Source organism: Bombina bombina, unplaced genomic scaffold (genome assembly GCF_027579735.1).
Source record: "Bombina bombina isolate aBomBom1 unplaced genomic scaffold, aBomBom1.pri scaffold_1441, whole genome shotgun sequence".
Lineage (NCBI taxonomy): Eukaryota > Metazoa > Chordata > Amphibia > Anura > Bombinatoridae > Bombina > Bombina bombina.
This window is the reverse complement of record NW_026511664.1, coordinates 1-60,969: the sequence shown is the minus strand read 5'-3', so window position 1 is coordinate 60,969 and position 60,969 is coordinate 1. Positions and strand designations below refer to the sequence as shown.

At 39.9% G+C, this 60,969-nt stretch overlaps 1 protein-coding gene across 1 annotated transcript; it reads left to right on the top strand.

Moving 5' to 3' along the window:
• Window positions 1-7,664: 7,664 nt before the first annotated feature.
• LOC128643896 (nuclear factor erythroid 2-related factor 2-like) lies at window positions 7,665-50,685 on the top strand (the record flags this gene model as incomplete). The annotated part of the gene is made up of 2 exons (XM_053696668.1): window positions 7,665-7,881; window positions 50,415-50,685. Coding segments are annotated over exons 1-2 (313 nt in total), but the record flags the coding sequence as incomplete, so codon positions are not given.
• Window positions 50,686-60,969: the final 10,284 nt, after the last annotated feature.

Below are 60,969 nucleotides of genomic sequence, written 5' to 3'. Positions count from 1 at the left end.
GGCTCAAATAATGAGCCTATCCCAGATATAATTGGGCGGCCGGGTGGGTTGACCATACTCTTATGAGTCTTAGGCAGGTGGTGGAAGATGGGCGTGATAGGGTGCAAAGGAATCAAAAATTCCTTTTCTTTCGCTGTAAAGATGCCCAAATGTACCGCTTCATCCAACAACCTTCCCAGTTTTAATTTGAAAGTATTAGTGTGGTTATTAGATAAGCGTCTATATGTAACACCATCACTTAATTGTCTCTTGGCTTCATTAATATAATCAGCTTTATTTAGAACCACAACATTGCCACCCTTGTCCGAGGACCTGATGACAATGTCGCGGTTCTCACTCAACTGTTTTAAGGCATTTCTCTCTTTGACTGAAAGATTATTAAACCTTTTCTTGTTACCAGACACTTTAACATCTGCACCCAATTTCAGAATCTCTTGTTCCACCCTTTTCTGGAATTGGTTAATGTGTACACCCCTGGATTGGACTGGGTAAAAATCTGATGATGTTTTTTTTTTTTTTTTTAGGTTTCTGAATATTGACATCATTCAGACGCCCATCACCCTGATCCAATTCTTTCAGGACTTCAAAAGTAACAATATCATTAAAACCAAAGGAGGGGGCAGAACATGTATTTTCAATTTCTACCTCTTCATTGATCTGAACAAAATTAGAAAAATTGCCTTCTGATTCATGGAAAAAGCTTTTGAGGGCTAATTTCCGAACATATTTGTTTATATCCAATAAGGTGGAAAAAAACTAAAATGAATGTGTGGGTGCAAACCCTAATCCCTTGGATAGAATGTTAACATGATCAGCATTTAAAGGAAAATTAGATAAATTAAGGACAGCAAGTTTTAGTCCTTCTTTTGTAAGAAATTCTGCCTTCTTCTCGTTCCTGCATGTCTTGTCTTTTTTCTTTCCCTAAAGGGAACCCTTTGCTCTTGATTTTTGGGCGTACATCAGGCTCCTTCTCCCTGGAATTTTTCTCCTGCAAAACCTGTAATGACAAAGAGGGTTGGGGGGAAAGAGAGGAAGAGGAGGAAGATTCATCTGGTTCACTTTCATCTGTGGTATCTGTGTTTGGCTCTGAGGTTTCTGGCTCAGTAGAGGAGAAACTGACTTTCTTGTTAGTAGCCTTATGCTTAAGTATTGACTTCGGCTCTGTTTTCGGCGTGGACGTGTTAGACCAATGATCTTTCTTTTTTTGCTTGTTCTTCTTCTTATCTTTATTTGTATCCATGGTATAACTACCATCATTTGTTATCTGTTCTTCTACTTTGTCACGATTCTTATTGGTTTTAGTATTTCCTCTTGGAGTAAATCTCCTCTGTCTTGTCGCAAACCTTGACCGGTCATAGACCTTGTTGTTAGTATAGTCCTCTTGGTCCCTATTGAATTTCCTTCCTTTTAAAGCAGCTAAATCATCATCCGCTTTTTTGATTTTGGCCTTCATGCAATTTTTATATTCAGCATAATTCTCATCTGTTTTATGTTTTATGTTTCTTCAAATCTGTTTTTATAGACTGAATCTGTCCCTTTAAGGACTCACGTTTGTTGTTTTTACTTCTAACTAGTTTGTCCAACAAAGATAGGGAACAAGTGGTCAAAGCTTCCTTCCATTCTGAGGTCAGCCCATCATCATCATCAAATTCATATGAGGGGAATTTCCTGATTCGAAGTCCCCTAGGGATTCTTTTAAAGCTAATGTAATGCTCAAAAGCAACAGCGTCCCACATGAGATGTAAATCAACTAACAACAGTCTTTCTAGTTGATTAAAAATACTTTTTAAATCCCTATTGGCATTATCATTGCTTGTGGAAAATATTTTTTCAAAGTAATCCTTTCTGTTGTCAAGATTAAAAATGGTTTTATTTAAACTAATAGCCCCCTCTTCCATGTTGGTGTGTGTATGTGTGAGTAATATTGAAAGAAGCGACAAAATACCAAGATACTCAAAAGATCCAGCAGTATGTACTTAGGGTTCAGTCCTTTAAGAGAGTGCATATATTAATCACTTTAGCAGTATATTACTATTAAACACATAAATAGGGTGTTAAACGAAAACTACTATAAATGAAAATGCTTAGAGTTCAGTCACTTATCCTTGAGTTCAAAAGTAATCACAAAAATGAATTAATTAACTTCTGGAATTGGTTTTTTATAAGGCTTGAATTTATTCTAATTTGGAGATGGTCTTCAATTAGCGCCAGAGGCCTTAAGGGAAGGAGTGGTATTTTGTTCTCTATTCTGATGAAAGGAACGAAAACGATTGGGAGCTTTAAATTTACCCTTAGATTTCTTATCTTGGGGCAGAAAAACTCCCTTTCCCCTGGTGATAGTGGAAATAATAGAATCCAATTGAGAAACAAATAAATTACTACCCTGAAAATATAAAGATAGTAATCTAAATTTAGACACCATATCAGCATTCCAAGATTTTAGCCATAAAGCTCTTCTAGTAAGAATAGCTAAAGACATAGATTTAATATCAATCTTGATGACATCAAATATAGCATCACAAATGAAATGATTAGCATGTTGAAGTAAAAGAACAATGCTAGATAATACAGGGTCTATTAACTGTTGAGCTAAACTGTCCAACCAAAAAAGTTGAAGCAGCAGCAACATTGCCATAGAAATGGCAGGTCTAAGAATATAGTCAGTATGTATATATGCTTTTTTGAGATAGGATTCAATCTTCCTATTTAAAGGATCCTTAAAAGAAGTACTAACTTCCATAGGACTAGTAGTACGTTTGGCCAGAGTAGAAATAGCCCCATCAATCTTAGGGACTTTTCCCCAAAACTCTAAATTAGCCACAGGTAAAGGATAAAGCTTTTTAAACCTAGAAGAAGGGTTAAAAGTACCAAGTTTAGACCATTCCTTAGTAAACATATGAGAGATAGCATCTGGAATAGGAAATACTTCAGGAGTAACATCAGAAGTTTTAAAAACAGAATTCAAACGTTTGCTATTCTTGTTATCAGGAGCACCAGATTCCTCAACACCCAAAGTAAACAATACTGCCTTTAATAAAGAACTAATATATTAAATTTTTTTAAAGAAAAGTCTCTGAAGTAGGATCCTCTGAGCCAGAGAAATCCTCATCATCAGAAAATACTTCAGTATGCTGTTGATCAATACAAGCTTCATCAGATTTATGAGAGTTTAGGAGAGACCTTTTATGTTTATTTGATGGTGGAATAGCAGTCATAGCCTTCTCTATGGCTGCAGCAATATCATCTTTTATATCTACAGGAATATCATGTACATTCGACTGTAAAGGTTTAACAGTAGACGTGTTTGTACTTATAGAAACATTATCAGCATGTAATAATTTTTCGTAACAAGTGCCACATATTTGAGCTGAAGAAGTAAGTTCAGCTAATTTACAACATACACTCTTAGCTTTGGTAGTATTGTGTTTAGGCAACTTAGTTCCTACAGTAACATCAGAGGCAGGATCAGTCTGAGACATCTTGCAAAATGTAACAAAAAAGAAAAAATAACATTTAAACAAAATATCCAATTTCCTTAAAGTAGCAGTTTCAGGAATGGGAAAAAATGCTTATGATAAAAATAAGGTAATAATCAAAAGCAAGCAACTTAGCCCTCTAAGAAACAAATGAGAGCAGAGAGCAAAAGAATGAGAGACTTAATATAACACATTTTGACGCCAAGAATGGCGCAAATGCAGAAAAAAGCTTTTTGGCACCAAAGCTTAACAAATAAAATGACGCGACTCGCGTCATAACAGGTGCGACTTCACACACACAAAAAATTGCGACAAGAGAGTAGCAAAAAATGATGCAACTCGCGTCACGACAGGCGTGACTTCACGCCAAAAAAATTTGCGCCAAAAATATTGCAATAAAAAGTAACATTATGCGTCATTGTGAGCCTAAGACCACAACATTTTTGCAAGAAACAGACTCCAAGTTAAAACTAACTGGGAACCCAGGTAAATCTAAAAAATCCCATAAACACAATTTTCATATTGAAACTGTTAGACTGCAAAAGGGAAATACACAGACCTGACTCATGGCAAATATATACAATATACATTTAAAACTTTAAAAGATAAAGTGGCAAACATAGCTTAAAAAATTATATATAAATTACCAGAAGACACCCTTCCACATATAGCAGACAGCCAAACCAGTACTGAAACATATCGGCAGAGGTAATGGTAGAGGAGTATAACGTTGATCTGTAAAGGGAGGCAGAGATGAATTCCTGCCACCGATTTACAGAGAGCCTTAGAATAGATTTCCCATAGGTGAAAACATTGTGTCATCAGGCAATACCCCCTTCACATACCTCAGACAAACACTGTACTTTGAGAGGAACTGAGCTTCAATATGCTTAGAAGCGCCTATCACAGAAGAAAATCAAGCACATCTTGCGTCACCACCTCAAGGAGGCAAAGTTTGTAAAACTAAGGTATGAGTGAGATAGGACGTGTATTTATAGGCATTTTGAGGTTTGGGAAAATTTGCCCCCTCCTGGTAGGAATGTTTATCCTACTAGCTCATGGACTCTTGCCACTTGCATGAAAGAAATGTGTATTTTATGTCCCTCTAAGGCTGTGTGCCATGGGTGTTTGTGCCCTGCGTGCATGCAGTGTAAGTTGTCCCTTTAAAAGCTGTGTGCATTGTGTTGTGCCTGTCCCTTTAAGACTAAATGTGTCTTTAAAGGCTGAATATGTTCTCTGTCCCTTTAAGACTTAAGGAGTGTGCAAGGTTGTGCATATGTGCAAAGTGTGATCTGTGCTTGTTGTATGTTGTCCCTTTAAAGGCTTTGTGTTGTGTGTATTTGTCCCTTTAATACTTTGAGAGTGTACAAATGTCTGTGTGTGCATACTGTGATGTATCCCTTTAATACTGTGCCCTTTAAAACCAGTTGGGATAGAGACAAAATATAGTAATATGTACTAATTACTTTACCTGCAAATTTATACCGCAGTGTCTCACCATTAACCCTTTCTTTTAAGTTTCAGAATTGTACAGCTCTAACTCCCTCCACACAATTCCTTTTATGGCTGTATCTATATATATTGTTGCATTGGTAGAATACAAAAATGCTTGGGGATTATCTGTTGGAGCATGCCTAGAAGCTGTGAACTCAGTTGAAATATAATGCCTGTGTCTAAACACTGATGGTGGGGGTGGAGCACAGTGCTCCAGACAGCATGGCTATTCAAGTATTTTTGCTTATTTTTGAAAATTATTTTAAAATACTTGCCAACAATTTTCAAACATTTTTTATGCAAACTATTTTTTACTTAATTAGCCCTTTTAGGATATGCACAGATCTCAACCTGTTGTATGGCACTTTAAAGGCTGTGTGGGTTGTGTTGCCTGTCCCTTTAAGGCTTTGAGAGCTCCTTTGAGAGCTCCTCTGAACAAGGAACATGACAACCCCAGACGATCGTTTCGGCTTCCTATGGGCCTCGTCAGTGAGGTGCAGCCATATCCCTCTAAGCACATTGGGCAAGGAGTCCACGTCTGGTTTCCCCCATCACCCTTAGGGAGACTATCCCCAGGGTCATATTTACATATGCAAAACAGAAAGAGAAGCAGTCTGCCAGGCACTTTAAAGGCTGTGTGGGTTGTGTGTGCCTGTCCCTTTAAGGCTTTGAGAGCATGTGGTCAGTGGTATAGTTAAGGCTGTGTTGTGTGTGTGTCTGTACAGTAGGTACTGGCAGGGTATCTCATCAGTGTGTGAATATAGCATATACAGTAGGTACTGGTAGGGTCTATCAGCAGTGTGTAAATGTACAATAGGTACTTGCAGGGTCTCTCAGCAGTGTGTGAATGCACAGTAGGTACTTGCAGGGTCTCTCAGCAGTGTGTGCCTGTACAGTAGGTACTAATAGTGTCTCTCAGCAGTGTGTGCCTGTACAGAAGGTACTAATAGTGTCTCTCAGCAGTGTGTGCCTGTACAGTAGGTACTAATATGGTCTCTCAGCAGTGTGTGTCTGTACAGTAGGTACTAGTAGGGTCTCTCAGCAGTGTGTGCCTGTACAGTAGGTACTGAAAGGGTCTCTCAGCAGTGTGTGCCTGTACATTAGGTACAGGTAGGGTCTGTCAGCAGTGTGTGCCTGTATAGTAGGTAAAGGCAGGGTCTCTCAGCAGTGTGTGCCTGTACAGTAGGTACTGTTAGGGTCTCTCAGCAGTGTGTGCCTGTACAGTAGGTACTGATAGGGTCTCTCAGCAGTGTGTGTCTGTACAGTAGGTACTGATAGGGTCTCTCAGCAGTGTGTGTCTATACAGTAGGTACTGGCAAGGTCTCTCAGCAATGTGTGTCTGTACAGTAGTTACTAGTAGGGTATCTCAGCAGTGTGTGCCTGTATAGTAGGCACTGGCAGGGTCTCTCAGCAGTGTGTGTCTGTTCATTAGGTACGGGTAGGGTCTGTCAGCAGTGTGTGCCTATATAGTAGGTACTGGCAGGGTCTCTCAGCAGTGTGGGTCTGTACAGTAGGTACTGGCAGGGTCTCTCAGCAGTGTGTGTCTGTACAGTAGGTACTGGCAGGGTCTCTCAGCAGTGTGTCTGTACAGTAGGTACTGGCAGGGTCTCTCAGCAGTGTGTGCCTGTACAGTAGGTAATGAAAGGGTCTCTCAACAGTGTGTGCCTGTACAGTAGGTACTGAAAGGGTCTCTCAACAGTGTGTACCTGTACAGTAGGTACTGAAAGGGTCTCTCAGCAGTGTGTGTCTGTACAGTAGGTATGGGCAGGGTCTCTCAGCAGTGTGTGTCTGTACAGTAGGTACGGGCAGGGTCTCTCAGAAGTGTGTGTCTGTACAGTAGATACGGGTAGGGTCTCTCAGCAGTGTGTGTCTGTACAGTAGGTACTGATAGGGTCTCTCAGCATTGTGTGCCTGTACAGTAGGTACTGATAGGGTCTCACAGCAGTTTGTGCCTGTACAGTAGGTACTGGTAGGGTCTCTCAGCAGTGTGTGCCTGTACAATAGGTGCATGCTGGTAGGGTCTCTCAGCAGTGTGTGCCTGTACAATAGGTGCATGCTGGTAGGGTCTCTCAGCAGTGTGTGCCTGTAGAGAAGGTGTTGGCTTTTACTCCCCAAAATATGGCTCCTCTTTTTGTTGCTGGAGACACGAAAAATGCAGAACTGTTGGTAGCCCTCATCTAAACCCCCCTATAGTCCTATACCATTTTCTGAAGTAAAAGTATGCTGTATAGCTGTGGTTCTCTCCAATGTCCAGGTAATTCTTGTTGATCTTACTGTTTCCTGAAGACATCCGAGCTTCTCATAGTCTGTCAGATAAAAGGTTAAAATATTAATTCTTGTGCACCACCATGTCATATACTGTCTCCAATTCCTTCCTCGTGCTATTTCAAGCATTCCCCCTGCAGCTGCCCCCTCACCACTCACATGGGAATATAAAGCTGCTGCCCCACCCCCAGCCTGCTGCAGGAGACAGTCCTATACTGATGAATTTACTGAATTAAAGTAGTGTTTATACTCCCATGTATTGTATATACTCTGATCGCGGAAACAGTTAAAAAGAATACAGATCAGAAACTGGGAAGCTTTGCCAACAACTTTACACTGTCAGTCCTACCTCGTGACGTATTGCATCATCGGCATTGGGTGGAGCCGATCATTTACTGTGCTCTGACTGGCTAGGAAGCTGTGACATTTCAGTGCATCTTTATCTTGTACTTTCCCGTCACATTGCTCAGGACTGTGTGTCAGTTAACAGCCAGGCCGGTGACTGCTGAGAAAGGCCCAACATAGTAAGGACAAGACACATCGAAGTGGATATTCTATCAAATATAATTGTAAGAGAGTTTACCCGGCCCGGGTTTGGGTCACCATGATGGAAATCGAGATGCCACCTGGACATCAATCAGAACAGGTGAGTTTGCGACATAAGAGGCCCCCTTGGAGAGCGACACCTAGACTGGATCCACTATTGGGAGCTGCCACAATGATCACCAGCTCTTGTAATTATTATGGATCGCTTGTATTTTACTGTATTAACACTTTATGATGACGTATTAACTATCCCCTTGAGTGCGAAAGGACGAAATGGATTGCCACTGAATGCAGTGAAGTTGTGTGGCAGTGAATGGGTTAATGAGGTAAAGGTCACACCTACTTCACATTTTATTATGTTACATACATTGAGGAGTTATCATTCAGATACCTGAAAGAGCAGGATTGTCGGAATCCAACGTGTATAATTACTTCCATTTTCTATGTGGGGCAGCTATCTGTCATCATACAAAGCTGAGGTGTCGGAGTAACAGTAGAAGCCTAATTGGAAATATGATCTTCTGTCTTGGGATGTTATAGTGGTTTATACTGCAGAATAAAATGGCTTTTATGTGTTGTTTTTTTAACATGGACTTTAAAAGCACAAAATTAATAAGTTTGGCTTTTCCCTTAACACATACGAATTCCTGGTTAAAGCTAGTTTCTAATCACAATTTATATAATACATTTTATTACATTTAATTAAATCTTACATCATTTCTGAATGTATACATTTATTACAATAATTTAGAAAATAAAAGCTTACTGTATCCTGTTTTAAGTATACTTTATGAGTTCATACATTATGTATGAATAAGGGTTTATTTTAATAATATAGTCTATAACATTTATGTATGATGAATCTGTTTATTAATATGCTGTTTAGGTTTCTGTTTTTTCAGCACTGTGCTGGTGTTATACAAGAAGTCTGATCACAGTTTGCTTGCACTCCCCGTGACAACAGCAGATACATAGTCTCAAGGGGTTCTTTAGGGGGGTTTAAGTCATGAGCTGAACAAGTGTTATATTCCAGCAGTTGGAACATGAAAGGTCTAGTTAATTTGTTGGCCATAACAAGGGATTCAGATTGTTTGAATTATTCATATTATTTAAATAGTAAATCATAGACTTACAGGGTTAACCATATGGCTTTCTTTAGGAACCTATCCAATAACTACTTAGCACAACACTATTCATTGGTTATTGTGTTCTCATATTTGTTTACTGATTGATTATGATGTTTAAACACCTTTTTGTTTTATTGACATTGGGCTTTGCCTGGGAGTGCTGTTTGCATCACTTAAATATATCATTACAAAATCAACATTTATATACCAGAAAGCACTTCAGAAAGTTAGTAAATGGTACCTTACTTTTAATGTCATTTTCCTCCCACTTCCCATTTTATTTTGATATTTGGAATCCTCTGTTATACTCAGAAATACTTTTTGTTATTACTACTTCACTGTTTAAGTTAGAAGATGGATACCAAAAAACATTTCAGCCTTGGGATACTTTATGATAATCAGGAAGTAAGCATAGTGAATCCCCAAAATAGATTGAAAGTGAATCATGCTTGAACTGAAATATTTCACTATCTTTAAGGGAAAGTTTGTTGCCATATTGTACCCTTTTTTCCTTGAATACCTAGAGATCAGATTGCAGTAAAGGCTTTGACACACTGCAAGCGGAGCGGCGCGCATCGTGTAGATGCGGATGTGCGCGCTCAGTGTGTCCTGCCTTTTCATCTCTGTGCACTCTGCTGCATCAGGTCGCGTAGTTGAGCGCTCAGAGATGAAATATTTGAACTTCAGACGCGGTGCGAAGCAGCTGCTTCGCCCCGCATCGCCCCGCATCGCTTGCAGTGTGTCACAGCCTTAATTGAACTTGCAAACCGATGCGACGCAGTGCGGAGCAGCTGCATCCCCTCGCGCCGCATCGCTTGCAGTGTGTCACAGCCTTAATTAAGTCTCCAATATGGTTTATATTGAGTCACTTATTAAATTATGAAGGTAACCAAATATTTGTGGACATACTTGTGACCTTAGTGCTTTGTTTTTTTTTTTTCATGATTACTTTGTTTCAGCCATAGGCAGCCCATCAAGTTGATTTGATGTCTTTCTGGTCATGCAACATATTTACTGCATATTTGTATGTTTTTGTCTTTAATTCAAAGTCTGGAAAATGTAAGAGATTGGGGTGATTATATTGCTGCATTAGTGTAGTGACACTGGATCTACTATACTAGATGTTCTGTTTTATATATATATATATATAATATATATATATATATATATATATATATATATATATATTTTATGTTTATTGCTCTCCAGTATTTTTCTTTGCAAAAATCCATCCCACCACAACAAAAAGGTAGATAGCATAAATCTCACTCTCAATATTTGTGAAGTTCATGCAATAGTCATTGTGTTTGTTTTTTTTACATTCTATGACACCCAATGATATTAAAGGGACATGAATCCCAATATTATAATTTCTTATTTTTCATGACTTAAATAGAGCATGTGTTTTTTTTAAACAACTTTCCAATTCATTTATTTTATCCAATTTTCCTCATTATCTTGGTTTATTTTTTTTAAGGAGCAGCTATGCACTACTGTGAGCTATCTGAAGACATCTAGTGAACCAATGGGGAAATAAAGGCATTTTTGTGCTGTCACCAATTAGCAGTTAGCTCCCAGTAATGCATTGCTGCTCCTGAGCCTATCTAGATATGCTTTTAAACTAAGGATACCAAGAGAATTAGTTCATCCTTAGGCCTAAGTTTCGGTGGCATTTAGATCTATAGCTGCTAAATTCTTTTTCTTGCGGCAATCATGTAGGATAATATTATTGTAAAAGAAGGCTCTTGAGTCCTGACAATATCTTATTAATATCAGAATTTTTGGAGGTGGTTGTTCCTCCTTAACTATGACCTTGTTTTCATGTATGTTTATTTAATTATCCTTCACATATAATATTTTTCCAGAGATTTTATGTCATTTTTAGCTGAACAAACAGTTTTATTCCAGTCACGTGAATTAGTTTTGGTGATCACATTTAAGATACAGGAAAAAAGTTAATTCTAGATAGAGCTAATGTTTTTTTTTTTTTTTTTTTTTAAACTAACAAAAAAAAAAAAATATATATTGTTTTACTCTGAAGACACAATAATAACCCTGAAAAATAGAATAAAAGCAAGTGGTTTGTGTCGTTGGAACATGCCTGTTCTTGTCAGTAACCTCCCTGAAAGGATCTCCTTTCCTGTGCGTGTGAGCTCTAATGCTCTTTGTACACAGCAGGGAGTTGTTGGAACTGCTAAGAGCTTATTGCGCAACCATCCTCTGCACTTCCCGTCCACTCCCTCCTTCAAGGGCAGTTTTTTTCCCCTACATCTGGATTCAGCAGCAAGACTTCTGCCAGCAATCGTTCTGTAATCTTGCCTATATCTGTTTGAGAGAATGTTGTGCTGAATTTAATGGAGTAATCAAATCTAAAAAGAAATATATGAAAATGAAAGTATGGATGCTAGAAAAGTTAGCCTGCTTGACTCATATTATTATTATTATTATTATTATTATTATTATTATCAGGTATTTGTAGAGCGCCAACAGATTCCGCAGCGCTAACTAATATTTATTATGCCTGGAAATTTTGACTTGTTTGAAAAACTTATACTGTAATTTAGATGATGTAATCTCCTTTTTTGGGTATTGCAGCTTCAAAGAAGAGATTTAATTCTTTATATTTAATTTGGATCACACATGGCATAAAGGGTTGTGTTATAAAATGACTATTAGATTTTCAGGTTTGGTAAAAAAGGAACACTTAAATGGCATCCAGCACAGAAAGGTACAGGCTTCTTATTGGCTGGGAGTTGCTGTGCTTTCTGGTCACATGGAACGCGCTTAGTGCTGTTGGAGTGACGCAGCCACTCAGAGAGTAGGTAGACTATTAAAGGAACATCAAACCCAAAATGTTTCCTTTATGATTCAGACATTTTTAAACAACTTTTAAATTTATTTCTATTATCAATTTTGCTTAATTATCCTGGAATCCTTTATTGAAAGAGCAGCAATGCACTACTGGGAGCTAGCTGAACACATCAGTAAGCCAATGAAAAGTTGCAAATATGTGGAGTCACCAATCGGCAGCCAGCTCCTGTGCCTACCTAGGTATATTTTTTTTAAGAAAGGATACCAAAAGATCTAAGCAAATTAGATAATAGAAGTTAATTGGAAAGTTATTTAAAATTATTTTCTCTGTCTGAATGATGAAAGAAAAAATGTGGGTTTCATATCCCTTTTAATCAAGGTTCCAAAAAAGTACTTGTTAAGCTCGCAGCAATGATAAATTGTGCTGTAGATACCATTATACATGTGGGAGTCCTCATAATCAATGAATGGCATCACAAATAGATTACCTGCACTACATTTAGTAAGGGTATTACCTTCCCTATATGAAGTGTGACACACTATACATATATTTTATACCAGGCCTGATTTTATGGTCTAGTTCAGGGGCCAGAAATCTGTGGCACAAGTGCCATGTGTAGGACTGAGTGATTTCTATTAGTACTTTAAATGAAACACTGAGTGGTGAAGGCGTTTGGTGCTGGGCATGTAGAAAAACCAAAGCAGTAGACAGTAGTCTTAAAGCTAAAGTGTACTCTCATTTTTTTCTCCCCTTTAATTTGTTCCCATTGATCAATTTTACCTGCTGGAGTTTATTACAATTTAAAAAAGGCTCATTTTACATTTATATTGACATTTGAAATTGCTGCTTTTACCTGTGATATTCCTACTTATATGGTACATTTCTATGCTTAAAGGAATGTGAAACCCAAATTGTTTCTTTCATGATTCAGATAACGCATTCAATTTTAAGCAACTATTTACTATTATTCATTTTTCTTCGTTCTCTTGGTGTCTTTATTTGAAAAGCAGGTATGTAAGCTTAGGAACTGGCTCATGTTTGGTTTAGCAACCTGGGTAGCGCTTGCTGATTGGTGGCTACATTTAGCCACCAATCAGCAAGCTCTACCTAGTTGCTGAACCAAAAATGGGACAGCTCCTAAGCTAACACTCCTGCTTTTCAAATAAAGATAACAAGAGAACAAAGAAAATTTGATAATAGTTGCTTAAAATTGCATGCTACATCTGAATCGTGATAGAAAAAAAAAGTGTTTTTCATATCCCATTTAAAATTATTGGCTATAGAAAAGCTGTGTAAACATAACCAACAGAAGAAATTACACTCCCAGTGGGGGTTAGTAGAGATAAGTAATAACGTGTTCTGTTTTTTTCAATTGTTCTCTTGAAGTGTTTGGCTTTAGTATAAAACAGAGATAACTTAAAGAAGTGTGTGTACAAAGGGAAAAATGAGATCTGATTTTTCTGCAAGCTCAACCTAATTTAATGGTTTGTTTTTTAAAAGGACAAGACAAGCTATTTCATATACAAAAATAAACATACATAATCAATTTCTTATACATTTTATACACTGCAGCTGGTATAACAAGTCATTGGAAATACATGAAGGGAAAACAATTACAGTGCATTGTTCCTTTAAAGGGACATTAAACACTAGATACATGCTAGCCAGAACAATGCATTCATGGAAAAAAATAGACTAAGAACAACATGTAGATGTATTTTGTTTAAAGTTTCATTAGTTGTTTAAATACTTAGAAAATAAGTGTAAAGTTTTAGTGTCTAAGTATAAAACAATGGGCACTGCCATGTTGTAATTTAGCTTCTTTCTTTGCTGTGGGACATATATAAAAAGGTCACTAGAGTGTGCAGTCAATGGCTGTGTGGAAGAGAACAGTGTTCTGAACTTTCATTTATAACAGGAACTGAAAAGCTCACAATGTCAGAATGGAATTACAGGGAAAGGGGAACAAAACAAATAAAGTGTATTGCAAACTTTATATTACCATCTTAAAGTGTGTAATGTCCCTTTAATAACCCAGGTGATATTAAAGGACCATGATACCCAAATGTTGAAACACTTGAAAGTGATACAGCATAGCTGTAAAAAGCTGACTAGAAAATATCACCTGAACATCTCCTATGTAAAAAAGAAAGATATTTTACCTCAAGAGTTCCTCAGTAGCCACATCCCATTGTATAGGACTTCTAAGCAGCAAATCAGTATGTCGGTCCCAGGACAGCTAAGGGATTGAGCCTCATGCACACTTATGTTATTTCCCTATTCAGTTTAAGGAAGTTTACTATGAAATCTCATGAGAGTTGAGTGAAATCTCATGAGATCACAGTAAAAGAGTTCACGACCTCAGCACTGCTGATGCTGATTGGCTGCTGTTAATTTCTTCATTTTTTTTTTTTTTTACCAGCAGCTGAGTATATAACTTTTTACACAGAACTTACTCTGGTAAGCTGAGGAGATTGTGACATAAAAATATCTTTTTCTTGCCTGGGGTGTGCATGTAGCTGATATAGGGGCAGCAGGACCAGTGGTCTTGCCTGGGGTGTGCATGTAGCTGATATAGGGGGCAGCAGGACCAGTGGTCTTGCCTGGGCTGTGCAAGTAGCTGATATAGGGGGCAGCAGGACCAGTGGCCTTGCCTGGGGTGTGCATGTAGCTGATATAGGGGCAGCAGGGCCAGTGGTCTTGCCTGGGCTGTGCATGTAGCTGATATAGGGGGCAGCAGGACCAGTGGTCTTGCCTGGGCTGTGCATGTAGCTGATATAGGGGGCAGCAGGACTAGTGGTCTTGCCTAGGGGTGTGCATGTAGCTGATATAGGGGCAGTGGTCTTGCCTGGGGTCTGCATGTAGCTGATATAGGGGCAGCAGGACCAGGGGACTGATCTGACATTTGTTCTTTTTTTATTATAATGACAATAATTATTGTTATTAATAATGCAACATGTTTCTATTTTATTAATTTATATCCGATTCAAAATATGATGCACAACATTACTAATAAAAGATTTCTGAACCCAGCTCTAGATAATTGTGAGATACTTTTATAATTTGAAGGCAATGCGCTTTTTTGTTTTTAGTGTTCTCCCCAGGACCTTTTTAATGGGTGCACCACCTGGCTGATTTTACTGACCACCCGGGTAAAATGTAAACGGATATACTTCCACATTTGTTTTTTCTTTCATGATTCAGATAGAGCAAGTTATTTTAAACAACATTCTAATTTACTTCTTTTATCAATCTTCCCCCCCCCCCCATTCTCTTGGTATCTTTTGTTAAAAAGAAGGGGCATATGCTTAGGAGCCGGCTTATTTCTATTTTTATTTCGTGAGCAGGGCCGGACTCGGAAATCAGACCAGCCCTGGAAATTTATATGTCCCGGGCGGCCCAGAGAGGAAGTGAAGGCAACGCATGCGCATAGAGTCCAGTAATGCGGTGACGTAATATGACGGCCGCCTAACGGCCAGTGTTTCAATTGGCTTATCAAAAAAACGCGACCGGGCTTAGAAAAAAATAAAAAAACGGGTTGTTTTAACAGTGTTCATAATTGGATGAATAAACGGTAAAAACAAAATAAATATAGCTATTGCAAAAAATTCATGAATTAAAGTCCCATTTAATTTTAGAGTATTTACAGGGGAAACAATCTAATAGATGAAACTTAACCTTCACTTTAACGTTGCTAGCTCCGCCCCCGGCATTACTTCCTGATTTGTTCATGATCCGAGTAGAGAGAGGATCCACCTGCTCTCTACATCATCATATGGGCATCTCTGTCTTCACAGTTAGATTTGCACATGCGTTCAGTCTATCAGTCTGCAATCTAACCTGTAGCGCATGCACTTTGCAAATGTAGGGCGTGTTAGGTTTTTTACAGTCGCCAATTGGCCTGGATTTTGATTGCACGTTCAATGAACTTGACTTTCAAAATCAATGGCGGCGATTCTACAAGTGGCGGAACGGAGGGTCAATTGCAGGATTATAAAAGTAAATATTTAAAAAAAAATAGCGTTTTAAGAGATTAAATGAATGAAAGTCCATTTTGATTTTGATTTACAACAGGACTACGTTTGACACTGTCATTGTTTACCATCACTTTAATGTTTTAAAAACAAATTTGCATACTTTTTACTGCAACTATTTTTCAACTACACCCACCATTTGCCTTATTTGGAGGAGCCAATCTGGGCTTTAGTCTGCAGACAACAACTAGTCATTGTATAAAGTTAGTATAAAGCAAATTGTTCTGCAGTTGTTATCTGATAAAGCCAACTAGCGAGAGATAGCAGATAGCAGTGTATATTTCAAGTTTTGAGAATTATAAATGTCTCAATTTCTTTAGAGCTAAATTACATAAAAGGGGGCAAAATAAATATTAATCGTATTTTTCATATAACTAAACATATTATATATATATATATATATATATATATGGACAAAGAGAAAGAATGTGACACCGGCGCAATTATAGGTAATGCTAGTGAAAATTCCTGAAAATAAATATTATTATATTGTAATATTATAATTTATAAATGAAGTGTAGTTAGCTCACTATGCAGCCCCAAAATTACTTATTAGAAAAGTGGGATCTCCAAACCCCACAAGACCAATAGAGTTCAATCAGAATGTTGTTTTTTGCTATGACACATAGCAAAAGTCTAGTAGTTGCTTTTGGTATGAATGGAGAGTACTCTCCATTCATACCAAAAGCAACTACTAGACTTTTGCTATGTGTCATACTTTTTGAGAAAGGCCTGCACAAGGCTGAAACTAGTTGAAATTGATTAGCTGCTGCTGGACAGTGTTTGGAGCACAAACACTGTTTGTTACAAGGATCTACAAGGAGCAAAAAACAACATTCTGATTGAACTCCTTTAAGGCACTAGTTTAACAGTGCTAGAGACACCAAGACTGCAAAAAAGAGAAAAAATACTGCTTAAAGAAAACTATTGTGTCTTTCTGGAATGACCCCTAAGCTGTGATTACAGACCGGATCACCGTCCTACACAATTAGGGACCGGATGAAAAAAGCTGCTAACACAGTAACCTTTCAGTCCTAAGGAGATTCTGACTGCATACATGAACCTGGGGAAAGAGTGAGTGAAAGCGTTGGAAGACAGGAAACAAGCCATAGGATACTTGCCACTACAAGGAAGGACTTTCCTTTCTACTTACCCCAGCTTTTCAGTTCCTGTTATAAATGAAAGTTCAGAACACTGTTCTCTTCCACACAGCCATTGACTGCACACTCTAGTGACCTTTTATATATGTCCCACAGCAAAGAAAGAAGCTAAATTACAACATGGCAGTGCCCTTTTTTCCTTTTTTGCACAACAGTATCACATATGGACTCTTACTGCATGCACATTCTTGTGGTTTTTCTTTGGTAAATTGCCTGTACTAACTGTTTGTACTGCGAAACTTTTTGTCATCTGTGGTGTTCTAGTAATATCAATATTATTTGCTAGACTAGTATCTCTATATATAATACAGATAGCTGCAGGTATTTGATATTAGCAACATAATTGTAAACAATATAACTGCAAACATTGTGATAGCTTTATATATGTATCTGGTTTTTTCTCCTTTTTTATTCCCCTAATATCAATCAGCAGTTAATTATTGTAACTCTTTGTACTTTGTGTCTTATTATAGATACTGTAACTAGCTCCTTACACTAAGCGCCTCTATATTTTACCTTCTCTTGGTTCTATATATATATATATATATATATATATATATATATATATATATAAAGTCTCAAGGTGTTTACTGTCCCTTTTAAGTGTTTCCAGCTATAGTTTCACCACACATGAATTTATTCAGACCTTTGCCTGTATGCAAATACACGTGCAACATATATAAAAAGCATTTACTGTTTAAGCTTTTTGAAACTTTAGGTTTGCTGCAGATTGCTAGGGTAGACTAGTGGTCTAATAATTGAACGTTTTGACTTTTAGAAGTGGGTTCAAATTATGCTCTAGCATTTTTATATTTATACTAGTTGTACCCTAGTTAACTAGGGGTGCTTTACCTTTTTGTTTGTTTCATCCCATATAATTGCTGATTATAGGCTAGATTACAAATGGTGTGCTAACTGTTGCACGCAAGCGTAAAGGGGTTTATCGTGGCTCGTTGTATGTTTTGGAAGTAGCATGTGTATTACAGGTTGAAAGTAAACGCGTTTGCTTGAGCGTAGTTTAAATTTATTGTGCATCCGGAGAGAAGAACTTCAGAGCTCTGGTTAACCGTTGCGTTCGACTAAAAATTTGCACAACAGAGGCAGAAATGCAGTTTAAAATTTCAAAATATATTTATTCGATCCAAAATCGGCTTAAAAAGACATATGGAGGTATCTTTACAAACAATCTAATCATGACAAAATGCTAACATGTTTCGGCACTAGGCCGTAATCATAGCTAATGGGTACACATGTTACATGACCTATGTACCCTACAGAAACTTATCATTAGTTAAAAACAAATCATGCTTTTTCTCTGTGATTACCATATTTAAAGGTATATTTGTCATACATTGTTATTAAATGTCTGTGTTTACTCCAAATAAATGTTAATTTTATTTATATTGAAGATGCATTACTTTTTACTAATTGACATAAAAAAAAGACTTTATAAATTTAGCTACACACAGACTAGAACGGGAATTACATGGCAAGCACTTATATATTTATAATAGCAAAATAAATACATCTAACCAATTTCAGACTCACAACAATGTGTCTTCGTGTCTAAGGTGTAATAAATTGTATGTTGAGTTTCAAATTCACTTAGAAATTAACTGTATGATTGACATAACAAAAAACTCTCATAATATACCAAAACTACAGCTTACGCTCATTTGTTAACATAAGACACCATTTTTATTTCCAGTAATTAATTAAATCGTATTCAGAATTCATCCCAAAAGGAACTTGTGTACCCAGCTTGAAGATTCAATACATTTCCCTCTTGCCCAGCAATTTGTCCCTGTCCCCTCCCCTGGGGGGTTATCACCTTTTCAATGTCCTGCCACCGAAAAGTGGTCAAAGTTTTGTTGTGCTTTCTTGCAAAATGCTGGACAAGAGGGGTAGTGGCCTCTCTCGAACTGATAGTTGATAAGTGGTTTCTGATACGTGTATTCACGTCATTAGAGGTTAACCCTACATATTTGATTAAACATTCTGTACATGCTATTACATAAACAACATATGAAGTCGTGCAGTTCAGGCATGACTCAATGCTATAAACCTCCCCTGTTCATAGATTGAAAATCTTCTCTTGCTGCATCTAAACATGCCCTTGTGCTGAAGCCATGAGCTCTGGGCCCTGTTATCCTTTTTTGGCAAACAGGAGGGGGATAAAAAAATTCCCCAAAGTTTTGCACTTTCTGTAGGAGCATTTATTTAAGCCCCCTATCAACACTGCTGACCAGACTCCTAGATGCAGATGATGGGCTGAAGTGTTTCTTGACAGTCTTGCAGATATCTCTATATTGGGCACTATAGTCTAACAAAATAAGTACCCTCACTTTTCTTTTTTGTGTGTTTAGTATTGGTCATTCTGTTGTCAAGAAGTGTTTCTCTGGCTAGACTAGCCACCTGTTTTTGAGCTCTATCCAATATTGTTTCTGGGTAGTCCCTTTCTTTGAGTCTTTTTCTCAGTTCATCACTCTGCCTACCATAAGCCTCATCTTCAGTGCAATTCCTTTTTAATCTTATGAACTGCCCTTTAGCCACCGAAAATGGCACATGCGGAGGCTAGCAGCTTCTGGCGTGCAGAAGTGTATTACGTGTGATTGGCTTATTATTGGTATCACTCGTAATATTACCTATTATTAGGTAATTACCTAATATTACCTCGTAATATTTCTTATTACCTGTCAAAGCCAAATCCAAAAAACAAATATTATTTACATGATGTTCAAACGTGAATTTTAGACCCATATCATTGTTGTTGATATCATTCATAAATGACCCCAGCTATTATTCTGTACCTTGCCATATGAGCAACAGGTCATCTATGTATCTCCTGTAAAACAAAATGTTATCTTTTTATATGTTTCCATCTCCAAAGATGTGGGACAGCTCCCACCATCCCATATACAGGTTGGCAAATGATGGTGCAAATTTAGCACCCATCGCAGTCCCACACCTTTGGAGATAAAACTGCACTTCAAAACTGAAGTAATTGTGTGTCAGGAGATACATAGTTACTCTTAGTATAAATTTCCTCAGATTTTCTGTAAAATCTGTACAAGTTCTCAAGAAAAAAGATATTTCCTCAAGCCCCTTTCATGGGGAATAGAAGAGTAGAGGGCCACCACATCAATCGTTAACCACCTGTTAATCCAGTCCTGTTCCCCCAGCAAGTTAATAACGTGTTTCGTGTCCCTCAAGTAACTATGCAGCCTAGTTACCAGAGGGTTTAGAATAGCATCTAACCATTCGGATAGATGCTCTGATACAGAGCCAAGACCGCTCACGATCTGGCGGCCTTGTACATTGTCAAGGGTTTTATGCACCTTTGGAAGATGGTGAAAGATGGGAACCACAGGGTGTTCAATGAAAAGATGATCCCTTGTGGACTGATTTATGTGCCCATCTTCCAAACCATCATCCAAAAGTGTTCTCAATACTCCCTGATACAGCTTAGTGGGGTCACCCTGAAGGGGAACATAGTTTTTGGTGTCCTGTAATTGGAAAGAGCCTCATTAATGTAGTCTACTCTACTCAAGACAACTATTGAGCCCCCTTTGTCGGCCTTGCGTACAACTATATCATCCATACCTTTGAGTTCATTAAGGGCTTTTCTTTCCCTACAGGGTAAATTATCTGTTTTTCCCACATTAGCATTTAGAGTCAAGAGATCTTTTTTTGTGTATGTGTGTGTGTGTGTGTGTGTGTGTATGTGTATATATATGTGTATGTATATGTATGTGTGTATATTATATATAATATATATATAATATATATATATATATATATATATATATATAATATAATATATATATATATTGGATAATCACCAAGCTTTGCCACTGCATATGGGATCTATGGGCATTTGCACCTTGGAGCACTTATAAGACTATTTAGTCTCGACTTATTGTCTAATAGATTTCGGACTGAAACCATTGCTTTTATTATATATATATATATATATATATATATATATATATATATATATATATATACATTGGAACCCTTCCCTTTGCAGCTGAAAACATGTAAAAGCAGAAATATTACTATTTAATAAATTGTTTAACTATGTATTTAATGTAAATATTTCACATTCCAATGTATTTATAAATTGTGCGCGAGTAAGTGTATTCGTTTTTTTCCCCCTACTTTTCGCACTCCATGTAAGTCTATGGGGGAATAAGTTAACGTGGTCACGATATTCAAACTTCGGCCTTTTGCATGGGTCGGGTTATCGCTTGGGTGAAAACTTTTTGCTTTCAACTTGAAATTCATGTGCTACTCGACGAGCGCAAAAAGCCTCCACCTAGTAAAGTTAAGTGTGAGCAGGAGCACAAAGTACCGCTCCACTTGTAATCTAGCCCTATATGTGTATAAATGTTTCACCTCTATTGTATGCCTTTTTTTTAATTATTTTTTTTATTTTCCAAAAAAGCATGGGTGTTCTAACAACTATTCCTACATTCACCACAAATGGTAACTACAAGGTTGAACATATTTTTTTTTTTTTAACAAATGTGTGTGTAAAAGGGAGTTTTAGTATTGCAAATGTTCTTGCACAAGTGACAGATGGCATTACAGATTGTCACAGATGACCCATAAATATTATCAGCACTTAAGCATGCAGGAGTATTGCTGTTTCTTAGAAGCAAGTGTACAGCTGTGGTGTTATGTATTGTAAACACTACCTGAAATGATTGGTGAGGTTCACTGAAAGCCACATAATTGTAAGTTTATTGACTGATTGTTAGGTAATAATACAAAAATCTATGCTAATGTAAAGGGACATGAAACCCAATTTTTTTTCTTTCATGATTTAGAAAGAGCATATCATTTTAAACAACTTTCTTATTTACTTCTATTATCTAATTTGCTTCATTCTCTTGATATCTTTTGCTGAAATGCATACCTAGATAGACTCAGTAGCTAGTGATTGGTGGCTGCAAATAGTTGCCTTGTGTAATTGGCTCACCCATGTGCATTGCTATTTCTTCAACAAAGGATATCTAAAGAATCAAGCAAATTAGATAATAGAAGTAAATTGGAAGCTTGTTTAAAATGGTATTCTCTACCATCTATCATGAAAGAAACATTTTGGGTATAGTGTCCCTTTTAATATGATGATTGTCTGAGTCTGTAGCCACATTATTTAAAGTGAATGTAAAAATGAATAAATGAGTGTCTGTTTTTTAAAAGTACTATTAAAAACAGGGGCACTTTCATTTATGAAACTTTACATTGCAGCATTTATTTTTAAAATACCTTTTTCTTTAGCAAACCTGGACCAGAAATCCTCCGCCTGCAGCTACTTTGTGCTTACCTCAGCAATGACGAAACTGGCTTCCTCCAATCACGGCGTGCACCCCAGAGCGTCCAGCTCGTGAGGCCACGCCGTGTTTGGAGGAAGCCGATTTCATCCTTGTGGTACAGAGGAGCTGTGGATCGCCGGTCTGGTTTTGCTAAAGAAAAGTTAAGTATTTTTTTTTTAAAAAGGTGCAGTCTAAAGTTTTTAATGAATGAAAGTGCCCCTGTTTTAATTTAAATACTTTCTGCAACAATTCTTTCATTTTGAGAAAAGTTGTTGAGTATCACAAACACTAAAATTTAGGAAAAGTGGTTACCTAACCACTATAATAAATGTATAATCAAACTAGTAGTGTGTGTGTGTGTATGTATGTATGTATGTATGTATATGTATGTATGTATATGTATGTATGTATATATATATATATTTATATATACATACATACATACATACATACATACATACATACACATACATACATACATACATACATACATACATACATGCGCAGACATTATATAACTTAGATTCTATTGACACATGCTTTTTGCAGCAAAAGTCCTCTACTGAGCAAGGGTAATAGACTGATTGCAGCTAGATTAGATGTCTCCTAGCAACACTTCCAATTGCCTTCCTGTAGTGACCCCGGCCCTTCTGGGAAGTAATGGACCCTGAAAAATGCTTTGATGGCCAGTGGCACACCCCACAACCTTATTAAAAAAAAATTCAGTGCAAGAAAATCTGCTTTACCAAAAAAAAAAAGGAAAAAAAAAACTTATTCATGGTGACTGTCACGAATACCTCAGGATTTAGCTGCTAAGGGGTTAATTCTGTTTAGTTTGTGAACTAAAAACAGTTATTTGCTTTTCAAGAAGAATTGTGTCTTGTGCTTTTTTGTGTTTCTTTGAAGTGCCAGGAGCCTCATAAATGCTTTGTAGTATACACAGGATAGAGCTTTATGGCTCAGTCTGTCAGCAGAAGGCATGATAGAAAACAGTGCCTCAGTCACAGAAACTGATAAGGTCAATAAAGGGACATGGGTATAATGTATATATGTGTTTAAAACTGTTATGACATTGAATTATTGAAGTATGACAACCCTGTCATATCTGGTATCAAACCGTTGCTCACAATGTAAGGAAGAGACTGCCAGTCAGTATATCTGAAAATAGATTTACCTAGCAGAAATTATAATGGGTTCTATAATTTCAGACAAAAACTTAGTTTATTGAAGGTCATAAAGACAGGGGGGTTTCTTAGCCCGCCCAGGAGGGTGTGGTCAGGCAACTTGATCTCTGGAAAATAGGTATAAGAATCTTATTTTTTTTAACTATAAGGTTGTTCATTCTACAAGGGAGGCCTCCACAGCGTGAGTGACCATTTTCTCTTGCCCATCTCCCTGGGGGCAGATTTATAAACTAGGAAAGTATTAGGTCTGTCATTTTATTTTAACCTGTTTGCTGTGTGTAATTGTATTTGTAACAACTTTTTATTAATAATTCATTGTGCATAATATTTTTGGCATAATAAATAATTCCTTTATTAAGTGTTGGCCTTTGTCTAATAATTGAACCACATTATTGAAGAGACTGGAATGTTAGAACTGTATAATTTAGGTTATTCTCAGCTAAATTGTATTCAGAGAGTTAATGTGTAAGTATGGGGTTTTCCTTAGGATTTTCCCTTTAATAAATCATAAGTGGTGGCAGTGTTTGAGCTAGATAGCATAGTTAGTTTAGTGTGGGTGGCATTAAAGGGGAGTTTTGGGCATCTCTTTTAAGTCTAGTACAGACTGGAGAGTGTTGTTAACCCTTGCACCCACTGTACTAAATCACAAGCTGGCCTGGTGTGGCTAGATTGCGATATATTAGTGAGAGTAGAAGGGGTCTGATAACCCTTTCTGTGCCAAATAAGTGACTGGCGCAGGGTTGGATAACCCTGGTTTGTCACAAATTGGTGGACAGCTGTGTAGATAATTTTTGTTATTAGATTTTAGTGCCTGTGGATTTGCTAGTGTGAAAATCTCAGTACTAAAAATAAATTGTAACTCACAATTTCCAAAGTCTAAAACTCAGTGTATTATATAGTCACACATTGCAAACAGTCCCCTTCCCTATTATCTGTTTTTCTTTTCTATTTTTATTTTTAATATGGAGTTATATCAGCAACAATCGAAAGAAATGTTGGCACTGTTATGCCAGGAGCGAGATATCCCATCCTGTGGAAAGAACAAAGATGGACTAATGCAACTTCTTATTGAAAATGATAACAGTCAGGCCACACCAGTTGAAGCATCAGGAGAGGTGTCTGCAGCTGTGGGCAGTGATTCATCAGGATCTCGGGATCCATTGGACTGTTATTTACAAACTGTTCTAAAACATATGGGCTCAGCGGTTGCAAGTTTGCGCATGGAGCTGATTGCAAAATTTCACAAACAGGCTGCTGTGGCTGAGAGACAGGCTGCTGTGGCTGAGAGACAGGCTGCTGTGGCTGAGAGACAGGCTGCTGTGGCTGAGAGACAGGCTGCTGTGGCTGAGAGACAGGCTGCTGTAGCTGAGAGACAGGCGGCTAGGGAAGCTGAGAGAGAGTCTCTGGCAGCTGAGAGACAGGTTGCTGAATGACAGGCTGACAGAGAGTATCAGCTACAGCTTGTATGGTTGGAGAGAGGGATGGTCTCACCTGTTGTTAGTGAACCTAGAAACCCACCTGTTCCCAGAGTGTGTGCAGAGAATTTTATCACTCTGGAGAAAGATGGAGCTGTGGATGTATTCCTGCGTAGCTTTGAGAATGTTTGCAGACAGTTCCAGCTTCCAAGGGAGCAGTGGGCCAAGTACCTTACCCCTGGCCTGAAAGGTCCTGCACTGGAGGCTTTTGCTGAACTACCACCAGAGTTTGATCAGGACTATGATTCCATTAAAGCTGCACTGCAGAGGAGATATAATCTTAGTCCTGAGGTGTACAGGAAAAAAATTCCGTTGTCTGCAGAAAGGTTTGTCAGAGAGCTATACTTCAGCTGTTGGGAACTTGATGACAGCCTTTAAACAGTGGGTCAGAGGATTAAAAGTTGCCACTATCGAAGAGCTGGAAGATCTGATAGTAAAGGAGCAATTTATGCAGCTGTGCCCAGCAGAAGTTCAAGAATGGGTTTTGGATCGTAAACCCTTAACAGCATTGGAAGCTGGTGAGCTGGCTGATTTTTACACAGCCAACAGGTCACCAGGGAATGGGAGAAAATCCTTTTCTTAGGGGGGATCCATCTGGAAAGGAGCTGCTGCACAACCCCCCTTCACAAAACCTGCTGTGCCTTTGTTTCATGGGGCAAGTGCTGCATCTGGGCAGGGGGATACCCGCAGGTGTGTTGCTTGCAACAAAGTGAGCCACATCAGCTCCACTTGCCCAGAGAAGATTCACTTAGAGCAATCAACTGGAGGGGGTAATCCCTCAGAAGTACTGGCATCTGTTTTGTTTGTTACACGTCCAGAGGAAAGCAACCAGGAGAACTTGCAACCTGTGCTTGTTGGAACTTAGGTAACACTTGGGCTTCGAAACACAGGCGCAGCAGTGACTCTTGTAAGTCCAGGGCTGGTGCGTTCTAAGGACATTATTCCTGGCAGGACTGTAGCCGTTAAAGGGATTGGGGGAATGAAACTGGCAGTGCCTATGGCACGGGTATATCTTGATTGGGGAGCGGGGAGAGGTTTAAGAAATGTGGGGGTATCTGAAAATATTCCTAATGATGTTTTACTGGGTACTGATCTGGGTAGATTATCTCTTTATGTGCTTGACAATGCTACATGTGACCTAGTGGCATTAGTTGCAGACCCTTATGTGAGAAGGGCTGTGTGTCAAAATGCTCAGAGACATTATAGCCAGGAGGGAGGACAGAGTGCATGTGTGCAAAGTGCTGTGCATGAACTGGGGGTGTCTGTGCTGAGATGTGAACCTGTAAGAGGAGAGACTGACTGGGGAGAAGGACGGATAGATGGTGTGTGTCTTCCTGTAATTAAACCAGCAGTATCTGCAGAATTAAAGTTAACTGTACAGTGTTAGACTGATGGGGGAGAAAGGCAGATCGACTGTGTGGGTCTGTCTGTGCCTGAACCGAGTTTAACTGTACAGGGAGAAACTGTCTGTGAGAGGCAGATGCGTGGTGCGTGTCTGTCTGTGATTGAATCAGTGGATTCTATAAAAGGAGGTGAGATTGACGGGGGAGAGAATGACTGAGTGGCTGGGCTGCTGGATGATGTGTGCCAGGAACAATTCAGTCCCCTGTGGGAAGACAGGATATATGGGATAAATGGCAGAAGGAAGATGTGTGCTTGTCTGCACCAGTGTCAGAAGGATCCCAAATTCTGTGTGGGGATGCAAAGTTGCAGACTGACTGTGAGAGAGAGCAGGGGGAAAAGGTAGCCCACTCAATGATAGAAGCAGAAGAGCCACAGATTTCAGAGTGTGTGGGGGAGGAGGTTACAGAATACTCTTTGAGGGACCCCCAGTGTGACGGTGAAAGATTGTGGGTGACAGAGACCCAGTAACCTCAGCTGTGACCTATAAACAGACTGCACAGATTAGGGGACAGAGACTGACACAGACTGCAGACACAGGGGGGAGGAGGACAGAGAAGTGTATTTACATAGCCCACAGTGCCATTCAGCAGATACACTGATAGGTGTGCAGCATCAGAGTCCCCAGAAGGCTCAGCAGCTAGGACCCACAGTGGAGAAGAGGGGGGCCATTAGTCAACCTGTACAATTATAATTCTAATATACTGCTGAACATTTGTTGTATGTATTGTGTTCATTGAGGTTTTGGGGAAGTGGCCTTCATGAGGTAAATAACCTTTTTGGGAAAATGTTGTTATAATGTTCAGGATGTATGGCTTAGATTAGTCTTCCTCCATTCCGTGTTTTTTTAAAAATTTTTTATTATTAATTATTTCTTTTACTTAAGATATTTTTTTTTTCACTTTAACATGTTAAACCTACAATAAATTGACAAGTATTTGGACTGCATCAGATTATTTACTAATCATTCATTAACCAGTACACACTGTGCTCTTGTGTGTTCTGTAGACTTTCAATAGATAGTTTTTACAATTATTTAGCTGAACTACTCCCATTTTGGCCTAATTGGTGTTGTTACATTATCTGCATTATTATATTTGGTTGCAGGTATGTATTTCCTTTATTTGCACAGTTTCTTTATGTAATATATTTATATTGAAGTGGTAGAGGAATATCTTGTTATGTTTAGTTACGAAACAACTTTATGTAATGTTACACTGCATGAAGTATGTTTACTTAGCTTTGCAAAATACTTGTCTTCTAAAGCCTTTCTGTCAGTGAACTTTATGGGGAAAGTTACACGAACAACAATGAAGATTTTTGTTTAAACTGGCACAGCAGTCAAAATTAAGGGTCTTCTAAATTTAACCCTTTCACTGCTTAGCCTTTTTTCACCCCAATGCTGAGCCAATTTTGCGCTTTTTTTATTTGCTATCAACATTTAAACCATATTGTAGTCAAATTTCAGTGAGTGGACCCACACAAATTTATATATTGTTTTTTTCAGCAGGTCCAGCAGATTATACCATTATTTATATTTTTAGTTCATGGCATATTAGATAGCTGCAACAAAAACTGTCAGAAACAAATGTATAATTCTGTTGTTGATTTGAGTAAATAATAATGAAAATAGCTGTGACCACCGCTGTTGCTGTGATCACCTTACTAAGGGCTCGCTTTCATTGAGCTGTAAAAAATGGAGCTGTAAACTACCAAAGTGTCTGACAGCTAAAAGTAGTTTACAGCTCCATTTTAGTACAAGGTTTCCATTGAATTATTTTGCGCATTGCGTGCAGTCGCTCTTTTCTTGTAAGTTAACGTTGTGTTAACGCTTTCATTCGATGACGGATTTCTTGAAAATCAAGTTAGTTGATATGGTAACCTGACCTTACACTATAAAATGTACGTCTAACTTCTTTGCTCCTTATTGGTGATCACCTCTAAAGAGAAACAAAAACAAAGATACACTAACATAATACATATTTTTTAACTATAAGCAAATTTTTTTTTTTTATTATAATTATATTTTCCACTTTATTAATATATGTAATATGCATTGCTGCCCTAGGCATAGGTCTAATTGGAAATTTGTAGATATGCGCTTTCATATATTTTTATATGCAAATACATACTGATATTTCCATAAGAACATAAGTGCAACTATTCCTATACATGGGACAACAATAAATATTACATAATACAATTTTTTTTCTACATTGAAACACTTGAATTATTTGCAAGTTTTAAAATTTCAACTGGAAATAGGTCTCATAAAGTTCCTTTTTCCTCTTTTACGTCTAGTTGAGCAGGGTGTAATTTTTTTTCAATGTATTGACAGCCTCCGACAGTGTATTAACGGTTTAAGCTTTTATTGGAAACCTGGTATTAAGTTATCTCTTAATGGCTCCTAATACTTTCTATTGGATGCGAAAATAGTGATGTATAACTAGGCTGACCATATTGCCGCTTTAAAAAGGGACACATATGAAAAATACATATGTCAGGGCTGTTTTCAGGGCTGTTTAAAGAAAAAATCCTCTCTGATGAAGCGCATGTGCTCATGCGCGAAACGCGTAAGATTGGAGCTTACCTTGTATCCAGAAAGCCTGCTCCGCAATAAACTCGTTTATTGACACTTGGACTCAGCCTTCCTTCTTCCTCATCTTGTTTAAAGAAATGGTTTTGTATAAGAACCCTCGCATATGTATTTTTCATATGTGTTCCTTCTTAAAGCGGCAATATGGTCAGCCTATGTATAACGCACCTTTGGAAGCAGTCGATAAGCAAAATTGCTCCCAACAGCATATTTGTCGGTTTGCGACCTTGCTCAAACCTAATTAAAGCTCAATGGGAACGAGCCCTTTAGTGTCATCAAGGGTAGCCACATGTGAAATAGGGGCGTTTGGGGTTATAATATAGATTAGAGAGGCCCCATTGTGCAGTACAGAAATAAAAGCACTTTTTTTTTTTTTTTGCAAGGAGTTCAGTTACCACAGTGATCACCTGACTATACAAACAAAATGTAATATATTTTTAAAAAGAGACGTGACTACTATAAAATAAACTTTATTAGGGGTCTCTAAACATATAAGTTTTTTTTTTTTATTATTGATCATATAATCTTCCATTCCCAAGCAAATCCCTATGTATTTTTTTTCCACTTTATTTTAAAACATTTTCTTTGTATTAATGCTCCAAGACCACAGGCAATTCTCTTTCAAATGCGGGGTCTTGGAGGTTTGTAGCTGCTAAGGGAGCTGAGATCGAGAGGCTTGAAGGACCCCCACCTATTCAGCTCCCTTGCAGCTACACTAAGATTCCTGGTTCTGCCCCCTTTGTGACTTCACAACGTGTGTACGTGGTGTTACTGGCACTCCACTGAAGCCTGGAAGTGACGTCCACCAGGCCACCAACTATCCCTGGCCTGTAATGCGTGGTATCACAGAAAAAAACATTTGATCTGCGATTCCCCTTACTTGACGAAAAGGGCTCCTCATGCGCCCACAGTCCGCGATGTGCAGGATGAGCGGTTAAATTAAACATTTTTAAAATGTGATTCTAAGATAAGTGCTAACACTGTAGTATTGGTCTATATTTTGTCACCCCCTCGAAATAGAGGCAATCCTCTTTGAGTGGTATAAACATGTTTAAAGCTGTTTACAATTATGCTGTGTGCTAACGTAAAATGTCTGCAATGTGTTATGTCATTCTGCCTTATAATTAGAGGATGGTGATGGGCCCCTGTGGAGGGAGGGGAAATAGTAAAAAATAACATTTACAGTATAGCTAAGTATCTTAGACAAACTTTTTTTTAGGAACAGTGTACTCTAATATTTTCTTCCCTATACTGTGTTCCCAATAATCCATTTTACCTACTGGAGTGTATTTTAAGGACTGTCTACTCAAGAGTTTGTGTTGTTGAAAAAGATAGATAATCCCTTTAGTACCCATTCCCCGGTTTTACATAACCAACACGGTTATATTAATATACTTTTAACCTTGTATCTAAGCTTCGGCAAACTGCCCCCTTATTTCAGTTATTTTGACAGACTTGCATTTTAACCAATCAGTGCAGACTCCTAGGTAACTCCATGGGAGTAAGCACACTGTTATCTATTTGCCATACATAAACTAGCACTGTCTAGCTGTGGAAAACTGTCAAAATGCACTGAGATTAGAGGTGGCCTTCAAGGTCTTAAAAATTAGCATAGAGCCTATCTAGGTTTATCTTTCAACAAAGAATACCAAAAAAAAGCAAATTTGATGACAAAAGTAAATTGAAGTTGTTTAAAATCGCATGATCTGAATCATGAAAGTTTTAAATTTTGCCTAGACTATCCATTTACATTGTTTACAAATAGCTCCTTCACCTTTATTTTATCTTTGAAAAAGCTGATTTGCTTATTGTATCCCCACCTATACCAAACATTTCTGAACTTAAAGGGACAGTCAAGTCTAAAAAAAACTTTCATGATTTAAATAGGTCATGTAATTTTAAACAACTTCCCAACTTACTTTTATCACCAATTTTGTTTTGTTCTCTTGGTATTCTTAGTTGAAAGCTAAAACTAGGAGGTTCATATGCTAATTTCTTAGACCTTGAAGACTGCCTCTAATCTGAATGCATTTTTACTACTAGAGGGCATTAATTCATGTGTTTCATATAGATAACATTGAGCTCATGCACGTGAAGTGACCTAGGAGTGAGCACTGATTGGCTAAAATGCAAGGCTGTCAAAAGAACAGAAATAAGGGGGCAGTCAGTGGAAGCTTAGATACAAGGTAATTATAGAGGTAAAACGTGTATTAATATAACAGTTTTGGTTATGCAAAACTGGGGAATGGGTAATAAAGGGAATATCTTTCTCTTTAAACAACAAAAATGTTGGTGTTGACTGTCCCTTTAAGTTCTGGTTACAAAAAAAACATGTAAACAAGACGGTTTAGAAAAATAAAGCTCCCAGCGCGGGCTGTGACAGAGAGGTATTAAAATGTCAATTTTCCAATGTTTTCTCTAAATACTGACTTATGTATTGTCTCCTAACAAGATCAGCCCATGTATTGGGTTGTGGTTTCGGTTAGCAGAAACAGCTATTTCATATACAAAAATATACCCAAAAAAACAAATTCCCATACATTTTATATTCTGCAGCTGGTATAACAAGTAATTGGAAACACATTAAGGTGAAACCAATTTTACAATACACTGCCCCTTTTAAGTGGTAAACTGTTCTCTGACCATATAGAACAGCTGCTGGCTCATGGGCCATATACATCCCTGTGCATTAGTTTTTACAGCTCCTGGTAAAAATCAGAACTAAGAATGTGCGCCATAGCTTTTGCGGCACCAGGAAAAAAACAAAACTAAAAAGGTGTGCTTTAGGGACTTCTGGGGGTTGGTTGGTTGGGCAAAAAAAAGAAGGGGTATTAGCAGACAGAGAGTACCCTGCTGCCCTGTACCATTGGACATGTTTAATAGCAGTAAATTAATATGCACCCTTTAGGGCTTCGAAAACATTTATCTGAGGTCCCTATGTGTTATGAAGTTGGCCATAACTGGTATAGAGGACTCAGTACTGGCTATAGTATCCTTTTTTAAAGGGACAGTAAACACTTTGTAATCACAAGACATTTTTGTTGTGTTGCTATAGAATAACATATCAGCCAAATCAATGTTTTTAAAACAAATGAACATGCTTTTTTTAAATTGCAATTATTTTTCAATTGGCTAAACTCCACCCACCATTTGCCTTATTTAGAGGAGCCAATCTGGGCTTTAGTTCGCTGACAATAAACAGCTAGTCACAGTCATAAAGTTAGTATAAAGTAGGCATGTGCAGTCGGATCTTTCATGGGGAGGAAGGCAGCCACTCGCGGCATTCAACTCTTCTTGCAACACAATAAGATCTGGATTTGCACTTTCACAAGAAGAAATCCGGATCCAAAAAGAGCCGAATGCTATGAATGGCCGTCGTCTTCCACATTTGGCCCATTACGAATGATCTGAATGCACATGCCTAGTATAAAGGGAATTGTTTAGCAGTTGTTATCTGATATAGCCAATTAGATAAAGATATATAGCAGACATAGGGGCATATTTATCAAGCTCCGTATAGAGCTTGATGCCCCTTGTTTCCGGCGAGCCTTCATGCTTGCCAGAAACAGAAGTTATGAAGCAGCGGTCTAAAGACCGCTGCTCCATAACTTGTCCACCTGCTCTGAGGCCGCGGACAGAAATCAACCCGATCGGGTTGATTGACACCCCCTGCTGGTGCAATGATAAATGCCGACAGCTACTTTGCAATATATTTTCATATATTGCACATTGATAAATATGCCCCATAGCCTTGAGGAGTCAGCAGGGTATATTTCAAGTTCTGACAATTAGAAATTGCTCAATTTTCAGAGCCAAATTTACATGAAAAGAGGACAAAATAAATAATGAAAATATATTGCAAAGTAGTTTAATTGTACTTAACTAAACATATTTTATATACTGTGTGTGTGTGTGTGTGTATATATATATATATATATATATATATATATATATATATATATATATATATTATATATAAAGCTCAAGGTGTTTACTTTTAAAGATGGATATTTACAGTATGATATAACATGTGAAGAAATGTTTTCATCGCTATATTCTCTAGCACCTTTACATTGCTATGTTTCTCACCAATCTAGTCCAAATGCCCGCTTTTTGGCCTCATGGTCATTACTCCCTTCCTTTTCATTTTTTTTTCTTAGCTTATTTCGTTATTTCTCCATCTGATTTCCAACTTTCATTTGTTCCCTCTGGTTATTCCTATACATTTTTTTCCCCCTTTTAGCTTTCTTCATTCTCATTATTCCTTGCATAATCATTTTTCTCCCCCTTTTTCTGCTTTGTCTCATTTTTTTTTTCTTCATTATTTCTCATTTATCTTTCATAACATCATAACCCAAAACCTGCATGCCCAATGTCTTGGAGTCTCACTTGACTCAGATTTCTCACTCTCCACATCCAGTCTTTGGCCAATTCCTGCCTCCTCCACCTTAAAGATATCTCCAAAATTCACCACTTCCTCACACAAGACACAACTAAGACTTGAATCCACTCTCTCGTCATCTCCCGCCTTGACTATTGCACCTCCATCCTCTCCGGTCTCCCTAACTTCCGTCTATCTCACAATCCATAATAAAGGCCTCTGCCAGGCTGATCTTACTTACACGTCGCTCCTCATCTGAAAGACTTCTCCAGACTGGCCCCTATTTTGTGTAACTCTCTGCCTCGGTCCGCAAGACTCTCCCCTAGTTTTTCAACTTTTCAGCGCTCCTTAAAGACTCTGTTCAGAAATACATATAATATACACTAACATTTTTTTATCTTAGTTCCACTCCTCCTTTAATTATCCCCTTGAACCCCCTTGGCATGTAAGCCTAAGAGCCCAGCTGCTTTGTAGATCACCTTCATGAGACCTGATTTACATCAGTGAAACTCTTGTCTTCCATCATTGTTACCTTGCATATAAGACCCATATTTTTTAGCACTGCAGAATATGTTGGCACTCTACAAATAACTGATAATAATATATCCCCACAACACAGTCTAACTCCCTCACATTTTTTATTTAATCAAGATTTTCTTACTATACCTATATTGCATTTTCTTTCTGTTACCATATGTCTATGCATTTAAAAAAAAAAAATATATATATATATATCAAATAATAATAATCAAAAATCAGTATGCAAAATAAATTATTTAGCAGCATTTAAAACTGTTATTAGCAAATTTCTGTTGTTGTGTTAGCTCCAGAGCAGCAATGCATACTGGGATCTAGCGGAACACATCTGGTGTTTTAATGGCAAGAGGCATATGTATGTATTAACCAATCATAAGCTAGTTACTAGCAGTGCATTGTTGTGCCTGATCCTACCTATGTATGCTTTTCAATAATGGAAATCAAAAGAACACAGTACTTTTTGAAAAGTAAATAGAAAAGTGTGTTAAAATTGCACGCTATCTACTTTTTTCCCTGAAGTTGGTGAATAAATATTTTCCTGTAAAATTGAGTAAATCCTTTTGTGTGCCCATAATTACAGCCTTCATGCAAATAAGCTGCAAGCAGGTAAAATGTGTAGCTTCCTATTCACAATAATAATGTGCTTTTATCAAGGTTGTTATATGTATATTGTATATAAAATACTTTTATAATGCAATCTTCTACACGGGTTGAATAAAGGTCATTTTTTCTGAACTGGTTTATTCTGGCTTCCTCTGTATTTTTGTATAATGCCACCCGTATTACTGCTTATCGTGTGATACTGTTGGCAGCTACTGCAATCTAAGCAGTTGTACAGAAAGTCTTGTAAAAGATACTGATTTGTATATCTTCTGGAATAGCAGCCGTTTATATTAAAGGTACATAGTAATGTAGTATGTTGTATGCTTTGTTTTATTATTGCAGAGATAATCCTGTATTAAAGGGACATTAAACACGTTGAGATGGTAAAATAAAATGATTATATATATATATATATATATATATATATATATATATATATATATAGTTTAACTCTGCTATATACTTTCATTATTTATTTTGTTCCCCATTCCTGTAATTCTATTCTGAAATTGTGAGCATTTCACTTCCTGTTAGAAATAGAAGTGCAGAACACTGTTATATTCCACACAGCCATTGGCTGCACACTCTAGTGACCTATTTATAGCTGTCCCTGATTGGCCATAGCAGAGAATGTAACCTAAGTTACAACATAGCAGCTCACATTGTTTTATAGACCATACAACTTTACACTTACTAATCTTTTCTTTGACTGCTTTATTATATCTAGTATTTTAGTGTTTAATGTCCCTTTAACACAACATTTTAAATGTAATCATGCTGAAAAAGAGATGCCCGTCTCATGGGTCATCCCTGATGTAAGAATTTTGCTGACATTTTGTGCAGTTCAAGGGACATGAAACCAACTTTTTTTTTTGTTTCATGATTCAGCCAACAATTTTAAGAAGGTTTACAATTTACTTCTATTATCACATTTACTTAGTTCTCATGGAATTCTTTGTTGAAGAGAATACCTAGGTAAATAGTATGCACATGTTTGGAGAACTATATGGCAACAAAAATGCTACCATATAGTGCTTTAGATACGTGCATTCTACTGAACCTATCAACCTGCTTTTCAACAAATAAATACCAAAAGAACAAAGTCACTTTTATAATAGAAATAAAATGGAAACTTTCTGAATCATAAAATAGAACTTGATGCTAAAAGCAGTTTAAAAAAAAAAAAAAACGTTTTGCCACAGACCCTTGTGAACAGGGAACAGAATTGATACACTGATCTCTGAGAACAGTCTTTTGAAAGAAAAATAAAATTCAGTTTTGAAGCAAAATATCACATGCTAATTTACAACCTCTTTTAAAAAGCAGAAATATTATTTTCACTTTATTATCTTAAAGTGAAGGTCAATTTTGATTAATTAGTGCCCGGTTTTTAATAAACCTATTAAAAACAAGGGCTCTTTAATTCATCAAAATTGACATTTCACTGTTTTCTTCAAAAACGTACCTTTTTATACGTCAGAAAAAAAAACGTACCTTCATATGTCAGAAATGACGAATCAGGCTTCCTCCAATCACAGCCTCTCCCCCCCCCCCCCCGGGGAATCTTGGCCTGATGCAACTCTGTGATTGGAGGAAGCCGGATTCGTCATTTTGGACCCGCGAAGACGGCTTGCGACGGGCGGAGGAAGAGCTGGAGCGGCTGCCAGGATTAAAAGGTACGTTTTTGAAGAAAACAGTGAAATGTCAATTTTGATGAATTAAATTGCCTTTGTTTTTAATAGGTTTATTAAAAACCGGGCACTAATTCATCAAAATGGACCTTCACTTTAACTATTATGCCTTTATAAAACAATAGTTTAAAGTATTTGCTGCTGTAGGTAGCTGTTATTCTATTGATTAATCACAAGACATCCTCTTTTTATGTTGATAAATTGTGCCAATATAAAATCTGTATCAAAAGTTAAAAATTATATATTTTTTAAAAAACTCTAAATATATGTTAAAGGTATTCAATGGTAGGCTGACTTCAAGTGTTGACCCAGCTGTGCAACTAATAAAATGTATGTATTGGGTTTTATCCTCATATAGTTGTTAATGTAACATAAAAAAAGAAAAATCTGCTTAGTAGGTAAACAGCACGCCAGTCACATACATCATTTATAGAAATCATTTATATTCATAACCTATTTTAAGGTTTGTTAAACTCCTGTGAACTTTCCATTGTTTCTTAGTACTGACCTCTGTCAATGGAATGGCTGACAAGAATGTGTGAGATCTTGTTTGGCCGGGTGGAGTCTTGTCATTACTTTGTAGGCAAACACAGTAGCTTTATGTATCCAGGTGATTATACAATAATATAAGAGTTATTTAATAAAGTTTATAGGGCGTTTTCACATTCATCAGTGAAATGTTCTGCGATTTAAAGGGATGTTGTCTAAAAAATTTGCTAACATGCAAATAAAAGAGCACTATTTACACATTTCCTGCCTGAAAGATAAAAACATAATTTATGCTTACCTGATAAATTTATTTCTCTTGTAGTGTAGTCAGTCCACGGGTCATCCATTACTTATGGAATATATCTCTTCCTAACAGGAAGCTGCAAGAGGATCACCCAGCAGAGCTGCTATATAGCTCCTCCCCTCACATGTCATATTCAGTCATTCGACCAAAGCAGACGAGAAAGGAGAAACCATAGGGTGCAGTGGTGACTGGAGTTTAATTAAAATTTAGGTCTGCCTTAAAGACAGGGCGGGCCGTGGACTGACTACACTACAAGAGAAATAAATTTATCAGGTAAGCATAAATTATGTTTTCTCTTGTTAAGTGTAGTCAGTCCACGGGTCATCCATTACTTATGGAATACCAATACCAAAGCTAAAGTACACGGATGAAGGGAGGGACAAGGCAGGAACATTAAACAGAAGGAACCACTGCCTGAAGTACCTTTCTCCCAAAAATAGCCTCCGAAGAAGCAAAAGTGTCAAATTTGTAAAATTTTGAAAAGGTGTGAAGCGAAGACCAAGTCGCAGCCTTGCAAATCTGTTCAACAGAGGCCTCATTTTTAAAGGCCCAGGTGGAAGCCACAGCTCTAGTAGAATGAGCTGTAATCCTTTCAGGAGGCTGCTGTCCAGCAGTCTCATAGGCTAAACGTATTATGCTACGAAGCCAAAAAGAGAGAGAGGTAGCCGAAGCCTTTTGACCTCTTCTCTGTCCAGAGTAAACGACAAACAGGGAAGAAGTTTGACAAAAATCTTTAGTTGCCTGCAAATAGAACTTCAGGGCACGGACTACGTCCAAATTATGCAAAAGTCGTTCCTTCTTTGAAGAAGGGTTAGGACACAGTGATGGAACAACAATCTCTTGATTGATATTCCTGTTAGTAACTACCTTAGGTAAGAACCCAGGTTTAGTACGCAGAACTACCTTGTCTGAATGAAAAATCAGATAAGGAGAATCACAATGTAAGGCAGATAACTCAGAGACTCTTCGAGCCGAGGAAATAGCCATCAAAAACAAAACCTTCCAGGATAACAGCTTGATATCAATGGAATGAAGGGGTTCAAATGGAACGCCTTGAAGAACATTAAGAACTAAGTTTAAACTCCACGGCGGAGCAACAGTCTTAAACACAGGCTTAATCCTAGTTAAAGCCTGACAAAAAGCCTGAACGTCTGGAACGTTTGTGTAGAAGAATAGACAGAGCAGAAATCTGTCCCTTTAACGAACTAGCAGATAAGCCCTTTTCTAAACCCTCTTGTAGAAAGGACAATATCCTAGGAATCCTAACCTTACTCCATGAGTAACTCTTGGATTCGCACCAATATAAATATTTACGCCATATCTTATGGTAAATTTTTCTGGTAACAGGCTTCCTAGCCTGTATTAAGGTATCAATAACCGACTCCGAGAAGCCACGCTTTGATAGAATCAAGCGTTCAATCTCCATGCAGTCAGCCTCAGAGAAATTAGATTTGGATGTTTGAAAGGACCCTGAATTAGAAGGTCCTGTCTCAGAGGCAGAGACCACGGTGGACAGGACGACATGTCCACTAGGTCTGCATACCAGGTCCTGCGTGGCCACGCAGGCGCTATCAGAATCACCGAAGCTCTCTCCTGTTTGATCTTGGCAATCAAACGAGGAAGCATCGGGAATGGTGGAAACACATAAGCCATGTTGAAGACCCAAGGGGCTGTCAGAGCATCTATCAGCACCGCTCCCGGGTCCCTGGACCTGGATCCGTAACAAGGAAGCTTGGCGTTCTGGCGAGACGCCATGAGATCCAGATCTGGTTTGCCCCAACGAAGAATCAGTTGAGCAAAGACCTCCGGATGAAGTTCCCACTCCCCCGGATGAAAACTCTGGCGACTTAGAAAATCCGCCTCCCAGTTCTCTACGCCTGGGATGTAAATCGCTGACAGGTGGCAAGAGTGAGACTCTGCCCAGCGAATTATCTTTGAGACTTCCAACATCGCTAGGGAACTTCTGGTTCCCCCTTGATGGTTGATGTAAGCCACAGTCGTGATGTTGTCCGACTGAAATCTGATGAACCTCAGAGTTGCTAACTGAGGCCAAGCTAGGAGAGCATTGAATATTGCTCTTAATTCCAGAATATTTATTGGGAGGAATTTCTCCTCCTGAGTCCATAATCCCTGAGCTTTCAGGGAGTTCCAGACTGCGCCCCAGCCTAGAAGGCTGGCGTCTGTTGTTACAATCGTCCAATCTGGCCTGCGAAAGGTCATCCCCTTGGACAGATGTGGCCGAGAGAGCCACCATAGAAGAGAATCTCTGGTCTCTTGATCCAGACTTAGTAGGGGGGACAAATCTGAGTAATCCCCGTTCCACTGACTTAGCATGCACAATTGCAGCGGTCTGAGATGCAGGCGCGCAAATGGTACTATGTCCATTGCCGCTACCATTAAGCCGATTACTTCCATGCACTGAGCTACTGACGGGTGTGGAATGGAATGAAGGACACGGAAAGCATTTAGAAGTTTTGATAACCTGGCCTCTGTCAGGTAAATTTTCATCTCTACAGAATCTATAAGAGTCCCTAGAAAGGGAACTCTTGTAAGTGGTAATAGAGAACTCTTTTCCACGTTCACCTTCCACCCATGCGACCTCAGAAATGCCAGAACTATCTCTGTATGAGACTTGGCAGTTTGAAAACTTGACGCTTGTATCAGAATGTCGTCTAGGTACGGAGTCACCGCTATGCCTCGCGGTCTTAGTACCGCCAGAAGTGAGCCCAGAACTTTTGTAAAGATTCTTGGAGCCGTAGCTAATCCGAAGGGAAGAGCTACAAACTGGTAATGCCTGTCTAGGAAAGCAAATCTTAGGTACCGATAATGATCCTTGTGAATCGGTATGTGAAGGTAGGCATCCTTTAAATCCACTGTGGTCATGTACTGACTCTCTTGGATCATGGGAAGGATGGTTCGAATAGTTTCCATTTTGAATGATGGAACTCTTAGAAATTTGTTTAGGATTTTTAAGTCCAAGATTGGTCTGAAGGTTCCCTCTTTCTTGGGAACCACAAATAGATTTGAATAGAATCCCTGCCCGTGTTCCGTCCGCGGAACTGGGTGGATCACCCCCATTAGTAAAAGGTCTTGTACACAGCGTAGAAACGACTCTTTCTTTATTTGGTTTGCTGATAACCTTGAAAGATGAAATCTCCCTCGTGGAGGAGAAGTTTTGAAGTCCAGGAGATATCCCTGAGATATGATCTCCAACGCCCAGGGATCCTGGACATCTCTTGCCCAAGCCTGGGCGAAGAGAGAAAGTCTGCCCCCCACTAGATCCGTTTCCGGATAGGGGGCCCTCTCTTCATGCTGTCTTGGGGGCAGCAGCAGGTTTCTTGGCCTGCTTGCCCTTGTTCCAGGACTGGTTAACTTTCCAGCCCTGCCTGTAACGAGCAACAGCTCCTTCCTGTTTTGGAGCGGAGGAAGTTGATGCTGCTCCATCCTTGAAGTTACGAAAGACACGAAAATTAGACTGTTTGGCCTTTGATTTGGCCCTGTCCTGAGGTAGAGCATGGCCCTTACCTCCCGTAATGTCAGCGATAATTTCTTTCAAGCCGGGCCCGAATAAGGTCTGCCCTTTGAAAGGAATATTAAGCAATTTAGATTTAGAAGTCACGTCAGCTGACCAGGATTTAAGCCATAGCGCTCTGCGCGCTTGGATGGCGAATCCGGAGTTCTTAGCCGTAAGTTTGGTTAAATGTACGACGGCATCAGAAACAAATGCGTTAGCTAGCTTAAGTGCTTTAAGCTTGTTCATAATTTCATCCAATGGAGCTGTGCGAATGGCCTCTTCCAGAGACTCAAACCAGAATGCCGCCGCAGCAGTGACAGGCGCAATGCATGCAAGGGGCTGTAAGATAAAACCTTGTTGAACAAACATTTTCTTAAGGTAACCCTCTAATTTCTTATCCATTGGATCTGAAAAGGCACAACTATCCTCCACCGGGATAGTGGTACGCTTAGCTAAAGTAGAAACTGCTCCCTCCACCTTAGAGACCGTCTGCCATAAGTCTCGTGTGGTGGCGTCTATAGGAAACATTTTCCTAAATATGGGAGGAGGGGAAAAGGGCACACCAGGTCTATCCCACTCCTTGCTAATAATCTCTGTAAGCCTTTTAGGTATAGGAAACACGTCAGTACACACCGGTACCGCATAGTATCTATCCAACCTACATAATTTTTCTGGAATTGCAACCGTGTTACAATCATTCGGAGCCGCTAATACCTCCCCTAGCAATATGCGGAGGTTCTCAAGCTTAAATTTAAAATTAGAAATCTCTGAATCCAGTCTCCCTGGATCAGATCCGTCACCCACAGAATGAAGCTCTCCGTCTTCACGTTCTGCAAACTGTGACGCAGTATCTGACATGGCTCTCACCTCATCCGCGCGCTCTGTCCTTAACCCAGAGCTATCGCGCTTGCCTCTTAATTCTGGCAATTTAGATAATACTTCTGTCATAACAGTAGCCATGTCTTGCAAAGTGATTTGTAAGGGCCTCCCTGATGTACTTGGCGCCACAAAATCACGCACCTCCTGAGCGGGAGGCGAAGGTACTGACACGTGAGGAGAGTTAGTCGGCATAACTTCCCCCTCGTTGTCTGGTGATAATTTCTTTACATGTAAAGATTGACTTTTATTTAAAGTAGCATCAATGCAATTAGTACATAAATTTCTATTGGGCTCCACATTGGCCTTTAAACATAGTGAACAAAGAGATTCATCTGTGTCAGACATGTTTAAACAGACTAGCAATGAGACTAGCAAGCTTGGAAATACTTTTCTAAATAAATTTACAAGCAATATAAAAAATGCTACTGTGCCTTTAAGAAGCACAAAAAGCTGTCACAGTTGAAATAACAATGAACCAAAATAGTTATAGCAACCAATTTTTCCCAGTAAATGTATTAAGTTAGCAAAGTATTGCACCCACCAGCAAATGGATGATTAACCCCTTAATACCCAAAAACGGATTAACAATTTAATAATTAACGTTTTTCTCACAGTCAAAACACACTGTCACAGGTCTGCTGTGACTGATTACCTCCCTCAAAATGAATTTTGAAGACCCCTGAGCTCTCTAGAGACGATCTGGATCATGGAGGATGAAGTAGACAGATTGTGACTGAATTTTTACTGCGCAAAAAAGCGCTAAAATAGGCCCCTCCCACTCATATTACAACAGTGGGGAAGTTCAGAAAACTGTTTCTATGCAGAAAACAAAGATGGCCATGTGGTAAAAATCATGCCCCAATAAGTTTTATCACCAAGTACCTCACAAAAAACGATTAACATGCCAGTAAACGTTTTAAACATACATTTGAAAAGTTATGAATTGTTATTAATAAGCCTGCTACCAGTCGCTTTTACTGCAGTTAAGGCTCATACATTATTTCAGTATTAACAGTATTTTCAGAGTCAATTCCATTCCTTAGAAAAATACATTCAGTGTACACACACTCATCAGCCTAATACCAGTCGCTATCACTGCATTTAAGGCTGAACTTACTTTACATTGGTATCAGCAATTCCATTCCTCAGAAAAATAATTTACTGCACATACCTCATTTGCAGGGGGGCCCTGCATACTATTCCCCTTCTCTGAAGTTACCTCACTCCTCAGATGAGAACAGCCAGTGGATCTTAGTTACTTCTGCTAAGATCATAGAAAACGCAGGCAGATTCTTCTTCTAATGCTGCCTGAGAATAAACAGCACACTCCGGTGCCATTTAAAATAACAAACTTTTGATTGTAGAAATAAACTAAGTTAAAAAACACCACAGACCTCTCACAGTGACCTATCTAGTTAGGCTGCAAGAGAATGACTGAATATGACATGTGAGGGGAGGAGCTATATAGCAGCTCTGCTGGGTGATCCTCTTGCAGCTTCCTGTTAGGAAGAGATATATTCCATAAGTAATGGATGACCCGTGGACTGACTGCACTTAACAAGAGAAATAATATTAACATACTTGCATGCATGTGAAAAACTATTGGGAAGCTTGCTTTCAGCCCAGAATACTGAAATATACCACAGAACTAAGGGGTGGGGCATATAATGTGTACTTTTTTTCAGCAGAGGGTGGGTGTTTGGATCCAACATTTCTTACAATAGAAAAACTGTGTTATTGTTATGAGACTCACCTTTATCATGCCTTTTATTATACTCAAGCTATAAGTCATTCTTAATGCTTTCTGTAGTTTAGCCATAGTTTAAATTCCGTAGATCTTCAACCTACACTCAATGTTTTTTTAATAAAATGTTTGCAACAATCACTAATTTAGCAAAAATATGGTTTGTTGTGATCGAACTATAACTGCAGGCTTTACAAAATTCCAGGCAACAGTTCATTAAATTAATGATAATAATCGAGAATGGAAATCTGTATCAGAGCTTTAGACTTTTCTGCAGACAGTATTGGCATCTGAAAGTTAAAATCCAACAGTTTTTGTGTACATTCAAATATCTTATGTATGAATTGATGTAATTTCCCTTCAGAAAATAGGAACATTATGCATTTGTTTGTTTTTGGAGGGTGTTCATGGCTTTTCTCAGCACCTATAAGAAAGGTGATTTTTAAAAATCAATTAGAAACTTTAACACACCTTGAGTTATTTCCTCACTATGAAAATTGTAAAATGACACTCTGTGCCCTATGAGTATGGTGTCCAGGCTTGTGGTTTCAGAGTTTATTAAAATATAAGTCAGACTCACATATGTGGTAGGGAAGTGAAAGCATTAAAATTCCTGTGTGTGTGTGTGTGTGTGTGAGCACACATTTCCTGATGTTTATACATTTGTGATTTTTTTTTAATGCATTTTTTTTATGCATTTTGTATGCTGCACAATAATCCCATATTTCATAAGAAAGACCATTCTTCCTATCTGGTGTAATGATAATTTAGCCAGAGGATGATTTATATAATTGATTTCATTGGCAGAATCCTAGAAGCCAGGGGCCCGGACTACTAAAATTTGTATTTCTAATTGGAATTTTTAATGCCTTATATCTAGTATGCTTGGTTGTTTGCTGTGGAGCAAACAAAAAAACAAAACAGTACAGTAGTTCCTCAGTGACTGCTTTTTTCATGTGATTTTTTTACATGTGATCTTATCTTAAATTCCCCTTTCTGTGCATTTTATATTGCATTCCTTTAAAACACTCCATACATAATAAATTCTGCATACCAAAACTATACATTTCATTTAATTGTAGAGCGCAATTAGATTTGTTCAAAACATGTTTTCACCACATTGATGCCACGTGGTACATGAGTGTTTGTTTATATAAGTGATGTTGAGGGTTTACCATGAACTCTTACACGTATGGATTATGGACATATTTATTATGTTTTGTAATTTAAAATAGACCTTGGTTTGTAAATCTTCATAGACTTTTTGTTTTAAGCTGTGCTCACTCTTACTTTCTCCACTTAGTGTGCATAAACATCTGTTTTAAAACATGTTACAGTTTCTTCTTTTTATTAACCCCCCATATTTTGTGTTTGATAAACTTCCTTGTGTTTTTAGGCATGTTGTAGCTTGTTTCTGTCTACCGATGAGCTCTTCAATATCAGTTATTAATAACTGCAGTCTGATATCGTATTATTATTATTTTTTGTCTAGTGTCCCTTTATAGAGGCTCTTTCCATCTTAATGGGAGGAGAGTCCACTGCTTCATTCATTACTTGTGGGAATTAAGAACCTGGCCACCAGGAGGAGGCAAAGACACCCCAGCCAAAGGCTTAAATACCTCCCCCACTACCCTCATCCCCCATTCATTCTTTGCCTTTCGTCACAGGAGGTTGGCAGAGAAGTGTCGGAAGATTCGGAGTAGTCTCTTATGGAGTTTAGTAGTCTTTGAAATGGGACTGGAGTTTTAAGTAGTCCTGTCAGCCTCTCAGTGAGAGCATGGTTGAATGTTGGCGTCTGGAGATGCAGGGAGAGTCTTTCTGTGAAACCATCCTGACTCAGTTTAACAGCTCCATTAGCAATCAGCGTTGACGTGTTTCGCTGCCTGCTTTTTTCTCTTAAGTCCATGTCAGGAGCGATGCTACTACCCTGTCACACTTGAAGAGCCGTGTTCCTGTTCCACGGCGTTGATTCTGGTAAGATAGTTTCATTTATATATATATTTGAAACGCAAAAAGACAGGGTCACAGTGTGGCTCCTTTTATCTTTATAGAATCTAGGGTAATACCCTCGGAAGGGGACTGTTGAACAGGGGGGATATTATTATGCATAATATTGTTTATTGTGTTTATCTACTGCATTTGTGTGAGATGAGGCTCTGTCAGTGTGGAACACAGTTCATTAGCGAGAAATTGAAGCAGGCTTTTTTGACGCGTCCTTCTTTAAAGTGCAGGGCCGGTCCTGCATGGCACTCCATGTGACCGGGTGTGGCCTCTGCAACTTCCTCTTTCTCAACCTGCGTTCGAAGGAGACGAAAGCTGTTTCTTGCAGTCCGGGTCATAGGAGGTGGTGAGTGCACCAGCCATTGGGATATAAAGTCCGTAATAAAGGCGCAAGCTATGGAGGACTCTGATATTTTAGAGGATACTCCCTCTTTATCCAAACCCATTAACTGTGTATATTGTGAGGAGGTTTCTGTTGAACCGCCTACGCAACTCTGTTCCACATGCTTTGGCAATATTGCTATTACCAAAAAGAATAAAGTATTTAGTACGACTGAGCCTTCCACCTCTGAGGATTCTCCGCCCTGTGAGGTGCGTTCCCTGTATTCATCTCAGATTGCACAAGCAGTTCCCCAGGGCACTACTAATCCTCCTGCGGGAGGGGTCCTTTGGCCTCCAGACTTCGCCGATCAATTGCAGACGGCGGTTTCTGCGGCCATTAATGTGATGCCTCGCCCTACTAAGCGCAAGCGGAAGGTACAGCGCGGCTATCCGTCTTAGGGGTCTTCAACTCCACTGGATGTCTCAGACAGATTATCCGCTAAGGAGGACTTATTGGAGGATGTCGCTTCTGGGTCGGAATCAGCTACTTCTAGGACTCCGTCCGTGGAGGAGCCAGATTTTAAATTTAAGATGGAGCATTTGCGCTCTCTGCTGAAAGAGGTGCTTGCTACGTTGGAGGTTCCGGAACCGAAACTACCGGAGGAACCTTTGATCCCTAAACTAGATTAGACTAGACTAGGTTTATATGGACAGGGTAGTACCCAGTCCTTCCCAGTTCCAGTCAAGATTGCAAATATTATTAAGAACGAATGGGAGAAACTTGGTTCGTCCTTTTCCCCCTCTTCTTTTAAAAAGCTTTTCCCCGTTCCAGAAGGTGGATGGTGCTATCTCCACGCTCGCTAAGAGAACGACTATTCCATTAGAGGATAGCTCCTCTTTCAAGGAACCCATGGATAAAAAGATGGAGTCCATGTTGCGGAAGATGTTCCAACTCACGGGGTTCGTTTTTTAACTGGCGGCGGTGGTCGCTGCGGTGGCTTGGGCGGCTACCTACTGGTGTGACGCTCTATCAGCAATGGTTGAGGTGGAGACTCCTCTCGATGAAAGTCTAGAACGAATCAAGCCCTTAAGAGTAGCGCATTCATTCATTTGTGATGCTAACATGCAGATTATTTGCCTGAATGCTAAGACATAAGGTTTTTCTATTTTAGCCCACAGGGCTCTGTGGCTAAAGTCGTGGTCTGCTGACATGACTTCTAAGTCTCGTTTGCTTTCCCTCCCATTCAAAGGGAAGGTTTTGTTTGGCCCGGGCCTGGATTCTATCATACCTACGGTCACGGGTGGCAAGGGTGCCTTCTTGCCTCAGGATAAGAGGGCTAAACCCAAGGGAGTTCATTTTTCGTCCCTTTTGTGTAGACAAGTCTCAGCGCCAGCAGCCTGCCACAAAGTCGGAGCAATCCAAGGGATCTTGGAACAAGTCCAAGCAGAACAAGAAGCCTGCTGAGTCAAAATCGACATGCAGGGACGGCCCCCGGTCTGTCCTTGGATCATGTAGGGAGCAGACTATCTTTTTTTGCGGAGGCCTGGAGAAGAGACGTTATAGACCCTTGGGTTCTGGAGGTCGTATCCCAGGGTTACAGGATAGGTTTCAAGCCTTATCCGCCCAGAGGCAGATTCCTCCTGTCAAACATATCTTAAAGACCAGAAAAGAGAGGCGCCTTCCTGGGGTGTGTAAGGGATCTCTCATCCCTCGGGGTAATCGTCCCAGTCCCTGCGGCAGAAAGAGGTCTGGGGTATTATTCAAACCTTTTCGTGGTCCCAAAGAAGGAGGGCACGTTTCGTCCAATTCTGGATCTAAAGGCCCTAAACAAGTTTTTGTCAGTTCCGTTGTTCAAGATGGAGAGGATCATGTCAATTTTGCCCCTGGTTCAAGAAGGGCAATTCATGATGACTATATAGACCTAAAGGACGATTACCTTCACGTTCCAATCCACAAGGATCACTTCAGGTTTCTAAGGTTCGCCTTCCTGGACCAGCACTTCCAGTTTGTGGCCCTTCCGTTTGGTCTGGCTACTGCCCCAAGAGTCTTCACAAAGGTTCTGTGAGCTCTACTCGCAGAAATTGCAGTGGCACCTTATCTGGACCATATCCTGGTACAAGCTCCGTCCTACAGTCTTGCGGAGGATCACTCAAGAGCTCTTCTCCTTCGGTCCCACGGGTGGAAGCTAAACGAAGGAAAGAGTTCATTGGTTCCCAGCAACAGGGTGAAATTCCTGGGTACGATAATAGATTCTTCAGCCATGAAGATCTTTTTGACAGATCAGAGACGTTGCAAGCTTATGTTCAACTGTCTAGCTCTTCAGACATCCTCCAGGACATCTGTAGCCAGGTGTATGGAGGTGATCGGGCTCATGGTATCCAGCATCAATGTCATTCCATTCACCAGGTTCCATCTCAGAACTCTTTAGCTGTGCATGTTGAGACAATGGAACGGTGATCATTCAGATCTGTCCCAATAGATATCTCTAAACAGACCGGTGAGGAGTCCCTAACTTGGTGGACCCAACTGGAACAGTTGTCTCAGGGGACATCCTTTTTGAGACCATCCTGGGAGATTGTGACCACGGATGCAAGTCTATCAGGATGGGAGCTGTTTGGGGTGCCAGAAAGGCACAGGGCAGATGGACTCGAGAAAAATTGAGTCTACCTATAAATATTTTGGAACTTCAAGCGATTTTTAATGCTCTGGGGGCATCCCGATTCATCAGATTCCAGTCGGACAACATTACCTCGGTGGCTTACATAAACCATCAGGGAACGACGAGAATCTCCCTAGCCATGAGGGAAGTATCTTGGATTCTGGAATGGGCGGAGACTCACAATTGTTAGCTCTCAGCAATCCACATTCCGGGTGTGGACAACTGGGAAGCGGTTTTCTGAGCAGACAGACATTCATCCAGGGGAATGGTCCCTCCATCCCGAGATGTTCGCGGAGATCTGCAGCAGATGGGGGACACCGGAGATAGACCTCATGGCGTCCAGACTCAATTGCAAACTACCCATATACGGGTCGCGATCCAGGGATCCCCAGGTGGAACTGATAGATGCCTTGGCGGTACCCTGGGACTTACCTAACCCAACCTAATTTACATATTTCCACAGTTGCCTCTTCTACCTCGGGTAGTGGCCCGCATCTAGCATGAGCAAGCTTCGGCTATTCTGATTGCTCCGTCGTGGCCGCGGAGGATGTGGTTTACGGATCTGGTGGCGATGTTGTCATCTCCGCCGTGGAAGTTACCTGGTCGCAGGGATCTGCTGGTTGAAGGTCCTTTTCTACATCAAAATCTCGATTCTCTGAGGCTGACTGCATGGAGATTGAACGTTTAGTCTTAGCCAAGAGAGGATTTTCAGAAAAAGTGATTGACTCTCGTTCAGGCCAGGAAGCCGGTCACTCGACGCATCTACCACAAGGTGTGGAGGACCTACTTGTCCTGGTGTGAGGAACAAGGATATCCCTGACATAAGGTCAGGGTATCCAGGATTTTGGCCTTTTTCCAGGACGGTCTGGATAAGGATCTTGCCGCTAGTTTCCTAAGGGGACAGATCTCGGCTTTATCTGTACTGTTGCATAAGAAGCTTGCAGAGCTTCCTGATATTCAGTCCTTTGTTCAGGCTCTAGTTAGAATTATGCCTGTCTTCAGAAATTCGGCTCATCCTTGGAGCTTAAACTTGGTTCTTAAGGTTTTGCAGAGGGCTCCGTTTGAGCCTATGCCTGCACTTGACATTAAGGTTCTTTCATGGAAAGTCCTATTATTACTGGCTATTGCTTCGGCACGCAGAGTCTCTGAGTTGGCAGCCTTGCAATGTGAGCCTCCCTACTTAGTTTTTCATGCCGATAAGGTTGTTCTTCGAACTGGATTGGGATTCCTTCCCAAGGTTGTGTCGAGTCGGAACATCAATCAGGAAATAGTAGTTCCTTCTTTGTGTCCTAACCCTTCTTCGAAGGAGAGGTTACTTCATAATCTGGACGTGGTTCGGGCGTTGAAGTTTTATCTTCAGGCCACGAAGGAGTTCAGACAGACTTCGTCCTTATTTGTTGTGTATTCAGGGAAGCGCAGGGGGCAAAGGGCCTCTGCCACTTCTTTCTTTTTGGTTAAGGAGTATGATCCGTCTGGCATATGAGACAGGGGACACAAGCCTCCTCAGAGGATTACAGCTCGACTAGAACTGTGGCCTCTTCTTGGGCCTTTAAGATTGAGGCTTCTATGGAGCAGATTTGTAAGGCGGCCACTTGGTATTCCTTACATACTTTTGCAAAATTTTATACATTTTATGTTTTTGCTTCAGCGGAAGCAGCTTTTGGGAGAAAGGTTCTGCAGGATGTGGTGCCCTCAGTATAGGGTCTACCTCATTTTTACCCTCCCGTCTTTTTTTTTTTTTCATTCAGTCTCCTCTAGAGCTTGGGTATTTGTTCCCACAAGTAATGAATGAAGCAGTGGACTCTCCTCCCATTAAGATGGAAAACCAAAATTATGCTTACCTGATAATGTCATTTCCATCTGTGGGAGGAGAGTCCACTGCACCCGCTCGTTTATCCGGTGGGCAGACTTAAATTTATCAATCTTCTGGCACCATTTATACCCTGATATTCCTCCTACTGTTCCTTGTTCCCTTGGCAGAAGGAGTGGGGAGGTATTTAAGCCTTTGGCTGGGGTGTCTGCCTCCCTGGTGGCCAGGTTCTTAATTTCCACAAGTAATGAATGAAGCAGTGGACTCTCCTCCCTCAATTGAAATGAAATTATCAGGTAAGCATAATTTATGTTTTTCATTTATAAGATTTGGATCATAGCACTATATTTACTATATACTCTGACTGCTCTGTAAAAAGGTTGATAGTTTTGTTTTTACATATTGAGGCAGTTGGGACAAATATTGAAATACAGATAATGAATATTGCTTTTTAACTTTTCCTTACTATGCAGACTTGCTAACTAAAAATGCTCTGCACTGTATTTAATTTGATTCTTACCAAAGCTTACATGTAAAATATATTTCTATTTGCTCTTTTCTTATCCTTTCTATATGTTGTTTTCTACAGGATATAAATCTGATTGACATCCTCTGGAGACAAGATATTGACCTTGGTGTTGGGCGTGAAGTGTTTGACTACAGCCAAAGACAGAAGGAGTATGAAATAGAAAAACAAAAGAAGCTTGAAAAGGAAAGGCAAGAACAGCTTCTAAAGGAACAGGAACAAGCATTATATTCTCAGCTGCAATTAGATGAAGAGACAGGGGAATTCATTCCAATCCAGCTTGCAGCACCAATTGAGACACCAGTCACACAGGCACCCTCCCAGCTCCTTACAGGTAAATTATTGCAGCCTTGTTTTATTTTGTTTCCTAAGATGGCAAAAAGCCTAGTTCAGAAAAAAATAAATCCTTTTTTTCTCTTTATTATTCCTTCTAGCATAAGGCTGATTTGAGAGAAGGAGCAGCTCTATCCTTTGATGAATGCATGAAGATTTTGGCAGATACATTCCAATTTGTTGTAGACAATGAGGTAAATACTTGCCAAAATAGTCCAGATTTATGCTTTGCTGTTGGTCGTAGAAGTAATTTATTTTAAAGGGATATGAAACCCAACATTTTCTTTCATTATTCAGTCAGAGAATGCATTTTTTAAACAACTTTCTTTTCTTAAGACATGGAGAATCTACAACGTCATTCCAATTTCTAGTGGGATATTCACTCCTGGCCAGCAGGAGGAGGCAAAGAGCACCACAGCAAAGCTGTTAAGTGTCACTTCCCTTACCCATAACCCCCTGTCATTCTCTTTGCCTCTGTCAATGGAGGAGGTGAAGTTTGGTGTCTGAAGATATTTATTTCTTTTTTGGGTACTTTTCCCTGCAAGCAAGGATTTGGGTTTAGCTGTGTCCACATCAATCTCTTGAGTAAGAGTAGAGGTGGTATTTAAGCAGTTAGGAAGTGGTGAGTGGTCCTTACTTGTTTTGGTGACGTATTTGCTGCCCTAGTCATAGAAAGCCAGAGTTGGTTACTCTGTTCTTTCTTTTTCTACAGGTCTCTGTATGGTGTATGTGTCCTTTCATGCCTGGAGAGCTGTCTTCCTGCCGGACAGCTATATTGCAGGTAAGTGCTTTTGTCTTCCAGGTGTTGGAGACTTGCACTTCAGGAAAATAGTTATCTCTGCAGTAATATTGGAACATGATAAATCCTTTATAGATAGGATTTACTGGGGCAGTGTGCAGGCACATATTGTATGTGGAGACTAGGGGTTAATCTTCCCTTAATATTGGGGATGTTTCCTCTATGGCTCTTTAATTATATTCACTCTTGTAGTGTTGACAAGGGTTTAAATTAGGCATTTATTAGAAGCGCAAGAGCGGTAGGGCACAATTTATTGAGGCTTTTATTGTGACTGCAAAAGGACTTTTATTCTCCGGTCTTACTCGGCAGTTTCTTGGAACGCATGCTTTTAGTTTGCTGCACAGTTCCTGTTTGCCGGTCATGTGACTTCCCGCTCATCTGACTCGGAGCGGGGTGGCGTCACTTCTTCTAAGCTTCTTCTGTGTCGCCTTGTTGAAGGAGTCGCTCGTAAGCAGCCTCTGTGCATCTGACTAATTGTGGATCCTCTGAGAGTTACGGTAGGGCACCTCAGACAGTCTGAGGTGTAGAGGTACTAAGATTGTTTTTTTTCTTTTTCTCTTGGGTTATATTAGTGTGTATAACGCTCTGAGGGATAAATACTTTTTATTAAAGTGACAGCAGTCTTTCTCTTGTTAAGTGTGTTCAGTCCACGGGTCATCCATTACTTATGGGATATATTCGCCTTCCCAACAGGAAGTTGCAAGAGGATCACCCAAGCAGAGCTGCTATATAGCTCCTCCCCTCACATGTCATATCCAGTCATTCTCTTGCAACCCTCAACAAAGAAGGAGGTCGCGAGAGGAGCTGGAGTTTCTACTTATCTATTCTTCAATCAAAAGTTTGTTATTTTAAATGGCACCGGAGTGTGCTGTTTTTCTATCTCAGGCAGTATTTGGAAGAAGAAACTGCCTGTGTTTTTTCTATGATCTTAGCAGGCGTAACTAAGATCCACTGTCTGTTCTCGACATTCTGAGGAGTGGGGTAACTTCAGAAACTGGAATAGCATGCGGGGTCCTCCGCAAATGAGATATGTGCAGTACTTTATTTTCTGGGAATGGAATTGACTAAGAAAATACTGCTGTATGATGTAAGTACAGCCTTAAATGCAGTAGTGGCAACTGGTATCAGGCTGATAAATGTATGCGCAGTCGAGTTATTTTCTAGGGACTAGAATTTGACTGGGAAAATACTGTTAAAACTGAAATAATACTTAAGCCTTATCTGCAGTGGTAGCGACTGTACAGGCTTAGTGATAACTTTGCATGACTTTGGAAAATGTTTCTTTTTAATAAAACGTTTACTGGCATGTTATTCGTTTTTGTGAGGTACTTTGGTGATAAATCTCTTTGGGCATGATTTTTTTTCCACATGGCTAACATATTTTTCTGCATGGAAACCGTTATATCAGGGCTCCCACTGTTGTGATAGGAGTGGGAGGGACCTTGTTTTGGCGCCTTGTTGCGCAGTTAAAATTCTAGCACAGTCTTCCTGCTTCTTCCTCCTTGATCCAGGACGTCTCTAGAGAGCTCAGGGGTCTGCAAAATTAATTTTGTGAGGGAGGTAATCAGTCACAGCAGATCTGTGACAGTGTGCTTGACTGTGATTAAAAGCGTTAAATCTTAATTGATATCCGTTTTATCCGTTTTGGGTATGAGGGGTTAATCATCCTTTTGCTAATGGGTGCAATCCTCTGCTAATAATACACTTCTTGTTAAGAATTGTTTAATTATATCTGTATTTTTGAAGCGCTGCAGCGTTTTTTATATTGCTTGTAAACTTATTGAAAGTGATTTCCAAGCTTGCTAGTTTCATTGCTAAGTCTGTTTAAACATGTCTGATTCAGAGGAAACTGTTTGTTCAATCCGTACCGATAAAGAAACTATCACCAGACAACGAGTGGGAAGTTATGCCGCCTAACTCTCCTCACGTGTCAGTACCTGCGTCTCCCGCTCGGGAGATGCGTAGGATTAGACGCCAAGTACATCTAGGCCCTTACAAATCACTTTACATGATATGGCTAATGTTATGAAAGAAGTATTATATAATATGCCCGAATTAAGGGGCAAACGCGATAGCTCTGGGTTAAGGACAGAGCGCGCTGATGACACGAGAGCCATGTCTGATACTGCGTCACAATTTGCAGAACATGAGGACGGTGAGCTTCATTCTGTCGGTGACGGTTCTGATCCGGGAGACCGGATTCAGAAATTTCAAATTTTAAATTTAAGCTTGAGAACCTCCATGTGTTACTAGGGGAGGTATTAGCGGCTCTGAATGATTGCGACACGGTGGCAATTCCAGAGAAATTGTGTAGGTTGGATAGATACTATGCGGTACCGTGTGTACTGACGTCTTTCCTATACCAAAAAGACTTACAGAAATTATTAGTAAGGAGTGGGATAGACCCGTGTGCCTTTTCCCTCCCCCCGATATTTAAAAAATGTTCCCTATAGACGCCATCACACAAGACTTATGGCAGACGGTCCCTAAGGTGGAGGGAGCAGTTTCTACGTTAGCCAAGCGACCACTATCCCGGTGGAGGATAGCTGTGCTTTCTCAGATCCAATGGATAAAAAATTAGAGGGTTATCTTAAGAAGATGTTTGTTCAACAGGGTTTTATATTGCAGCCTCTTGCATGCATTGCGCCTGTCACGGCTGCAGCGCATTCTGGTTTGAGTCTCTGGAAGAGGCGATTCGCACAGACCATTGGATGAGGCTTTGAGCAAAGTTAGAACCCTTAAGCAAGCTAATGCGTTTGTTTCAGATGCCGTAGTACATCTAACCAAACTTACGGCTAAAAATTCCGGATTCGCCATACAGTCGCGCAGAGCACTCTGGCTTAAATCCTGGTCAGCGGATGTAACTTCCAAGTCTAAGCTACTTAACATTCCTTTCAAAGGGCAGACCTTATTCGGGCCCGGCTTGAAGGAAATTATTGCTGACATTACGGGAGGTAAGGGCCACGCTCTTCCTCAGGACAGGGCCAAACCAAAGGCCAAACTGTCTAATTTTCGTGCCTTTCGTAACTTCAAGGCAGGAGCAGCATCGACTTCCTCCGCTCCAAAACAGGAGGGAACTACTGCTCGTTACAGAATGGGTTGGAAAGGCAACCAGTCATGGAACAAGGGCAAGCAGGCCAGAAAGCCTACTCCCGCCCCTAAGACAACATGAAGACAGGGCCCCCTATGCGGAGACGGATTTAGTGGGGGGCAGACTTTCTCTCTTCGCCCAGGCTTGGGCAAGAGATGTGCAGGATCCCTGGACGTTAAAGATTATATCTCAGGGATACCTTCTGGATTTCAAAACCTCTCCTCCACAAGGGAGGTTCCATCTTTCGAGGTTATCAACAAACCTAGTAAAGAGAGAGGCATTTCTACAATGTGTACAAGACCTCTTAATCATGGGAGTGATCCACTCAGTTCCGCGATCGACAAGGATTTTACTCAAATCTATTTGTGGTTCCCAAAAAAGAGGGAACCTTCAGACCAATCTTGGATTTAAAGATCTTAAACAAATTCCTAAGGGTACCATCGTTCAAGATGGAAATCATTCGAACCATCCTACCCATGATCCAAGAGGGTCAATATATGACCACAGTGGACTTAAAGGATGCTTAGCTTCATATACCGATTCACAAAGATCATTATCGGTACCTAAGGTTTGCCTTTCTAGACAGGCATTACCAGTTTGTGGCTCTTCCCTTCGGGTTAGCCACGGCCCCGAGAATTTTTACAAAGGTTCTGAGCTCACTTCTGGCGGTACTAAGACCACGAGGCATAGCGGTGGCCCCGTACCTAGACGACATTCTGATACAAGCGTCAAGTTTTCAGAATGCAAAGTCTCATACAGAGATAGTTCTAGCATTTCTGAGGTCGCATGGGTGGAAAGTGAACATGGAAAAGAGTTCTCTGTTACCACTCACAAGGGTTCCTTTTCTAGGGACTCTTATAGATTCTGTAGAGATGAAGATTTACCTGACGGAGTCCAGGTTATCAAAGATTCTCAATGCTTGCCGTGTCCTTCATTCCGTTCCAAGCCCATCAGTAGCTCAGTGCATGGAGGTAATCGGCTTAATGGTCGCGGCAATGGACATAGTGCCATTTGCGCGCCTGCATCTCAGACCGCTGCAACTATGCATGCTCAGTCAATGGAACGGGGATTACTCAGATCTGTCCCCTTTGCTAAATCTGGACCAGGAGACCAGAGATTCTCTTCTCTGGTGGTTGTCACCGGTTCATCTGTCCAAAGGAATGACCTTTCGCAGACCAGATTGGACGATTGTAACAACGGATGCCAGCCTTCTAGGCTGGGGAGCATTCTGGAATTCCCTGAAGGCTCAGGGATCGTGGACTCAGGAGGAGAAACTCCTTCCAATAAACATTCTAGAATTAAGAGCAATATTCAATGCTCTTCTAGCTTGGCCTCAGTTAGCAAAACTGAGGTTCATCAGATTTCAGTCGGACAATATCACGACTGTGGCTTACATCAATCATCAAGGGGAACCAGGAGTTCCCTAGCGATGTTGGAAGTCTCGAAGATAATTCGCTGGGCAGAGTCTCACTCTTGCCACCTGTCAGCGATTTACATCCCGGGCGTAGAGAACTTTGAGGCGGATTTCCTAAGTCGCCAGACTTTTCATCCGGGGGAGTGGGAACTTCACCCGGAGGTATTTGCTCAACTGATTCGTCGTTGGGGCAAACCGGATCTGGATCTCATGGCATCTCGCCAGAACGCAAAGCTTCCTTGTTACGGATCCAGGTCCAGGGACCCGGGAGCGGTGCTGGTAGATGCATTAGCAGCCCTTGGGTTTTCAACATAGCTTATGTGTTTCCACCTTTTCCGTTGCTACCTCGACTGATTGCCAGGATCAAACAGAGAGGGCATCGGTAATTCTGATAGCGCCTGCGTGGCCACGCAGGACCTGGTATGCAGACCTAGTGGACATGTCGTCCTGTCCACCATGGTCTCTTCCTCTGAGGCAGGACCTTCTAATTCAGGGTCCTTTCAACCATCCAAACCTAATTTCTCTGAGGCTGACTGCCTGGAAATTGAACGCTTGATTCTATCAAAGCGTGGGTTTTCGGATTCGGTTATTGATACATTAATACAGGCTCGGAAACCTGTGACCAGAAAAATTTACCATAAGATATGGCGTAAATATTTATATTGGTGTGAATCCAAGAGTTACTCATGGAGTAAGGTTAGGATTCCTAGGATATTGGCTTTTCTACAAGAGGGTTTAGAAAAGGGTTTATCCGCTAGTTTGCTAAAGGGACAGATTTCAGCTCTGTCTATTCTTTTACACAAACGTCTGGCAGAGAATCCAGACGTCCAGGCCTTTTGTCAGGCTTTGGCTAGAATTAAGCCTGTGTTTAAAGCTGTTGCTCCTCCGTGGAGCTTAAACTTGGTTCTTAAAGTTCTTCACGGTGTTCCGTTTGAACCCCCTTCATTCCATTGATATTAAGCTTTTATCTTGGAAAGTTTTGTTTTTGATGGCTATTTCCTCGGCTCGAAGAGTCTCTGAGTTATCTGCCTTACATTGTGATTCTTCTTATCTGATCTTTCATTCAGACAAGGTAGTCCTGCGTACTAAACCTGGGTTTTTGCCTAAGGTTGTTTCTAACAGGAATATCAATCAAGAGATTGTTGTTCCATCATTATGTCCTAATCCTTCTTCAAAGAAGGAACGTCTTTTGCATAATCTAGACGTGGTCCGTGCTCTGAAGTTCTACTTACAGGCAACTAAGGATTTTAGACAAACTTCTTCTCTGTTTGTCGTTTACTCTGGACAGAGGAGAGGTCAAAAGGCTTCGGCTACCTCTCTCTCTTTTTGGCTTCGTAGCATAATACGTTTAGCCTATGAGACTGCTGGACAGCAGCCTCCTGAAAGAATTACAGCTCATTCCACTAGAGCTGTGGCTTCCACCTGGGCCTTTAAGAATGAGGCCTCTGTTGAACAGATTTGCAAGGCTGCAACTTGGTCTTCACTTCATACTTTTTCCAAATTTTCCAAATTTGACACTTTCGCTTCTTCGGAGGCTGTTTTTGGGAGAAAGGTTCTACAGGCATTGGTTCCTTCTGTTTAATGTTCCTGCCTTGTCCCTCCCATCATCCGTGTACTTAGCTTTGGTATGGGTATCCCATAAGTAATGGATGACCCGTGGACTGAACACACTTAACAAGAGAAAACATAATTTATGCTTACCTGATAAATTTATTTCTCTTGTAGTGTGTTCAGTCCACGGCCCGCCCTGTCTTTTTAAGGCAGGTTCTAAATTTTAAAATTATAACTCCAGTCACCACTGGACCTTATAGTTTCTCCTTTCTCGTCTTGTTTCGGTCGAATGACTGGATATGACATGTGAGGGGAGGAGCTATATAGCAGCTCTGCTTGGGTGATCCTCTTGCAACTTCCTGTTGGGAAGGAGAATATATCCCATAAGTAATGGATGACCCGTGGACTGAACACACTACAAGAGAAATAAATTTATCAGGTAAGCATAAATTATGTTTTTTCAAAATGTTAGTTATTCATTATTCAGACAGAGAATGCATTTTTAAACAACTTTCTTTTCTTAAGACATGGAGAGTCTACAATGTCATTCCAATTTCTAGTGGGATATTCACTCCTGGCCAGCAGGAGGAGGCAAAGAGCACCACAGCAAAGCTGTTAAGTGTCACTTCTCTTACCCATAACCCCCTGTCATTCTCTTTGCCTCTGTCAATGGAGGAGGTGAAGTTTGGTGTCTGAAGATATTTATTTCTTTTTTGGGTACTTTTCCCTGCAAGCAAGGATTTGGGTTTAGCTGTGTCCACATCAATCTCTTGAGTAAGAGTAGAGGTGGTATTTAAGCAGTTAGGAAGTGGTGAGGTGGTCCTTACTTGTTTTGGTGACGTATTTGCTGCCCTAGTCATAGAAAGCCAGAGTTGGTTACTCTGTTCTTTCTTTTTCTACAGGTCTCTGTATGGTGTATGTGTCCTTTCATGCCTGGTGAGCTGTCTTCCTGCCGGACAGCTATATTGCAGGTAAGTGCTTTTGTCTTCCAGGTGTTGGAGACTTGCACTTCAGGAAAATAGTTATCTCTGCAGTAATATTGGAACATGATAAATCCTTTATAGATAGGATTTACTGGGGCAGTGTGCAGGCACATATTGTATGTGGAGACTAGGGGTTAATCTTCCCTTAATATTGGGATGTTTCCTCTGTGGCTCTTTAATTATATTCACTCTTGTAGTGTTGACAAGGGTTTAAATTAGGCATTTTATTAGAAGCGCAAGAGCGGTAGGGCACAATTTATTGAGGCTTTTATTGTGACTGCAAAAGGACTTTTATTCTCCGGTCTTACTCGGCAGTTTCTTGGAACGCATGCTTTTAGTTTGCTGCACAGTTCCTGTTTGCCGGTCATGTGACTTCCCGCTCATCTGACTCGGAGCGGGGTGGCGTCACTTCTTCTAAGCTTCTTCTGTGTCGCCTTGTTGAAGGAGTCGCTCGTAAGCAGCCTCTGTGCATCTGACTAATTGTGGATCCTCTGAGAGTTACGGTAGGGCACCTCAGACAGTCTGAGGTGTAGAGGTACTAAGATTGTTTTTTTTCTTTTTCTCTTGGGGTTATATTAGTGTGTATAACGCTCTGAGGGATAAAGACTTTTTATTAAAGTGACAGCAGTCTTTTTCAAAATGTTAGTTATTCCTTTATTTTTGGGGAATTTTTTATTTTGCAGCTATGGACATGGAACAGGAATCTGTTTCTTTTTATAGATGCTTATTATGTCTAGAGGCCCAAATTGTTTTGCCTATACAATTTTGTGCTACATGTTTAGCTATAACGCTAGAGTGTGAAGATAAATTATTGCCCTCTGAGCCTATTGTCTCCCAGAATAATGCTGTTCAGGTTATGCCGCAGCTTTCTCCTCAAACGTCCCAAGCCTCAATGGCATCACATACAGTGCCCTGCGGTTCCTCTCAGCCTCCTGTAGGCTTATATTTGCCTGTAGATATTGCTGCACAGATATCTTCTGCGGCATTATCTGCTTTTCCCAAGTTGGGGAAGCGCAAGAGGAAAACTAAACTTTTTTTCTGATAGCAAGGTGTCTGTCGCCTCTGCTGCTGCGAAGGTTGACCTCCATCCTCCTGATGAGGAGGATACCTCGGTAGTTTCTGAGGGTGAAAGCTCAGATTCGGACAGTATAATTCCTTTGACTGACTTTGAAGAGGTAAACTTCAGATTTAAGCTTGAATACCTCAGTTTACTGTTAATGGAGGTACTGGCTACTTTTGACGACTCCGATTCTTCTGACGAGGATAGCTGTTCTTTTAAGGATGCTATGGACAAAAATCTGGAGGCTTATTTAAATAAAATCTATGTGCATCAGGGTCTACAATGGCAACCCTATTTTAGTATTGCCACAGTAGCAAGTGCAGCATCTTATTGGTGTGATGCCTTGTCTGAATTTATTTTAGAGGAGACCGTTGGAGGAGATCCAAGATAGGATTACGGCCCTCAAATTAGCCAATTCCTTTATCTCTGATGCTAACATTCAAGTCATTAGACTGGGAGCCAAGATGTCTGGTTTCATTATACTAGCCTGCAGGGCTCTGTGGCTGAAATCTTGGTCAGCTGATGTTACCTCCAAGTCCAAGTTTCTTTCGCTACCTTACAAGGGTAACACCCTGTTTGGTCCTGGTCTGACGGAAATAATTTCTGAAATTACGGCTGGAAATGGCTCCTATCTTCCCCAAGATAAGAATAGACCTAAGGAATGTCAAAATTCTAATTTCCGTTCCTTTCGTAACTTCAAGGGTCAGAAGTCTTCCCCTTCCTCGTCCAAGTCTTCTTGTAGACTCGATCATCCTTGGAATAAGGGGAAACAATCAAAGAAGCCTTTATCTGAGACTTTCAGCATGAAGGGTCTGCCCCCAGTCCGGTTCTGGATCAGGTGGGGGGTACTTTCCTTTTTTCAACAAGCTTGGATACGCGATGTCCCCGACCCTTGGGCTGTGGACATAGTATCTCAGGGTTACAAAATAGAATTCAAGACTTGTTCTCCCAGGGGCAGATTTCTCCTATCAAGGTTATCTGCAGACCAGATAAAAAGAGAGGCATTCTTAAAGTGTGCTCAGGACCTTTTCTTCATGGGAGTGATTGTTCCTGTCCACTAAGGGAACAGGGTCTAGGATTCTATTCAAATCTGTTTGTGGTTCCCAAAAAAGAGGGAACTTTTCAACCCATTTTAGACCTAAAGTGTCTCAACAAATTTCTCAGGGTACCATTCTTTAACATGGAAACCATTCGTTCCATTCTACCTTTGGTCCAAGGTAGAGGGTCAGTTCTTTTTTTTTTTTTTTTTTTTTTTTGAGTTTCATGTCCCTTTAATTATTTTTTATTTTTTTTTATTTTTTTTTATAAATGTGTTTTTTTTTATTGAGGGGATAACAACATCAAAACAAAAGTCAGTTTGCTCAGACAAACACGTTGCATAATATAT